A 72,089-nucleotide genomic window follows, 5' to 3' on the forward strand; every position below is an offset into this window, starting at 1 on the left:
CAGAACCTGGTTGGGTTTGAACTCAGAACCTGGTTGGGTTTGAACTCAGGACCTGGTTGGGTTTGAACTCAGGACCTGGTTGGGTTTGAACTCAGGACCTGGTTGGGTTTGAACTCAGGACCTGGTTGGGTTGGAACTCAGGACCTGGGCCGGGTTTGAACTCAGAACTGGTTGGGTTTGAACTCAGAACTGGTTGGGTTTGAACTCAGAACCTGGTTGGTTTTGAACTCAGGACCTGGCCGGGTTGGAACTCAGGACCAAGCCGGGTTGGAACTCAGGACCTGGTTGGGTTGGAACTCAGAACCTGGTTGGGTTTGAACACAGGACCTGGTTGGGTTGGAACTCAGGACCTGGCCGGGTTGGAACTCAGGACCTGGCCGGGTTTGAACTCAGGACCTGGTTGGGTTTGAACTCAGGACCTGGTTGGGTTTGAACTCAGGACCTGGTTGGGTTTGAACTCAGGACCTGGTTGGGTTTGAACTCAGGACCTGGTTGGGTTGGAACTCAGGACCTGGTTGGGTTTGAACTCAGAACCTGGTTGGGTTTAAACTCAGGACCTGGTTGGGTTGGAACTCAGGACCTGGCCAGACTGGAACTCAGGACCTGGCCGGGTTGGAACTCAGGACCTGGTTGGGCTGGAACTCAGGACCTGGTTGGGTTGGAACTCAGGACCTGGTTGGGTTTGAACTCAGGACCTGGTTGGGTTTGAACTCAGGACCTGGTTGGGTTGGAACTCAGGACCTGGTTGGGTTTGAACTCAGGACCTGGTTGGGTTTGAACTCAGGACCTGGCCGGGTTTGAACTCAGGACCTGGGCCGGGTTTGAACTCAGAACTGGTTGGGTTTGAACTCAGAACCTGGTTGGGTTGGAACTCAGGACCTGGCCGGGTTGGAACTCAGGACCTGGCCTGACTGGAACTCAGGACCTGGTTGGGTTGGAACTCAGGACCTGGCTGGACTGGAACTCAGGACATGGTTGGGTTGGAACTCAGGACCTGGTTGGGTTGGAACTCAGGACCTGGTTGGGTTGGAACTCAGGACCTGGCCGGGTTTGAACTCAGGACCTGGGCCGGGTTTGAACTCAGAACTGGTTGGGTTTGAACTCAGAACCTGGTTGGGTTTGAACTCAGAACCTGGTTGGGTTGGAACTCAGGACCTGGCCGGTTTGGAACTCAGGACCTGGTTGGGTTTGAACTCAGGACCTTGCCGGGTTGGAACTCAGGACCTGGCCGGTTTGGAACACAGGACCTGGTTGGGTTTGAACTCAGGACCTGGTTGTGTTGGAACTCAGGACCTGGCCGGGTTTGAACTCAGGATGTGGTTGGGTTTGAACTCAGGACCTGACCGGGTTGGAACTCAGGACCTGGCCGGGTTTGAACTCAGGACCTGGTTGGGTTTGAACTCAGGACCTGGTTGGGTTTGAACTCAGAACCTGGTTGGGTTGGAACTCAGGACCTGGCCGGTTTGGAACTCAGGACCTGGTTGGGCTTGAACTCAGGACCTTGCCGGGTTGGAACTCAGGACCTGGCCGGTTTGGAACACAGGACCTGGTTGGGTTTGAACTCAGGACCTGGTTGGGTTTGAACTCAGGACCTGGCCGGGTTTGAACTCAGGACCCGGTTGGGTTTGAACTCAGAACCTGGGCCGGGTTGGAACTCAGGACCTGGTTGGGTGGAACTCAGGACCTGGTTGGGTCGGAACTCAGGACCTGGTGGGGTTGGAACTCAGGACCTGGTTGGGTTTGAACTCAGGACCTGGTTGGGTTGGAACTCAGGACCTGGCCGGGTTGGAACTCAGGACCTGGTTGGGGTTGAGCTCAGGACCTGGTGGGGTTGGAACTCAGGACCTGGTTGGGTTGGAACTCAGGACCTGGCCAGACTGGAACTCAGGACCTGGCCGGGTTGGAACTCAGGACCTGGTTGGGCTGGAACTCAGGACCTGGTTGGGTTGGAACTCAGGACCTGGTTGGGTTTGAACTCAGGACCTGGTTGGGTTTGAACTCAGGACCTGGTTGGGTTGGAACTCAGGACCTGGTTGGGTTTGAACTCAGGACCTGGTTGGGTTTGAACTCAGGACCTGGCCGGGTTTGAACTCAGGACCTGGGCCGGGTTTGAACTCAGAACTGGTTGGGTTTGAACTCAGAACCTGGTTGGGTTGGAACTCAGGACCTGGCCGGGTTGGAACTCAGGACCTGGCCTGACTGGAACTCAGGACCTGGTTGGGTTGGAACTCAGGACCTGGCTGGACTGGAACTCAGGACATGGTTGGGTTGGAACTCAGGACCTGGTTGGGTTGGAACTCAGGACCTGGTTGGGTTGGAACTCAGGACCTGGCCGGGTTTGAACTCAGGACCTGGGCCGGGTTTGAACTCAGAACTGGTTGGGTTTGAACTCAGAACCTGGTTGGGTTTGAACTCAGAACCTGGTTGGGTTGGAACTCAGGACCTGGCCGGTTTGGAACTCAGGACCTGGTTGGGTTTGAACTCAGGACCTTGCCGGGTTGGAACTCAGGACCTGGCCGGTTTGGAACACAGGACCTGGTTGGGTTTGAACTCAGGACCTGGTTGTGTTGGAACTCAGGACCTGGCCGGGTTTGAACTCAGGATGTGGTTGGGTTTGAACTCAGGACCTGACCGGGTTGGAACTCAGGACCTGGCCGGGTTTGAACTCAGGACCTGGTTGGGTTTGAACTCAGGACCTGGTTGGGTTTGAACTCAGAACCTGGTTGGGTTGGAACTCAGGACCTGGCCGGTTTGGAACTCAGGACCTGGTTGGGTTTGAACTCAGGACCTTGCCGGGTTGGAACTCAGGACCTGGCCGGTTTGGAACACAGGACCTGGTTGGGTTTGAACTCAGGACCTGGTTGGTTTGGAACTCAGGACCTGGCCGGGTTTGAACTCAGGATGTGGTTGGGTTTCAACTCAGGACCTGACCGGGTTGGAACTCAGGACCTGGCCGGGTTTGAACTCAGGACCTGGTTGGGTTTGAACTCAGGACCTGGTTGGGTTTGAACTCAGGACCTGGTTGGGTTTGAACTCAGAACCTGGTTGGGTTGGAACTCAGGACCTGGTTGGGTTTGAACTCAGGACCTGGTTGGGTTGGAACTCAGGACCTGGTTGGGTTTGAACTCAGGACCTGGTTGGGTTGGAACTCAGGACCTGGTTGGGTTTGACTTAAGGACCTGGTTGGGTTTGAACTCAGGACCTGGCGGGGTTTGAACTCAGGACCTGGGCCGGGTTTGAACTCAGAACTGGTTGTGTTTGAACTCAGAACCTGGTTGGGTTTGAACTCAGAACCTGGTTGGGTTTGAACTCAGGACCTGGTTGGGTTTGAACTCAGGACCTGGTTGGGTTTGAACTCAGGACCTGGTTGGGTTTGAACTCTGGACCTGGTTGGGTTGGAACTCAGGACCTGGTTGGGTTTGAACTCAGGACCTGGTTGGGTTGGAACTCAGGACCTGGCCGCTTTGGAACTCAGGACCTGGTTGGGTTTGAACTCAGGACCTGGCCGGGTTGGAACTCAGGACCTGGCCGGGTTGGAACTCAGGACCTGGCCGGGTTGGAACTCAGAACCTGGTTGGGTTTGAACTCAGGACCTGGTTGGGTTTGAACTCAGAACCTGGTTTGGTTGGAACTCAGGACCTGGCCGGGTTTGAATTCAGGACCTGGTTTGGTTGGAACTCAGGACCTGGTTGGGTTGGAACTCAGGACCTGGTTGGGTTGGAAATCAGGACCTGGTTGGGTTGGAACTCAGGACCTGGCCGGGTTGGAACTCAGGACCTGGTTGGGTTGGAACTCAGAACCTGGTTGGGTTTGAACTCAGAAACTGGTTGGTTTGGAACTCAGGACCTGGCCAGACTGGAACTCAGGACCTGGCCGGGTTTGAACTCAGGATGTGGTTGGGTTTGAACTCAGGACCTGGCCAGGTTGGAACTCAGGACCTGGCCGGGTTTGAACTCAGGACCTGGTTGGGTTTGAACTCAGGACCTGGGTGGGTTTGAACTCAGGACCTGGTTGGGTTTGAACTCAGAACCTGGTTGGGTTGGAACTCAGGACCTGGTTGGGTTTGAACTCAGGACCTGGTTGGGTTGGAACTCTGGACCTGGTTGGGTTTGAACTCAGGACCTGGTTGGGTTGGAACTCAGGACCTGGTTGGGTTTGAACTCAGGACCTGGTTGGGTTTGAACTCAGGACCTGGCCGGGTTTGAACTCAGGACCTGGGCCGGGTTTGAACTCAGAACTGGTTGGGTTTGAACTCAGAACCTGGTTGGGTTTGAACTCAGAACCTGGTTGGGTTTGAACTCAGGACCTGGTTGGGATTGAACTCAGGACCTGGTTGGGTTTGAACTCAGGACCTGGTTGGGTTTGAACTCAGGACCTGGTTGGGTTGGAACTCAGGACCTGGGCCGGGTTTGAACTCAGAACTGGTTGGGTTTGAACTCAGAACTGGTTGGGTTTGAACTCAGAACCTGGTTGGTTTTGAACTCAGGACCTGGCCGGGTTGGAACTCAGGACCAAGCCGGGTTGGAACTCAGGACCTGGTTGGGTTGGAACTCAGAACCTGGTTGGGTTTGAACACAGGACCTGGTTGGGTTTGAACTCAGGACCTGGTTGGGTTTGAACTCAGGACCTGGTTGGGTTTGAACTCAGAACCTGGTTGGGTTGGAACTCAGGACCTGGTTGGGTTTGAACTCAGGACCTGGTTGGGTTGGAACTCAGGACCTGGTTGGGTTTGAACTCAGGACCTGGTTGGGTTGGAACTCAGGACCTGGTTGGGTTTGACTTAAGGACCTGGTTGGGTTTGAACTCAGGACCTGGCGGGGTTTGAACTCAGGACCTGGGCCGGGTTTGAACTCAGAACTGGTTGTGTTTGAACTCAGAACCTGGTTGGGTTTGAACTCAGAACCTGGTTGGGTTTGAACTCAGGACCTGGTTGGGTTTGAACTCAGGACCTGGTTGGGTTTGAACTCAGGACCTGGTTGGGTTTGAACTCAGGACCTGGTTGGGTTGGAACTCAGGACCTGGTTGGGTTTGAACTCAGGACCTGGTTGGGTTGGAACTCAGGACCTGGCCGGTTTGGAACTCAGGACCTGGTTGGGTTTGAACTCAGGACCTGGCCGGGTTGGAACTCAGGACCTGGCCGGGTTGGAACTCAGGACCTGGCCGGGTTGGAAGTCAGAACCTGGTTGGGTTTGAACTCAGAACCTGGTTTGGTTGGAACTCAGGACCTGGCCGGGTTTGAATTCAGGACCTGGTTTGGTTGGAACTCAGGACCTGGTTGGGTTGGAACTCAGGACCTGGTTGGGTTGGAAATCAGGACCTGGTTGGGTTGGAACTCAGGACCTGGCCGGGTTGGAACTCAGGACCTGGTTGGGTTGGAACTCAGAACCTGGTTGGGTTTGAACTCAGAAACTGGTTGGTTTGGAACTCAGGACCTGGCCAGACTGGAACTCAGGACCTGGCCGGGTTTGAACTCAGGATGTGGTTGGGTTTGAACTCAGGACCTGGCCAGGTTGGAACTCAGGACCTGGCCGGGTTTGAACTCAGGACCTGGTTGGGTTTGAACTCAGGACCTGGGTGGGTTTGAACTCAGGACCTGGTTGGGTTTGAACTCAGAACCTGGTTGGGTTGGAACTCAGGACCTGGTTGGGTTTGAACTCAGGACCTGGTTGGGTTGGAACTCTGGACCTGGTTGGGTTTGAACTCAGGACCTGGTTGGGTTGGAACTCAGGACCTGGTTGGGTTTGAACTCAGGACCTGGTTGGGTTTGAACTCAGGACCTGGCCGGGTTTGAACTCAGGACCTGGGCCGGGTTTGAACTCAGAACTGGTTGGGTTTGAACTCAGAACCTGGTTGGGTTTGAACTCAGAACCTGGTTGGGTTTGAACTCAGGACCTGGTTGGGTTTGAACTCAGGACCTGGTTGGGTTTGAACTCAGGACCTGGTTGGGTTTGAACTCAGGACCTGGTTGGGTTGGAACTCAGGACCTGGGCCGGGTTTGAACTCAGAACTGGTTGGGTTTGAACTCAGAACTGGTTGGGTTTGAACTCAGAACCTGGTTGGTTTTGAACTCAGGACCTGGCCGGGTTGGAACTCAGGACCAAGCCGGGTTGGAACTCAGGACCTGGTTGGGTTGGAACTCAGAACCTGGTTGGGTTTGAACACAGGACCTGGTTGGGTTGGAACTCAGGACCTGGTTGGGTTTGAACTCAGGACCTGGTTGGGTTTGAACTCAGGACCTGGCCGGGTTTGAACTCAGGACCTGGGCCGGGTTTGAACTCAGAACTGGTTGGGTTTGAACTCAGAACCTGGTTGGGTTGGAACTCAGGACCTGGCCGGTTTGGAACTCAGGACCTGGTTGGGTTTGAACTCAGGACCTTGCCGGGTTGGAACTCAGGACCTGGCCGGTTTGGAACACAGGACCTGGTTGGGTTTGAACTCAGGACCTGGTTGTGTTGGAACTCAGGACCTGGCCGGGTTTGAACTCAGGATGTGGTTGGGTTTGAACTCAGGACCTGACCGGGTTGGAACTCAGGACCTGGCCGGGTTTGAACTCAGGACCTGGTTGGGTTTGAACTCAGGACCTGGTTGGGTTTGAACTCAGAACCTGGTTGGGTTGGAACTCAGGACCTGGCCGGTTTGGAACTCAGGACCTGGTTGGGTTTGAACTCAGGACCTTGCCGGGTTGGAACTCAGGACCTGGCCGGTTTGGAACACAGGACCTGGTTGGGTTTGAACTCAGGACCTGGTTGGTTTGGAACTCAGGACCTGGCCGGGTTTGAACTCAGGATGTGGTTTGGTTGGAACTCAGGACCTGGTTGGGTTGGAACTCAGGACCTGGTTGGGTTTGAACTCAGAACCTGGTTGGGTTGGAACTCAGGACCTGGCCGGTTTGGAACTCAGGACCTGGTTGGGTTTGAACTCAGGACCTTGCCGGGTTGGAACTCAGGACCTGGCCGGTTTGGAACACAGGACCTGGTTGGGTTTGAACTCAGGACCTGGTTTGGTTGGAACTCAGGACCTGGCCGGGTTTGAATTCAGGACCTGGTTTGGTTGGAACTCAGGACCTGGTTGGGTTGGAACTCAGGACCTGGTTGGGTTGGAAATCAGGACCTGGTTGGGTTGGAACTCAGGACCTGGCCGGGTTGGAACTCAGGACCTGGTTGGGTTGGAACTCAGAACCTGGTTGGGTTTGAACTCAGAACCTGGTTGGTTTGGAACTCAGGACCTGGCCAGACTGGAACTCAGGACCTGGCCGGGTTTGAACTCAGGATGTGGTTGGGTTTGAACTCAGGACCTGGCCAGGTTGGAACTCAGGACCTGGCCGGGTTTGAACTCAGGACCTGGTTGGGTTTGAACTCAGGACCTGGTTGGGTTTGAACTCAGGACCTGGTTGGGTTTGAACTCAGAACCTGGTTGGGTTGGAACTCAGGACCTGGTTGGGTTTGAACTCAGGACCTGGTTGGGTTGGAACTCTGGACCTGGTTGGGTTTGAACTCAGGACCTGGTTGGGTTGGAACTCAGGACCTGGTTGGGTTTGAACTCAGGACCTGGTTGGGTTTGAACTCAGGACCTGGCCGGGTTTGAACTCAGGACCTGGGCCGGGTTTGAACTCAGAACTGGTTGGGTTTGAACTCAGGACCTGGTTGGGTTTGAACTCAGAACCTGGTTGGGTTTGAACTCAGGACCTGGTTGGGTTTGAACTCAGGTCCTGGTTGGGTTTGAACTCAGGACCTGGTTGGGTTTGAACTCAGGACCTGGTTGGGTTGGAACTCAGGACCTGGGCCGGGTTTGAACTCAGAACTGGTTGGGTTTGAACTCAGAACTGGTTGGGTTTGAACTCAGAACCTGGTTGGGTTTGAACTCAGGACCTGGCCGGGTTGGAACTCAGGACCAAGCCGGGTTGGAACTCAGGACCTGGTTGGGTTGGAACTCAGAACCTGGTTGGGTTTGAACACAGGACCTGGTTGGGTTGGAACTCCGGACCTGGTTGGGTTTGAACTCAGGACCTGGTTGGGTTTGAACTCAGGACCTGGCCGAGTTTGAACTCAGGACCTGGGCCGGGTTTGAACTCAGAACTGGTTGGGTTTGAACTCAGAACCTGGTTGGGTTTGAACTCAGAACCTGGTTGGGTTGGAACTCAGGACCTGGCCGGGTTGGAACTCAGGACCTGGCCAGACTGGAACTCAGGACCTGGTTGGGTTGGAACTCATGACCTGGCCAGACTGGAACTCAGGACATGGTTGGGTTGGAACTCAGGACCTGGTTGGGTTGGAACTCAGGACCTGGTTGGGTTGGAACTCAGGACCTGGCCAGACTGGAACTCAGGACATTGTTGGGTTGGAACTCAGGACCTGGTTGGGTTGGAACTCAGGACCTGGTTGGGTTTGAACTCAGGACCTGGTTGGGTTTGAACTCAGAACCTGGTTTGGTTGGAACTCAGGACCTGGCCGGGTTTGAACTCAGGACCTGGTTTGGTTGGAACTCAGGACCTGGTTGGGTTGGAACTCAGGACCTGGTTGGGTTGGAAATCAGGACCTGGTTGTGTTGGAACTCAGGACCTGGCCGGGTTGGAACTCAGGACCTGGTTGGGTTGGAACTCAGAACCTGGTTGGGTTTGAACTCAGAACCTGGTTGGGTTGGAACTCAGGACCTGGCCAGACTGGAACTCAGGACCTGGCCAGACTGGAACTCAGGACCTGGTTGGGTTGGAACTCAGGACCTGGCCAGACTGGAACTCAGGACCTGGTTGGGTTGGAACTCAGGACCTGGCCAGACTGGAACTCAGGACCTGGCCGGGTTGGAACTCAGGACCTGGTTTGATTGGAATTCAGGACCTGGTTGGGTTGAACGCAGGATGTGGTTGGATTCGAACTCAGGACCTGGCCGGGTTGGAACTCAGGACCTGGCTGGGTTTGAACTCAGGACCTGGCCGGGTTGGAACTCAGGACCTGGCTGGGTTTGAACTCAGAACCTGGTTTGGTTGGAACTCAGGACCTGGCCGGGTTTGAACTCAGGACCTGGTTTGGTTGGAACTCAGGACCTGGTTGGGTTGGAACTCAGGACCTGGTTGGGTTGGAAATCAGGACCTGGTTGTGTTGGAACTCAGGACCTGGCCGGGTTGGAACTCAGGACCTGGTTGGGTTGGAACTCAGAACCTGGTTGGGTTTGAACTCAGAACCTGGTTGGGTTGGAACTCAGGACCTGGCCAGACTGGAACTCAGGACCTGGCCAGACTGGAACTCAGGACCTGGTTGGGTTGGAACTCAGGACCTGGCCAGACTGGAACTCAGGACCTGGTTGGGTTGGAACTCAGGACCTGGCCAGACTGGAACTCAGGACCTGGCCGGGTTGGAACTCAGGACCTGGTTTGATTGGAATTAAGGACCTGGTTGGGTTGAACGCAGGATGTGGTTGGATTCGAACTCAGGACCTGGCCGGGTTGGAACTCAGGACCTGGCTGGGTTTGAACTCAGGACCTGGCCGGGTTGGAACTCAGGACCTGGCTGGGTTTGAACTCAGGACCTGGCCGGGTTTGAACTCAGGTCCTGGTTGGGTTGGAACTCAGGACCTGGTTGGGTTGGAACTCAGGACCTGGTTGGGTTTGAACTCAGGACCTGGTTGGGTTTGAACTCAGAACCTGGTTGGGTTGGAACTCAGGACCTGGCCGGGTTTGAACTCAGGACCTGGTTGGGTTGGAACTCAGAACCTGGTTGGGTTGGAACTCAGAACCTGGTTGGGTTTGAACTCAGGACCTGGTTGGGTTTGAACTCAGGACCTGGTTGGGTTGGAACTCAGGACCTGGCCGGGTTTGAACTCAGGACCTGGTTGGGTTTGAACTCAGGACCTGGTTGGGTTGGAACTCAGGACCTGGCCGGGTTTGAACTCAGGACCTGGTTGGGTTGGAACTCAGGACCTGGCCGGGTTTGAACTCAGGACCTGGTTGGGTTGGAACTCAGAACCTGGTTGGGTTTGAACTCAGGACCTGGTTGGGTTTGAACTCAGGACCTGGTTGGGTTGGAACTCAGGACCTGGCCGGGTTTGAACTCAGGACCTGGTTGGGTTTGAACTCAGGACCTGGTTGGGTTTGAACTCAGAACCTGGTTGGGTTGGAACTCAGGACCTGGCCGGGTTTGAACTCAGGACCTGGTTGGGTTGGAACTCAGGACCTGGCCGGGTTTGAAGTTTAGTGCTGTTGCCAGTACTCCACCGGCACTTTATGAAAGGCAAGCAGTTGGAGTATATAAGCTATTTTCTGTATTCATATTTATTCTGTTCTTTTATTATTGTGTTTCTTTGTGCTGTGTTGGACCCAGAGTAACAATTCATCTATTCCCCTTTACACTTGTGAACTAGAAATTATATTAAACAATATTCTGCCTTGTTCCCTAGTGAATCGGAGAAGCTCTCTGCCCACTGGAGGCCACTTCCGCTGACACAGACGTCTCCGGGTCATTCTGCGGATGTGAAACTTTGGTTGGAACCTGAGTTCCCCTTTTGATGGTTGAATTCGCTGACTCCTGCGCTGTGTGCTGATCCCATTGGTGTGTGTTTTCCTGCTCTGCGTCCTGCGTCTGTTGGTCAGCTCCGAGGCTGCCTGGATTCAAGGAGTTCCTAGTACACACGACTGTGGCTATAGTCAGGGGCCACCTCCTGTACTTGATAAAATGGTCACTGAGTCTACATTCCTCGTCCTCTGCTGCTGCAGCCCATCCTCTTCAACGTGAGAGGCTGTTCTGCACACCACTGCTGTAATGTGTGGTTATTTGAGTTACTGTCAGCTTGAACCAGTCTGGCCATTCTCCTCTGACCTCTCTCACTAACAAGGTGTTTTTTGTCTACAGAACTGTCACTGGATGTTTTCTTGTCTCTGTAAACTTTAGACTGTTGTGAGTAAAAATCCCAGGAGATCAGTGGTTTCTGACATACTGAAACCACCCAACAATCATTCCACAGTCGAAGTTACTTACATCACATGTTTGGCCACTGAATGCATTGCAACTGGGATGAAGATAAGGGGAGGTGGCTGGGGATTTTCCTACAATGCTGTGGTGGGAGGAGGCAGACATCCATTCCTGTGGGAGGACCCGGAGAAATTGGTGAGGGTGTGGTCTGTCACAGGATGGGGATGGAGGGACGCTCATTGGTCTAAAGAGCACCCCACGTTGTGCATCGTTCACCAGGCCTACTGAATCAGCTCCCCCATGATCACCAGCCTCCTCAGCACTAAGGGTACCTTCAAAAGACAATACTGTACCCCCAAAAAGCAGCATGGTCATTAAGGACCCCCATCTCCCAGGACATGCCCTCTTCTCATTGCCACCATCAGGAAGAAGGTACAGGAGCGTGAAGACACACACTCAATGATTCAGGAACCGTCCACTATCGAGTTTCTGAATGAACAATGGATCCATGAACAGTTCCTTATTACTTTTTATCTGCCTTTTCGCACTCATTTATTTAGCTTCTTTAATTTTAGATAGAGTCATAGAAAACTACAGTGCAGAAACAGGCATTTTGGCCCATCCAGTTCATGCTGATCCATTTAAACAGCCTACTCCCATCGACCTGCCCTGGGACGATAGCCCTCCATTTTTCTCTGCACTCTTTCAATATTATTTACATCTTTTCTGTAGGCAGATGATCAGAACTACACACAACACTGCAAATTAAGCCTTATTAACATCTCATACAACTTCAACGTAACTCTTGTATTCAGGACTTTGATTTAAGAAACTCAATGTGTCAAAAGCTTTCTTTGCAACCTTATCTACGTGTGATGCCGCTTTCAATGAATAATGGACCTGTATCCCCTGATCCATTTGTCCTACCACACTCCTCGGTGCCCGACCGTTCACTGTGTAAGACCCACCCTGCCTGTGAAGTGCAACACTTCACACTTGTCTGTGTTAAATTCCATCTGCCACTTTCAGCCCATCTTTACAGCTGGTCTCGATCCTGCTGCAACCTCCGGAAATTGTTCCCTCTTTCCGCTCTTCCCATAGTCTTGATGTCACCCGCATGTCTGCTGATCCAGTTGACCACATTCTCATCCAGATCGTTGATACAGATGACAAACAACAAAGGACCCAGCACCGATCCTTACAGCACTCCACTAGTCACAGGCCTCCAGTCAAGAGAGGCAACCCTCTACTACCTCTCTACTACTCTGGCTTCTCCCACAATCCAATTTACTACCTCATCCTGAATGTGAAATGACTGAACCTTCTTGACCAGCCTCCCATGTAGGACCTTGTCTAATTCCTTAATGAAGTCCACGTAGATTACATTCACTGCCTTGCCTTCATCCACTTTATCAGTAACTTCCTTTTGAAAATCTCGATAAGATTGGTTAGACACAATGTACCAAGCACAAACCCATGCTGATTATCCCTAATCAGTCCATGCCTATCCAAATATTTATATATACAGTGCCTTAGAATACCTTCCAATAATTTTCCCACTACTGATGTCAGACACACCGGCCTATAATTTCCTGGTTTATTCTTGGAGCCTTTCTTAAACCGTGGAACAACATTGGCTGTGCTCCGATCCTCTGGTACCTCACCTGACACTAAGCAAGATTTGAATATCTCTGCTGGGGCTTTGGCGGTTTCTTGTCTTCCACAGGGTCTGAGGGAAAACCTTGTCAGGGCCTGAGGATTTATCTGCCCCAATTTGCCCCAAGACAGCAATCACCTCCTCTTCTGTAGTCTGTACGGTGCCCACGACCTCACTGCTGTTTTGCCTCACTTCTGTAGACTCTGTGTCCATCTCCCAAGTAAATACAGATGCAAAAAATACATTTAACATCTCCTCCATCTTTTTGGCTTCGTGTAGAGATACCATTCCGATCTTCCAGATGACCAGTTTGGTCCCTTGCGATCCTTTTGCTCTTACAATCCCTCAGATTCTCCTTCATCTTGTCTGCCAGGGCAACCTCATGCCTCCTGACTTCGTCCTTACCTGTTCTCTTCAAGTATCACCTTCGTCCTTACCTGCCTATGCCTGCTATACACCTGCTTTTTTTTCTTAACCAGGGACTCAATGTCTCTTGAAAACCAGGGTTGCCTAAGCCTATCCTTGCCTTGTAATCTGACAAGCACATACAAGCTTTGTACTCAAAATTTCTCTTTTGATAGCCTCCCACTTACCAGGTAAACTTTTGCCGGAAAACAGCCTGTGCCAATCCACACTTTCCACATCCTTTCTGATACCATCAAAATTGGCCTTTCTCTAATTTAGAATTCCAACCAAAGGACCAGACTTTTCCTTTTCCATAATTACATCGAAACTAATGCCATTATGATCATTAGATGCAAAATGTTCCCCTATACAAACTTGTGTCACCTGCCCTGTTTCGTTCCCCAATAAGAGATGAAGTATTGCACTCTCTCTTGCTGGGACTTCTATGTACTGTTTAAGGTAACTTCCCTGAACACATTTGACAAACTCTAGTCATTTTACAGTGTGGGAGTCCCAGTCAATACGTGGAAAGTTAAAGTCACCTACTATCACAACCTTATGTTCCTTGCAACAGTCTGCAATCTCTCTACAAATTTGTTCCTCTAAATCCCTCTAACTGTTGGGTGGTCTGTAATACAGCCCCATTAACGTAGTCATACTTTTCTTATGGCAAACACGAGGAAATCTGCAGATGCTGGAAATTCAAACAACACACACAAAATGCTGGTGAAACGCAGCAGGCCAGGCAGCATCTATAGGGAGAAACACTGTTGACATTTCGGGCCGAGACCCTTCCTCAGGATACTTTACTTATTCCTCATTTTGACCCATAAAGCTTCACTAAACAAGTTCTCCAGTCTGTCGTGATGGAGCACTGCCGTGATATTGTCCCTGACTAGTAATAGCACCCCCCCCTCCTTTAATCCCTCCCACTGTCTTGTCTAACACAACGGAACCCTGGAATACTGAGCTTCCAATCCTGCCCCTTCTGCAACCGAGTCTCAGTAATGGCTACAACGTCACAATTCCGCGTGTTGACACAGTCCTTGTGCAAATGTACAGCACATATCCAGTACTTCTGCAATTTGTAGATTTTTAATGTATTGCAGAGTACTGCTGGCACAAAACAACTAATTCCACGACATATGCCAAACAAGAGAAAATCTACAGATGCTGGAAATCCAAGCAACACACACAAAATGCCGGAGGAACTCAGCAGGCCGGGCAACATCCACGGAAAAAGTACAGTCGATGTTTCAGGCCGAGACCCTTCGGCAGGACCGGAGGAAAAAAGCTGAGGGGTAGATTTAAAAGGCGTGCGGAAGGGGAGAGCAAGAGAAACACAAGGTGACAGGTGAAACCTGAAGGGTGAGGGATGAAGTGAGGAACTGGGGAGTTGATTGGCAAAGGAGACAGAGGGCCGGAGAAGGGAGAGTCTGACAGAAGAGGACAGAAGGCCGTGGAAGAAAGAAAAGGGGGGAGGAACACCGGGGGAGGCCTCATGACATCTACCAGTGAAATTAAAGCAGATTCTGATTCACAGAGTCAAGGCCTCCCACTGAGTCCATCTGACTGTCATGAATTGATATTCTACCCCTTATTTTACCTTCAGGCCCCTCAGGTCGGCTGACTTGGGGCTTTTGGCTGTCCTGCGATCTAAACTTAAGCTCAGGGGTGACCATGCCTTTGCTATTGTAGTTTCAAGACAGCATTCCCTCCCTATCAGATCTGCCCCCTCCATCGACTCTTTTAAATCCAGGCTCAAAACTTACTTTTATTCACTAGCGTTTGAATCCTCCTGTTGTGGCTGAGTTTTGGCTTGTGCCTAGGCCCTTGTGTTGTCTTTTTTGTGCCTATAAGCTGCTTGCCTTGTTGGTTATGTCTGTGTTTCTTGTATTTGTGATTTTAGCTCTCTCCTCTGATCTGTACAGCACTTCGATCAACGTGGGTTGTTTTTAAATGTGCTATATAAATAAACTTGTCTTGACTTGAATCAATCTGTATGAACATTTCAGAGAAATTTAGATCGGTACATGGAGAGGAGGGGTGTGCTGGGCTGTGTTCTGGGTGTAGGTTGATGGAAGTAGTTTGCCATGCACTAGATGGGCTGAATGGCTGCTTCCATGCTGACATGACCCCACAAGCCTTGAGTCTCAGAATTCCTCTTCCAGCTGCCACGACAATTCAATACCAGTCACCTACTGATGTGACTTTTCGCCTGAATTGGTGAGACTAGAACTACAGTTCAAGGCTTGAGGGTGAAAGGGGAAGCTGAGGGAGACTGTCTTCACCCACAGGGTGCTGAGAGTGTGGAACGAGCTGCCAATGGAATCTGAATCCGAACCAGAATCAGGCTTCAAATCACTGGCGTATGTTGTGGAATTTGTTGTTTTGGGCCAGCAGTACTTTGCAATACATAATAAATAATCTGTAAATCACAATTAAAAATATAACAAAAATTTAATTAAATGAGTAGCAGAACAAGTGAGGAAGAAAGCTGAGGCTGAGCTTATTCGTTCATTGTCCATTCAGAATCTGATGGCGGAGAGGAAGGGAGGAAACCGTAACTGAGTTGAGGGAAATGGGGAGAACAGGAACGGGGTATTGATTGTGGATGATCAGCCATGATCACAGAGAATGGCAGTGCTGGCTCAAAGGGCCGAATGGCCTATTCCTGCACCTATTCTCTATTGTCTGTTGAGTGTCTTCAGGCTCCTGTCCCTCTTCCTTGATGGTAGCAATGAGAAGAGGGTGTGTCCTGGGTGATGGGGGTTCTTAAGGAATGGTGGACGTGGCTTTGATTGCAAGATTTCAGAGAAAATTGGATAGGTACATGAACGGGAGGGGTGTGGAGGGCTGTGGTCCCGGTGCAGGTCAATGGGACCAGGTGGGTTAACGGTTCAGCATGGACTAGATGGGCTGAAGGGCATGTTTCTGTGCTGTAGTGCTCTATGACTTGATGCTTTTCACTGTGCCCCCGCAGTGTCACAATAATAACACACACCTAGTTGAAATTCCCATTCCAGACAGTGATATGATTGAATGGCAGAATAGACATCGACGGGCTGAATGGCCTCTAATCCTTAACTGATCTGTTTGGAAAAAGCCAGTCTGCATTGGGAAAGAGAAGGCAGTGCTGGAGCGAGGCTTAACTTCTCAACACAAGAGATTCTGCAGATGCTGGAAATCCAGAGCAACACACACAAAATACTAGAGGAATTCAGCAGGTCTGACAGCATCTATGGAGAGGAATAAACAATTAATTGTCAAGCCAAGTCCCTTCATCAGAACTGGAAAGAAAGGGGTCAAAGCCAGAATAAGAAGGTGGGGGAGGGGAGGAGTACAAACTGGGAGGTGATAGGTGAGACCAGGTGAGGGGGAAGGTGGGTGGGGGAGGAGGATGAAGTGAGACACTGGGAGGTGATAGGTGAGACCAGGTGAGGGGGAAGGTGGGTGGGTGGGGAGGGGGATGAAGTGAGACACTGGGAGGTGATAGGTGAGACCAGGTGAGGGGGAAGGTGGGTGGGTGGGCGAGGGGGATGAAGTGAGACACTGGGAGGTGATAGGTGAGACCAGGTGAGGGGGAAGGTGAGTGGGTGGGTGGGGGATGAAGTGAGACACTGGGAGGTGACAGGTGAGACCAGGTGAGGGGGAAGGTGAGTGGGTGGGTGGGGGATGAACTGAGACACTGGGAGGTGACAGGTGAGACCAGGTGAGGGGGAAGGTGGGTGGGTGGGTGGGGGATGAAGTGAGACACTGGGAGGTGACAGGTGAGACCAGGTGAGGGGGAAGGTGAGTGGGTGGGTGGGGGATGAAGTGAGACACTGGGAGGTGATAGGTGAGGCCAGGTGAGGGGGAAGGTGGGTGGGTGGGTGGGGGATGAAGTGAGACACTGGGAGGTGACAGGTGAGACCAGGTGAGGGGGAAGGTGAGTGGGTGGGTGGGGGATGAAGTGAGACACTGGGAGGTGATAGGTGAGGCCAGGTGAGGGGGAAGGTGGGTGGGTGGGGGAGGAGGATGAAATGAGACACTGGGAGGTGATAGGTGAGACCAGATGAGGGGGAAGGTGGGTGGGTGGGGAGGAGGATGAAGTGAGACACTGGGAGGTGATAGGTGAGACCAGGTGAGGGGGAAGGTGGGTGGGGGAGGGGGATGAAGTGAGACACTGGGAGGTGAAAGGTGAGACCAGGTGAGGGGGAAGGTGGGTGGGTGGGGAGGGGATGAAGTGAGACACTGGGAGGTGATAGGTGAGACCAGGTGAGGGGGAAGGTGGGTGGGGAGGGGGATGAAGTGAGACACTGGGAGGTGATAGGTGAGACCAGGTGAGGGGGAAGGTGGGTGGGTGGGGGAGGGGATGAAGTGAGACACTGGGAGGTGATAGGTGAGACCAGGTGAGGGTGAAGGTGGGTGGGGGAGGGGGATGAAGTGAGACACTGGGAGGTGATAGGTGAGACCAGGTGAGGGGGAAGGTGGGTGGGGAGGGGGATGAAGTGAGACACTGGGAGGTGATAGGTGAGACCAGGTGAGGGGGAAGGTGGGTGGGTGGGGAGGGGATGAAGTGAGACACTGGGAGGTGATAGGTGTGACCAGGTGAGAGGGAAGGTGGGTGGGTGAGGGGAGATACTAGACACTAGAACACTTCAGCACAGTACAGGCCCTTTGGCTCTCGATGTTGTGCTGACCCATATATTTTTTAAAAATAAGTACTAAACCCACACTATCCCGTAACCCTCTATTTTTCCTTCATCCGTGCACCACCATCCCTGGCAAGTCATTCCAGGCACTCACAACCCTCTGTGTAAAAAACTTACCCCTGATGTCTCCCTTAAATTTCCCTCCCATAACTTTGTACATATGCCCTCTGGTGTTAGCTATTCATGCCCTGGGAAACAGGTACTGGCTATCTACCCTATCTATGCCTCTCATAATCTTGTAGACCTCTATCAAGTCCCCTCTCATTCTTCTACGTTCCAAAGAGAAAAGTCCCTGATTTGCTAACCTTGCTTCATATGACTTGTTCTCCAATCCAGGCAACATTCTGGTAAATCTCCTCTGCACCCTCTCCATAGCTTCCATGTCCTTCCTATAATTAGGTGACCAGAACTGAACCCAATAACCTCAACATGACCTCTCTACTCTTGAACTCAATCCCCCTATTAATGAAGCCTAGCATCCCATAGGCCTTCTTAACTACCCTATCAACCTGTGCAGCGACCTTAAGGGATGTATGGATTTGAACCCCAGTGTCCCTCTGCTCATCCACACTCTTAAGTAACCGACCATTAACCCTGTACTCAGCCTTCTGGTTTGTCCTTCCAAAATGCATCACCTCACACTTATCCGAATTGAACTCCAGATGCTACTTTTCTGCCCAACTCTGCAGCCTGTCTATATCCTCTTGTAACCTTCGACAACCTACAGCCACAACTCCTCCAATCTTCGTGTCATCCACAAACGTACTCACCCATCCTTCTGCCTCTTCATCCAGGTCTTTTATAAAAATCACTAACAGCAGGGTTCCAGGACAGATCCCTACGACACTCCACTAGTCACCGACCTCCAGGCTGAATACTTTCCTTCCACTACTACCCTCTGCTTTCTTCTTGTAAGCCAATTTTTTATCCAAACAGCCAAGGTTCCACTTATCCTATGCCTCGCATTAGGGTTTCTGGATGAGTCTCTCGTGGGAGACCTTGTCAAATGCTTTGCTAAGATCCATGTAGACCTCATCTACTGCCCTACCCTCATCAGTTTCTTTTGTTACCGCTTCAAAAAACTCAATTAGGCCTGTGAGGCATGACCTCCCTTCACAAAGCCATGTTGACTATCCTTGAGTAGACTGTAGACTGTACTCCAAATGCTCGTGAATCCTATCCTTAAGAATCATTTCCAGTAGTTTGCAGACCACCGATGTAAGACTCACCGATCTATAGTTCCCAGGATTCTCCCTATTACCTTTTTTTAAACAAGGGAACTACATTCTCCAATCCTGCAGCCAAAAACGATTGAAAGCTCATAGCTACTGCTCCAGCGATCTCTTCTCTCAATTCCCACAGCCACCTGGGGTATATCACATCCGCTCCTGGGGACTTATCAATATTGATGTTTTTAAGAAGACTTCTTCTTGCTTAATCTCCACATTGTCCTGCACACAGGCCTGTTCTATTTCGACCTCACCCTGATCGAGATCCTTCTCGCTTGTGAATACTAAAGCAATGTATTCACTTAGGACCTCCCGAACCTCCTACGCCTCCAGGCACACGTTGCCTTCTTTATCCTTTAGCGATTCCATCTTCATTCTTGTCATCCTTCTGTTCTTCACATACGCATAGAACGCCTTGAGGTTCTCCTTAATCCTACATGCCAAGGCCCTCTCATGCCCCCTTCAAGCTCTCCTAAGTCCTTTCTTAAGCTCCTTCCTGGCTACCCTATATTTCTCATGAGCCCCTCCTGCTTCCTGCTTCTTATATCTAACATATGCTTCCTTCTTCCCCTAGACGAGTTGTCTCATGTGTTTCGTCAACCACGGTTCCCTTTTCCTACCATTTCCCCTTGTCTCAGTGGGTCAAACCTATCCTGAACCCAGCACAAGTGGTCCCTAAACTTCCTCCATATTTCTTCTGTGCTTTCCCCTTTGAACATCTGTTTCCAATTTACTCTCGCTAGTTCCTGCCTCATCCCTTCATAGTTAGCCCTTCCCCAGTTAAGCACGTTCCCATTATGTCTGTTTTTATCCTTTTCTATAGCTATGCTGAAGCAAAGGGAGTTATGGTCACTCTCACCAAAATGCTCCCCCACCAAGAGGTCTGTCACCTGACCAGGTTCATTACCCAGAACTAGATCCAGTTTAGCCTCTCCTCTCATCGGCCGGTCCACATACTGTGTCAGGAATCCTTCTTGAACACACCTGACAAATTCAGCCCCATCTATCCCCCTTGCACTCAGGAGATGCCAGTCAGTATGAGGGAATGGTGCAGGAAATACAGGGTTGTAGTTACAGGGTTTTCAACTTCCTTCATATTGACTGGAACTACCTGCTTATCTGCTCCTCGGTGTCCCGAGGGCTATTTGGGGGCCTATAGACTACTCCCAGCACAGTGATTGATCCCTTCCTATTTCTGACTTCCACCCACACCGACTCAGTGGACACTCCCTCTGCAGCGTCCTCCCTTTCTATAGCCGTGATACTATCCCTGACCAGTAATGCTGCTCCCCCCCCCCTTCTCTACCTCCCATCCTATTCCTTTTAAAACACCTAAACCCTGGTACCTGCATCAGCCAATCCTGCGCTTCCTCCAGCCAAGTTTCAGTAACGGCCACAACATCGTAGTTCCACATACTGATTCTTGCTCTAAGTTCATCCCCTTTATTCTTAATACTCCTAGCATTGAAATAGACACATTTCAACCCCTCTAACATTTATGTTTTGTCCCCTGCCTGTCCTTCCTCACCAACTCCAAACACAAAGCATCATGCCCCTGTCCTTCTACCCTAATCTCTGCACTCACGTTCTGATTCCCACCACCCCCCCTTGCCAAACTAGTTTAAACCCTCCCCAGCAGCTCCAGCAAACCTGCCCGCCAGGATATTGGTCCCTTTCCAGTTCAGGTGCAGTCCGTCCCCAGAAGAGATCCCAATGATCCAGAAATCTGAACCCCTGCCCCCTGCACCAACTCTTCAGCCACACAGTCATCTGCCATAACTTCCTGTTCCTACCCTCTCTGTCTCATGGCACAGGCAGCAATCCCGGGATTACCACCCTTGAGGTCCTGCTTTTTAACTTCTTTCCTAACTCCCTATATCCCATCTTCAGGACCTCATCCCTATTCCTACCTACGTCATTGGTCTCCACGTGGACCACAACTCCTGGCTGCTCATCCTCTCTCCTGAGAATACCGAGAACTCGATCCGAGATATCGCGGACCCTGGCACCAGGGGGGCAACAGACCATCCGGGATTCTCGATCTCTCCCAAAGAACAACTTATCTGCCCTCCTAACTATTATCATTACTGCTCTCCTCTTTTCCCTCCTTCCCTTCTGAGCTGAGGGTCCAGTCTCGGTGCCAGAGACACGAATACTGCAACTTGTCCCTGGTAGGTCGTCCCCACCAACAGTATCCAAAACGGTATACTTATTGTTGATGGGAACGGCCACGGGGTGCTCTGCTGTTCCTGTCTATTCCCCTTCCCTCTCCTGACAGTCACCCAGCTACCTGCCTCCTGACTTTTAGGGGTGACTCCCTGAAACTCCTGTCTATTTCTGCCTCTGCCTCACGAATGATCCGAAGTTCATCCAGCTCCAGCTCCAGTTCCCTCACACGGTTTGTCAGGAGATGCAGCTGGATGCACCTTTTGCAGGTGTAGTCACCAGGGACAATTGTGCTCGCCCTGACTTCCCACATCCTACAATCGGAGCACTGGACTGCCCGATCTACTGCCTCCATTACCAACTCCTAAGATAATTAAGTTAATTAAAGAAACTTACCCGGGCTTACCTCACTGGGAGCAAGCTCGTCCTCAGTCTCTGCTCACCGAAGCCTCGAAGCTCCACTCCTTCACTGGCCGTTCTCCACTGAAGTGAGAGACTGGGAGGTGATAGGTGAGACCAGGTGAGGGGGAAGGTGGGTGGGTGGGTGGGGGAGGAGGATGAAGTGAGACACTGGGAGGTGATAGGTGAGACCAGGTGAGGGGGAAGGTGGGTGGGTGGGGAGGGGATGAAGTGAGACACTGGGAGGTGATAGGTGAGACCAGGTGAGGGGGAAGGTGGGTGGGGGAGGGGGATGAAGTGAGACACTGGGAGGTGATAGGTGAGACCAGGTGAGGGGGAAGGTGGGTGTGTGGGGGAGGGGATGAAGTGAGACACTGGGAGGTGATAGGTGAGACCAGGTGAGGGGGAAGGTGGGTGTGTGGGGGAGGGGATGAAGTGAGACACTGGGAGGTGATGGGTGAGACCAGGTGAGGGGGGAAGGTGGGTGGGTGGGGGAGGGGGATGAAGTGAGACACTGGGAGGTGATAGGTGAGACCAGGTGAGGGGGAAGGTGGGTGGGTGGGGGGAGGGGATGAAGTGAGACACTGGGAGGTGATAGGTGAGACCAGGTGAGGGGGAAGGTGGGTGGGTGGGGGAGGGGGATGAAGTGAGACACTGGGAGGTGATAGGTGAGACCAGGTGAGGGGGAAGGTGGGTGGGTGGGGAGGGGGATGAAGTGAGACACAGGGAGGTGATAGGTGAGACCAGGTGAGGGGGAAGGTGGGTGGGTGGGGGAGGGGGGTGAAGTGAGACACCGGGAGGTGATAGGTGAGACCAGGTGAGGGGGAAGGTGGGTGGGTGGGGAGGGGGATGAAGTGAGACACTGGGAGGTGATAGGTGAGACCAGGTGAGGGGGAAGGTGGGTGGGTGGGGGAGGAGATGAAGTGAGACACTGGGAGGTGATAGGTGAGACCAGGTGAGGGGGAAGGTGGGTGGGTGGGGAGGGGGATGAAGTGAGACACTGGGAGGTGATGGGTGAGACCAGGTGAGGGGGATGGTGAGTGGGTGGGGAGGGGGATGAAGTGAGACACTGGGAGGTGATAGGTGAGACCAGGTGAGGGGGAAGGTGGGAGGGTGGGGAGGAGGATGAAGTGAGACACTGGGAGGTGATAGGTGAGTCCAGGTGAGGGGGAAGGTGGGTGAAGTGAGACACTGGGAGGTGATAGGTGAGACCAGGTGAGGGGGAAGGTGGGTGGGTGGGGAGGGGGATGAAGTGAGACACTGGGAGGTGATAGGTGAGACCAGGTGAGGGGGAAGGTGGGTGGGTGGGGGAGGGGGGTGAAGTGAGACACTGGGAGTTGATAGGTGAGACCAGGTGAGGGGGAAGGTGGGTGGGTGGGGGAGGGGGATGAAGTGAGACACTGGGAGGTGATAGGTGAGACCAGGTGGGGGGAAGGTGGGTGGTTGAATGGGAGAGGGGGATGAAGTGAGACACTGGGAGGTGATAGGTGAGACCAGGTGAGGGGGAAGGTGGGTGTGTGGGGGAGGGGATGAAGTGAGACACTTGGAGGTGATAGGTGAGACCAGGTGAGGGGGAAGGTGGGAGGGTGTGGAGGGGATGAAGTGAGACTCTGGGAGGTGATAGGTGAGACCAGGTGAGGGGGAAGGTGGGTGGGGGAGGGGGGAATGAAGTGAGACACTGGGAGGTGATAGGTGAGACCAGGTGAGGGGGAAGGTGGGTGGGTGGGGAGGGGGATGAAGTGAGACACACGGAGGTGATAGGTGAGACCAGGTGAGGGGGAAGGTGGGTGGGTGGGGAGGGGGATGAAGTGAGACACTGGGAGGTGATAGGTGAGACCAGGTGAGGGGGAAGGTGGGTGGGTGAGGAAGGTGGATGAAGTGAGACACTGGGAGGTGATAGGTGAGACCAGGTGTGGGGGGGAAGGAAGGTGGGTGGGTGAGGGGGATGAAGTGAGACACTGGGAGGTGATAGGTGAGACCAGGTGAGGGGGAAGGTGGGTGAGTAGGGGAGGGGGATGAAGTGAGACACTGGGAGATGATAGGTGAGACCAGGTGAGGGGGAAGGTGGGTGGGAGAGGGAGGTGGATGAAGTGAGACACTGGGAGGTGATAGGTGAGACCAGGTGTGGGGGGGGAAGGAAGGTGGGTGGGTGAGGGGGATGAAGTGAGACACTGGGAGGTGATAGGTGAGACCAAGTGAGGGGGAAGGTGGGTGAAGTGAGACACTGGGAGGTGATAGGTGAGACCAGGTGAGGGGGAAGGTGGGTGGGTGAGGGAGGGGGATGAAGTGAGACACTGGGAGGTGATGGGTGAGACCAGGTGAGGGGGAAGGTGGGTGGGTGGGGGAGGGGGATGAAGTGAGACACTGGGAGGTGATAGGTGAGACCAGGTGAGGGGGATGAATTGAGACACTGGGAGGTGATAGGTGAGACCAGGTGAGGGGGAAGGTTGGTGGGTGGGGGAGGGGGAATGAAGTGAGACACAGGGAGGTGATAGGTGAGACCAGGTGAGGGGGAAGGAAGGTGGGTGGGTGAGGAGGATGAAGTGAGACACTGGGAGGTGATAGGTGAGACCAGGTGACGGGGATGGTGGGTGGGGGAGGGGGATGAAGTGAGACACTGGGAGGTGATATGTGAGACCAGGTGAGGGGGAAGGTGGGTGGGTGGGGAGGGGGATGAAGTGAGACACTGGAGGTGATAGGTGAGACCAGGTGAGGGGGAACGTTTGGGTGGGTGGGGGAGGGGGGGTGAAGTGAGACACTGGGAGGGTGATAGGTGAGACCAGGTGAGGGGGAAGGTGGGTGGGTGGGGGAGGTGGATGAAGTGAGACACTGGGAGGTGAGACCAGGTGAGGGGAAAGGTGGGTGGGTGGGGAGGTGGATGAAGTGAGACCCTGGGAGGTGATAGGTGAGTCCAGGTGAGGGGGAAGGTGGGTGGCTAGTGGAGGGGGATGAAGTGAGACACTGGGAGGTGATGGGTGAGACCAGGTGAGGGGGAAGGTGGGTGAGGAGGGGATGAAGTGAGACACTGGGAGGTGATAGGTGAGACCAGGTGAGGGGGAAGGTGAGTGGGTGGGGGAGGAGGAGGAAGTGAGACACTGGGAGGTGATAGGTGAGACCAGGTGAGGGGGGAAGGTGGGTGGGTGGGGAAGGTGGATGAAGTAAGACACTGGGAGGTGATAGGTGAGACCAGGTGAGGGGGAAGGTGGGTGGGTGGGGAGGGGGATGAAGTGAGACACTGGGAGGTGATGGGTGAGACCAGGTGAGGGGGAAGGTGGGTGAGGAGGGGATGAAGTGAGACACTGGGAGGTGATAGGTGAGACCAGCGGAGGGGGAAGGTGGGTACGGGAGGGGAGGGGGATGAGAGCGACTGTACTTTTTCCTCTCGCCACTGATTCCGGTTGTTACCCCCTCCCTTCCCAGTCCTGGTGAAGGGTTTTGGCTGAGAAACAGGAACTGTTTATACCAATCAGGAACTTGGGCTATATTATTATTTATTTTCTGACAGTATGTTGTTTCCTGCTGTCATAACTGTATGTGCTATACGTTGTGTGTCTGCGCCTTGACCGCCGAGGAACGCTGCTTCGTTTGGCTGTATTCATGAGTATAATTGAATGACAAGTCAAGTCCACTTTTATTGTCATTTCAACCATAACTTCTGGTACAGTGCACAGTAAAAATGAGACAACGTTTTTCAGGACCGTGGTTTACGTGACACAGTACAAAAACTAGACTGAACTACGTGAAAAAAAACACAGAGAAAGCTACACTAGACTACAGGACTGCATAAAGTGCACAAAACAGTGCAGGCATTACAATAAATAATAAACAGGACAGTAGGGCAAGGTGTCAGTCCAGGCTCTGGGTATTGAGGAGTCTGAAAGCTTGGGGGAAGAAACTGTTACACAGAGAGCCCGAATGCTTCCGAGCCTTTCCCAGACGGCAGGAGGGAGAAGAGATTGTATGAGGGGTGCGTGGGGTCCTTTGTTAGCTTCGCGGACGCAGACGTGTAGTTGAATTTATTCCTCTTCACCGATGTTGGCTGACCTGCTGAGTTGGTGTGCGTGTGTCACTCGGGGGTTAACTCCTGGCTTGGGTCGGACGCTTTCGCACCCACTGGGTGAGACCAGGACCGCCAGTCATTGGCTGAGTGGTGACTCATCAGTTGCTGGGCAGAGGATGGTGGATGAGACTGAGTTTCGGAGCACCAAACCAAGACCGTAATTCGCCGCCTAACAGCCGCATTTTGGTAGCTGAGACGAGGCGCTCACTCCAAAATCAGAGTCGAGTTTTATTGTCACGCGTTGAGCGTAGGTGCAATTAAAATCTTACCTACAGCACACATTGCATCAGATAAGCAGCATCCACAAGATGCATCATAAGAGAGAGATTTGAGAGCTTTATTTATCTGGAAGCCTACAGTGAACAGCATCGAATGCGTCAACAGTCAACACATGTGCTGGGGCAGCCGTCAAGGGGGGTCGCCACACAATCATAGCATGTCCACACAAAATGCTGGAGAAACTCGGCAGGTCAGGCAGCATCAATGGAGAGGGATAAATTGTCTACATTTTTGGTTATGTCTATGGGATGAGGCAGAATAACCGTTCAACATGAACTAGATGGGCTAAATGCTGGTCTCTGTGCTGGTGTGCTCTCTGACTATGAGGATGGCTACCTCCCCTCTGCCCAGTGTAGTCAGTACAGCTCTGCTGTGGTGATGGAGCATGTCCTCTTGGTTGGGTGGTACAGCCTGCACCCATCTCTGCTGGAATGGCCACCCTTAGGCTCCAATTCCCTCCAAAAGGAAGCAATCGATTGGTTAGGATGGTCGAGGGAGACGGGAAGCAGACGATCCTGATTGGCCTCTGGCAGCTGAGTCATCAGTTTCTGGGTTAAAGGTGATTTTTGAGAAGGTGCATCAATATTTGCTCGAGCAGTTTGACTGGTTTTGTCCTTTGCTAATCAGTACGTAATTACCATTCAGAATCCAGATTCGAATCCGGGACTGGGTCAGAGTCAGGTTTATTATCACTGACGTATGTGATGAAATGTCTTGTTTTGTGGCAGCAGTACAGTACAAGACATAAAAATACAATACATTAGGATAAACAATATAATATTGAAAAATTAGCGCAGAAAGAGAGCAAAATAGTGAGGTAGTTTTCATGGGTCCATTGTCCATTTAGCGGAGGGGAAGAAGCTGTTTCTGAATCATTGTGTGTGTATCTTCAGGCTCCTGTACCTCCTCCCCGATGGTAGCAATGAGAAGAGGCCATGTCCTGGGTGATGGGGGTCCTTAGTGATGGATGCTGCCTTTTTGAGGCATCATCTTTTGAAGATGTCCTGTATGTTGGGGAGGCTGGTGCCCGTGATGGACTGGCTGAGTTTACAACTTTCTGCAGCTTTTTCCGATCCTGTGCAGTGGCCCCTCAACTGGGTCAAAGTCAACATGAATTTATTATCAAAGTACATATATGTCACCAAATACTAATCTGAGATTCATTTTCTTGCAGGCATTTACAGGAAAATGAGGAAATACGGTAGATTTTATTAAAAATGATATATAAACAAAGACTGACAAAGAATCAACATGCAAAAGAAGACAAACTATGAATACAATAACACTGAGTGGCCGTGTCCTTACAGGAGATTCTGTAGGTGGTGGAAGCGGCTGAGTGATGTTGTCCACACTGAAGGGTGGTGGGTGTCAGAGCAAGTGGACAAGGTGGGCACAGTTATAATGTTGGAGAGGGAAGGAGGGCTAAAGGCCAAATGCAGTAAGTGCATCTTGGCCAACCTGGTGAAGATGGGCCAATGGGCCTGTTTACATGTTGTATAACTCTTATGGGTCCAAACACTAATTAGCATCATGGATGTCACACTGCTGTTTTCTTTCATGTTTGATTGAGTAGATCAGCAAGGTGTGGAAGGACTAATGTGGTGAGGGACACTCCATTCTCTCTTTCTCCATCCTAAGAGGGGAAACATAATTCCCCATTTTGATTCTCTTCTCACCCCTCCTCTTCTCCTCACCTGTTTTTCACCTTCCTCTTCCTTTCCTTTCTGCTTAATGGCATGAACATTGAATTCTGCAACTTCCGACAATTTCTTCCCACCCCCCCCTTTTCCATTCCCCATCCTGGCCCCTCTCTAACCCCTTCTCTTCTCCTCTCCTGTCTATCACATCCCCAGTTCATCTCCTCCTTCCCTTTCTCTCTTCTTCTCAAGCTCTTTACCTTTTCCAGCTATCACCTCCCAGTGTCTCACTTCATCCTCCTCCCTCACCCACCCACCTTCCCCCTCACCTGGTCTCACCTATCACCTCCCAGTGTCTCACTTCATCCCCCTCCCTCACCCACCTTCCCCCTCACCTGGTCTCACCTATTATCTTCTAACCTGTCCTCCTTCCACCCCCACCTTCTTATTCTGGCTTCTTCCTCCTTCCTTTCTAATCTTGATGATGGGTTTTACCCTGAAACTCAAACTGTTTATTTCCTTCCATTGATGCTGCCTGACCTGCTGAATTTCTCCAGCATTTTGTGCGTGTTGTTCTGGATTTCCAGCATCTGTAGAATTTCCTGTGTCTATGACAGGCATTTGATAGACATGATGGCTGTGTTCCAGTTCTCTATGAGTCTAGGAGAACTTTGGACCATAATGCCATAAGACATTGGAGTAGACCAGGCCATTCGGCCCGTTGAGTCTATTCCATCATGGCTGATCTATTATCCCCCTCAACCCCAGTCTCTTGCCTTCTCCCCGTGACCTTTGACACCCTGACTAATCAAGAATTTGTCAGCCTTCACTTTAAATATGCCCAATGACTTGGCCGCCACAGCCATCTGTGGCAATGGATTCCACAGATTCACCACCCTCTGGCTAAAGAAATAAATCATCACCTCCATTCTAAATGGACGTCCCTCTATCCTGCGGCTGTCTCCTCTGGTCCTGAAGGTCCACTGTAGGAAACATCCTCTCCAGCTCGCCCTGACTAATCAAGAACTTCCGCTTCAAATAGCTCCACTTCATAAGCGCATATATTCAGGGTAGGGCTCATGTACGTTAAAGTACGGTAGGGACTTTCCGAGCAGGTTCCAACTTCCTTGTCGAGATTAAAAGTTGGTGTCCGTCTCCTCTCTGCCCAGATACAGTGCTGCAGTCGGACCTGTTGCGAACAGAGGATAGACATCATGTCTGTGGACGAACAACAGAACGCTTTGCTGAGGAATTCTCAACAGGACATAGTCAGTCACAACGACGTGGAGGTCCGATCCATGGCTCCCAGCCAGGTTACCGGCCAAAGGTGAGACCCCACGACCAAATCACTGGATATGTTTAAAGCGGAGTTTCATGGGTTCTGGTTTGATCAGGTTGCAGGAGATCATGCAAGAGTCAGGTGAACGCAAACGGATGCAGTGGAAACTAAGTAATCGGATAGATTGAAACTGGAGATTGAGATGCTCTTGATTAGAGGGGGCATCACAGGTTACAGGGAGAAGGCAGAAGAATGGGGTTGAGAGGGATAATGGCGGAGAAGACTCGATGGCTGAATGGTCTAATTTGCTCCTGTGTCTTATTGTCTAAGCTGCAGGTGTTCATTTCGTTGATCCACACCCTTATCGGAAATCTGAAATAAAAATAGAGGAAAGCTGGGTAATGCCGGAGACGCTGCGCAGGTTAGGCAGGATCTGCGGAAAGGAATACAGAGTCGATGTTTCGCGTCGAGACCCTTCAAACAGGACCCCCCCTCCCCCCCCCCCCCCCCCACACACACACACACTTCAACCACCATTACTTCATAATTTTCGGTCAGTCATCCTGTGTCCAGACACTCCTCTGCCTAGCGTCACTTTATGGACATACAAGCTATCTTATGTATTTATATTTATTGTGTTTTTTATTGTGCTGCATCTGATCTGGAGTAACAATTGTTTCGTTCTCCATTACAATGTGTACTGGAAATTACTATAAACTGTTCTGAATTTGGAAAGGAATGGTTGGGGGGGGGGGGGGATGAAGAGAGATACCTGGTGTTTTAATATTCAGGAACAACTCTTCATTGTCTGAGCAAACAAAAAAGTTACTGAATGAACTCAGCAGGTCAGGCAGCGTCTGTGGAGAGGGAATAAACATTCAGGAGGTCAGGCAGCGTCTGTGGAGACAGGAATAAACATTCAGGAGGTCAGGCAGCATCTGTGGAGACAGGAATAAACATTCAGGAGGTCAGGCAGCGTCTGTGGAGACAGGAATAAACATTCAGGAGGTCAGGCAGCGTCTGTGGAGAGGGAATAAACATTCAGGAGGTCAGGCAGCGTCTGTGGAGACAGGAATAGTCAACAGTCATCGGGTCGAAGGAACCAGATCTGAACCGTTTACCGTGGTTCACTCTCCGTAGATCTTGCTGAGCGTTTACAGAATTCTGTTTTTTTTCGTATTATCTTTGAAAAGGTTCCTTAAGGTTGTCATAGCCGGGGGAGGTGGGGTATAGGGGACAAGCTCCCACTACCCATTAAATGCTCTCTGTTCACTTTGATGCAGGTAGCTAGTCATCCGTGGGTGGTCCCGAGTAACCCTTGAAAAGTACTCTCTATGAAACACTCAAACTCACTCACTCACTCACACTCGCTCACTCACTCACACTCGCACACTCACTCTCACTCACTCACTCACTCACTCACTCACTCACTCACTCACTCACACTCGCTCACTCACTCACACTCGCACACTCTCACTCACTCACACTCGCACACTCTCACTCACTCACTCACTCACTCTCACTCACTCACTCACACTCGCACACTCTCACTCACTCACACTCGCACACTCTCACTCACTCACACTCGCACACTCTCACTCACTCACTCACTCACTCTCACTCACTCACTCACTCACTCACACTCGCTCACTCACTCACACTCGCACACTCACTCTCACTCACTCATTCACTCACTCACTCACTCACACTCGCACACTCACTCTCACTAACTCACTCACTCACTCACTCACACTCGCACACTCACTCTCACTCACTCATTCACTCACTCACTCACTCACACTCACTCTCACTAACTCACTCACTCACTCACTCACACTCGCACACTCACTCTCACTCACTCATTCACTCACTCACTCACTCACTCACACTTGCACACTCACTCTCACTCACTCATTCACTCACTCACTCACTCACTCACACTCGCACACTCACTCTCACTCACTCATTCACTCACTCACTCACTCACTCACACTCGCACACTCACTCTCACTAACTCACTCACTCACTCACTCACACTCTCACTCACACTCGCACGTTGAGATAACAAAAAGACGGAGGGGAACCATAGATCGCCTTGTGTGCGTTGATGCATGCGACCATCTGACTCACATTCTGCGGGATAAAATTAGGCTGTTTCTGAGGGGAGAAATGGGAAGTGAAAGTTTCCGACGGACAAGGCGATCCGAGGGTTAGGTTGGGCTGGCAGCCAGATCCGGGTTAGTTGTTGTGCTCGGGTAGTACCGCCCGTTTGAATCCGAATGGAATACTTGTGAAATTTGTTGTTTTGCTGCTGCAGTACAGCGCAGTTCGTGATAATAAAAGCTATGAATTACTATAAGATATAAAAATAAATAAGTAATGCAAAAAGAGAGGAAAGTAGTGAGGTGGTGGTCATTGACCTGATTGCGGAGGGGAAGAAGCCGTTGCTGAGACGTTGAGTGAGTGTCTTCAGGCGACCTCGGGGAGACGAGTGCCCGTGGAGGAGCCGAATGAGTTTGCAGCCTTTTCTGATCCTGGGCAGTGGAATTCTGAAATATTCAGGAATGGCTCTGCATTGTCAGAGCATAGGGAAGTCAGCAAGTCAGGCAGCATCTATGGAGGGAGAGGGAGAAAGATTATAAAGTTCAAATCTATTGTCATTCAACACACCCATGTATACTGCCAAATAAAACAAGGACCCTCCGGACCAAAGAACACAACACTGTACATATCATTCACATAAAGTAACATTACCACAAATAAATTAACAAATAGTAAAATATATTGCAGAAAATTGACAGTTAGCATAAGGTGCATTTACAACACAAGCTAAAAAGTAAACAGTAGAATGCTACCTGAGGTTTACATGCGATATAACATTACTGGCGGTTTATACCTGATGAGATCTGGGTGGTGGTAGGGAGTTCAATAATCTGAGTCTGGGGGAAGAAGCTGTTTCCCATCTGAACAGGCTTTGTCCTAATGCTGTGGTACCGGCTGCCTGTTGGTAGGGGGTCAAAGAGATTGTGGGACAAGTGGGGCAGATCATTGGCAATTCTAAGGACCCTGTTTACTTAGCACTCCTGATTAAATATCTCTGATGGGTGGAAGAGATTCACTTTATTTTCACACAAACTTTGTCAAAATACACAGACAATTGTCATTTGCATTGATGATCAGCACAGTCGAGGATGTGCTAGAGGCAGCCTGCGACTGTTACCACGGTTCTGTGTCAGCTCATGAACCCTAATCTGTACATCTTTGGAAACCGGGGCACCCGGAGGAAACCCACGCGGTCAGGGAGAGAACGTACAGACTCCCCGCCGCCAGTGACGGTAATTGAATCGAGTCACTGGTGCTGTAACAGCATTATGCTACTGTGCTGCCCCTAGTCGCTGTTTCAATGCCGATGAAGGCTCTCGACCCCAAAAGCTGACTCTCCATTTCCCTCCGCAGATGCCGCCCGACCTGCTGGGTTCCTCCGGCACTTTGAGAGTCACTCCGGGTTCCAGTGTCTTGTGTATCCAGAGCATGGTGCTGGTGGCATGGCAACCCAGTGGTTAGCATAGTGATAGCGCTAGTGACCTGGGTTCGATTCCCACTGCTGTTTGTAAGAAGCCTGTACATTCTCCCCATGACCGTGCAGTCCAAAGACCAGAAGGTTGGTTGTGGATAAGCTGGTGCTGGCAGAGTGGCTGCACCTGTGGGCACACCCTCAGACTGTGTTGGCCGTGGGTTTCACTGTGTGTTTTAATGTACGTGTGACAAGTAAAGCTAATCTTCTAACCTTTTACCTTCCCCATTGACAGATGACTGTTCCCTGGGGGTGCAGTTGATTCTTTCAGCAGAGGAGAGTGAAACTCCGAAATCTGTTTGATTGAACTTGCTGACCCACTCTCTCGTTTCATGTGTGTGCCCACAGGCTGTTCAGTTCTAAGCACTGAAACTCCCCCTCCCTTCTTTTTATAAACGTACAAAACTTTATAAAAATACAAAAGACATACAAAGGTTAGGGGTTACAACACACTTACTAAATTCAAATTAAAAAGCAGTTATTACCATCTCTAATACACTCAATTCCCCAGGGTGCCCACTGTTCACAGAAATCCCCCACTGAACCCAAAATGGCTGCAAGATTCCTCCCTAAGGACACCTAGGGACAAATGTCCAGAAAAAGGGCAGGCAGTCGGCCTGGGGCAGAGCCCTCAATAACCTGCTGCCTAGACCTACAAATAGCCATCTTGGACAGGCCAGAAACAAGCACATGTGGATGTCCTCTGATCAATCCACCCCCTCCATACTGAGTGCCCATAACGAGGAGCGCGGGGCTGAGGTGCAGCCAGAATGTGAGAAGCAGCCCCCCTCAAACAGGGCCGGCAACCTCTCCCATACCATGAGCCCTCCTCACCACAGAATGGACAGGTGGACGGGGTATCAGTGAACCTGCTCAGGGATTTATTGCACAGTATTGCCCTTTGCAACACCGTCCACCCCCGGTCCCCAATGTACAGGGAGAAGACAGACTCCCAAAGGCCCCTGCATTGAGAGACTCCCAAAGGCCCCTGCATTGAGAGACTTCCGCTGGGGGCCTCCCCACTGCCTGATGGTAGTGGGATTAGGAGCGGAATTAGGCCATTTGGCCCATTGAGACTGCTCTGTCATTTCATCATGGCTGATCCATTTTCCCTCTCAGCCCCAGTCTCCTGCCTTCTCTCCGTAAGCCCTGACCAATCAGGGACCTATCAGCCTTCTGCTTTAAGTATACCCAATATTCGGCCTACACGATCACCTGCGGCAACAAATTCGACAGACTCAGCAGTCTCTGGTACAGAAGCTCCTCCTGGTCTATACTACTGAACCATCAGGCTCCCGTGTTCACTCACTTACTCTCTCTGTCTTGTTCTGGGCAGTTTCTAGAGTAGGTTACAACATTGTGGGCTGAAATACCTGTAAAATTTCTATATTCTATGTCTGCCCTGACTCTCTTTCTCTTTCTCTCTTTTGCTTTCACTCCTTTTTCTCTTTCTTTGTCTTGCTCTCTCTTTTTCCATCTCTTTCTATTTCTCTCTTTCTCTTTCACTGTTTCTTTCTTTCTCTGTATCTTTCTCTTTCTTTGTCTTTCTCTCTCTTTCTCCATCTCTTTCTATTTCTCTCTCTTTCTCTTTCACTCTCTCTTTCTCTTTCTCCCTCTTCCTCTTTCTCCCACTTTCTCTTTCTCTCTATTTCACAGTGTATATTTTTTCATTAATTCTAACATATTTTTTGTTCTGCTGTAAATCCCCACAAGACAAAGAATCTCAGGGTTGTATATGATGACATCTACGTACTTTGATAATAAATTTACGTTGACCTTTGAACATCTTATGTTTAAAGGAAGTTAAACTCTAAGAAAAATGTTGATTTATATTGTAACCCAATGTAGTATAGACATTAGAGACTTGCCTCTCAGCGGAAGAGTCAGGAGTTTGAGGTGAAGAGTATTTGAGTTAGAGGGGATCTGAGGAAGACTTTTTCCCCATAACAGAGGGTGTTCGAAAGTGAAGTTGAGTTTATTGCCATGTTCCAAAGTACAGAGAGGTACAAGTACAATGAAACACATTCTTTCTACAGTGCCACAGGCAAGTAGGTACAAACAACACACAGAATAGAAATGAAGCACAAATTATTTATTTATTTAAAGATACAGTGTGGAACAGGCTCTTCTGGTCCAATGAGACTCACTGCCCAGCGAATCACCGATTTAACCCACAGGGCAATGTACAATGGCCAATTAACCTACTATCCGGTACTCCTTGGACTGTGGGAGGAATCTCACATGCTCATGGGAAGGACGTAAAACTTCTTCAGGACAATTGAACTCCAGACGCCCCGCACTAACCGCTGCTCCACCAAGTTATCCGAGACAGTGAAGAGAGAAGAAAATGACAGCGCAAAAACATCACAGTGGATGGGAGTGGAAGAGGTCGTCTCTGGTGTTCTGAGGGAGGGTGAGGGATGTGCAGGTCAATTTGTGAACCTGATTCATTCTGGCAAAGTAGCCATTCCTGAGCCTGGTGGTGTGGGACGTCAGGCTTCTCAAAGTCAAGGTAAATTTGTTATCCAAGTATGTGTATATCGCCATGTACAACCTCGAGATTCATTTTCTTTCAGGCATTTACAGGAAAATTAAGGAATACAACAGATGTTATGAAAAAGTTTACCAACAAAAGATTGACAAACAACCTTTCAATGTGCAAAATGTGCAAAAGAATTTTGCAAAAGAAGGCAAACTGAGCAAGCTAACATAATAAGAATTCTGTACCTCTTGTGTCTCACACAACGTTTCACCACAGCAGCACAGTCTGGTGTTAATACAGCTTGGGGCATCGGACTTCGGATTTCAATCCTGGCATCCTCTCTAAGGAGTTTGTACGTCCTCCCCGTGGAATGCGTGAGTTTCCTCCGGGTGCTCCAGTTTCCTCCCACAGTCCAAACGTGTACCAGCTAGTAGGTTAATTGGTCATTGTTAATTGTAAAATGTGTATTTCACTTGAAAAGTCCTATCATAGATTATTGGTAGAGCACTGGAAAGTGGAATGAAGGTAGATGGGTGGCCAGCATGAAGACAATGGGCAGAAGGGTCTGTTACTATCATGGGTGACTCACTGTACCAACACACACCGTCTACCAGAGGTCACTGATGATCCATGAGAAAAGAGAAAGACCAGTTTTTGACTTTGATCGACTTTCTGATTTCACCATTCTGGGGTCTGGTGTGTAGATTATTCCCCATACAGTTACCTGATCTAAGACACTGGTTTAATCTCCATTTCATAGGACATGGAGCATAAGGCATTGAACTTGTTCTACCTCAATGCATGGGGTAATAATCTGAACTTGCACAGTATGCAAGACAAGATTTTCACGGTACCTCAGTGCACAGAACACTGAACAGTATAGCAAGTCCATGATGTTGTGCTGACCTTTTAGCCTACTCTAAGGTCAATCTAACTCTTCCCTCCCACATAGCCCTCCATGTGCCAATTTAACAGTTTCTTAAATGTCCCTAACGTATCTGCCTCTACCACACCCCTGGCAGGGTGTTCCACACACCCACCCCTATACTTTCCTCTAATTACCTTAAAATGATGCCCCCTAATATTTGCCATTTCTGCTCTGGGAAAAAGTCTTTGGGTGTCTAGACAGACAGACAGACATAGCTTAGTGATCCCGAGGGAAATTGGGTTTCGTTGCAGCCACACCAACCAAGAATAGTGAAGAAATATAGCAATATAAAACCATAAATAATTAAGTAATAATAAGTTAATCATGCCAAGTGGAAGTAAGTCCAGGACCAGCCTATTGGCTCAGGGTGTCTGACACTCCGAGGGAGGAATTGTAAAGTTTGATGGCCACAGGTAGGAATGACTTCCTATGACGCTCAGTGTTACATCTCGGTGGAATGAGTGTCTATAACACTGATCTATGCCAGGTTGAGCAGCTTCTGTGGGGGAAAGAACTTTTGATGTTTTGGGTCGAAGCCCTACCTCAGGATTAATTTGCGATTAGTGCTGCTGTTGACTCCCAGCCAAGGTAGGGACACTCAGAGTCACAGTGTAGCACTATTACAGTGCCAGTGTCCGGGATTCAATTCCACCCCCGGTCTGTAATGAGTTTGTACATACTCCCTGTGAGCGTGTTCATTTCCTCCGGGTGCTCCGGTTTCCTCCCACACCCCAAAGATGTACTGGGTCGGGTCAGTACGTTGTGGGCATGCTATAGCACCACTTGCAGGCTGCCCCCAGCACATCCTCGGACCGTGCTGGTTGTTGACAAGCAATACAACTCACGGTGTGTGATAAATAAACTAATTTTAAATCTCTCTCTTTAGCACGTTGCCTTCCTCCCTCTAATTCCTTTGAAAGGTGGGTGCTGTAGCTGGTGAGGGGTGGGATGGGTTCCCCATCTGGTGGGGAACTGACACTCATTTTGAAAGGTGGGTGCTGTAGCTGGTGAGGGGTGGGATGGGTTCCCCATTTGGTGGGGAACTGAGACCTTGGACAGAGAGAAGTTAGCAAGGGTTTTTTAAGCTAATTGGAAGTTCCCTTCATTATTATTTGTCTTGCCAGCCAATGGAATTTTTCCTGAACAGTTTCAGGGAAATTCCCCCTGTTATAATCCAATATTAATTGACAACTGATCTCATTAGGAAACTCCCTTCTCTAAATCAGGGAGTCTTCCAGGACAATCACCTGTTATTTTTCTCCCTGTCTCTGCCTCTCTCTCTCTCTCTCTCTTACTCTGTGTCAGTCTCTTCCTCTCTGTCAATCGTTACCTTTCCATCAATCTCAAAGTCCCAATATTCCAGCTCTCAACTCTTGACTCGACCTGCACTGCTCTGGGATGCAGGAGGAAAGTGGAGCGTGTGGCAAAAGCACATGCCGAGAAGCAGAACATGCAAAACGTACACAGACAGCGCTGGAAGTTGGGTGGTACCTCCTGTATCCAATACAGTGGCCGCTGAGCGTACATTCATGGTCTTCTGCCGCTGTAGCCCGTCCACTTCAAGGTCGACGTGTTGTGTGTTCAGAGATGCTCTTCTGCACACCACTGTTGTAATGTGAGGTTATTTGAGCTACTGTCAGCTTGAACCAGTCTGGCCATTCTCCTCTGATCTCTCTCATTTACAAGGCATTTCATATACTCTCATGTGTGAAAATCCCAGGAGATCAGCAGTTTCTGAGATACTCAAACCACCCTGTCTGGCACCGGCAATTATTCCACTTAGGTCACCCTTTCTCCTGTTTCTGCTGTTTGTTGGGAACAGCTGAACCTCTTGACCATGTCTGCATGCTTTTATGCATCGAGTTGCCACCACATTGGTGGAGAGGATCAGCAGCTTTAAATTCCTCATCAGTGTTAACATTTCGAGAGACCTGTCCTGGGCCTGGCACGTAAGGAAGCATTGCAACACCTCTACTTCCTTTGGAATTTGCAAAGATTCGACATGAAATCTAAAAAATTAACAAACTTATATAGCTGTGTAATGGAGAGTATATCGACAGGGTGTATCACAGCCTGGTATAGAAACAGCAATGCCTTTGAATTACAAAAAGTAGCGGATACGGCCCTCCCCACCATTGAGCACATCTGTACGGAGCGGTTCTCACTGGCACATCCATTCAGCCCATCGAGTCTGCGCTAGCATCCCTCTTAATCCCGTTCACTGCCTCCCCCCCCCCCCCGTAATCTTTGACACTCTGACTAATCAAGAAACAACCAACCTCTGTTTCAAATACACCCAATGACTTGGCCTCTACAGCTGCCTATGGCAATGAATTCCAGATTCCCCACCCTCTGGTAAAATAAATTCCTCCTCATCTCTGTTCTAAAGGGATGTCCCTCTATTTTGAGGCCACACTCTCTGTTCTTAGACCCCCCACCAAAGAAAACATTCACTCTATCTCATCACCATCATTACGTGCCGTGTTGTACGACACAGGTGATCTATGACTATAATTGTTCTTGGCAAATTTTTATACAGAAGTGGCCTACCATTGTCTTTTTCTGGGCAGTGCCTTTACAAGACGGGTGAGCGAGCCCAGTATTCCAGAGATTGCCTGGTGTCAGTGGTCCACCACTGCTTCCATGGTTTCACCTGACCCTGATTGGGGGTGGGGGCGCTATGCAGGTGCTACACCTTGCCCAAGGTGACCTGCAGGCCAGTGCAGGCAAGGAGCGCCTCACACCTCCTTTGGTAGAGATGCATCTCCACCCTGACACCCAAAGGCATTTCGATATTTGATAGATTTCAATGAGAACCCCCCACCTCTCGTTCTTCTAAACTCCAGAGAGTACAGGCCCAGAGATATCAAGCGGTCCTCATGCATTAGCTGTTTCATTCTTATAAATCTCCTCTGGTCTCTCTCCAATGGCAGCACATCCTTTCTTAGATTAGGGCCCAATGGAGAAGGGGGGGTGGGGAATGGAATAAAGTATTGGAGTCACAGAGAATGTGCAGTGCAGGTAGATACAAAAGATGCAATAGCCACAACGAGGTAGATTGAGAGACCAAGAGTTCATGTTTAGTGTATGAGAACTCGTTCTGATAACAGCGGGGTAGACTCTGTCATCGAGTCTGTCGGAGAGGGACAGAATGTTGTGGGAGTTAATAGGACAGATACAATGGGATTGGGTAATTCCACAAATGGAGTTATATACTTACTGCCCGTTATGCTGCTGGCATTGAGGGTTGCAATGAAGGTCTTGCGTCTGTCTGTTCTTTCCATCTTCTCTATTGTGCCCCAGCTGAGGTTCAGGGTCCTCATTTCTACCTCTGTGCTGTGGTGGCAGGTTGTCTTTGATCTCCAACCATTGAGGAGCCTAATGAAGCGATGAGGGAGTCGGCCTGTCTTCTCTTCACGTGCCCAATACATCGCCAACATTTCCTCATGATGACTGTGGCCATGTCCTCTTGCTGACACTGAAGGAGTAGGGTTGGTTGCAGATCTTTCTTGGCCAGAAAATATGGAGGACCTTCCGGAGACTCATGGTGGAGAATGACGACAGCTTAGCAAAATCGCTTTCTGTCATGTGCCAGCATTCTGACCCGTACGAGAGTGGACAGAATAGCACTGACCCGTACGAGAGTGAGGACAGAACAGCACTGACCCGTACGAGAGTGAGGACAGAACAGCACTGACCCGTACGAGAGTGGACAGAACAGCACTGACCCGTACGAGAGTGGACAGAATAGCACTGACCCGTACGAGAGTGAGGACAGAACAGCACTGACCCGTACGAGAGTGAGGACAGAACAGCACTGACCCGTACGAGAGTGGACAGAACAGCACTGACCCGTACGAGAGTGAGGACAGAACAGCACTGACCCGTACGAGAGTGGACAGAACAGCACTGACCCGTACGAGAGTGAGGATAGAACAACACTGACCCGTACGAGAGTGGATAGAACAACACTGACCCGTACGAGAGTGAGGACAGAACAGCACTGACCCGTACGAGAGTGAGGACAGAACAGCACTGACCCGTACGAGAGTGAGGACAGAACAGCACTGACCCGTACGAGAGTGGATAGAACAACACTGACCTGTACGAGAGTGAGGACAGAACAGCACTGACCCGTACGAGAGTGAGGACAGAACAGCACTGACCCGTACGAGAGTGAGGACAGAACAGCACTGACCCGTACGAGAGTGGATAGAACAACACTGACCCGTACGAGAGTGAGGACAGAACAGCACTAACCCGTACGAGAGTGAGGACAGAACAGCACTGACCCGTACGAGAGTGAGGACAGAACAGCACTGACCCGTACGAGAGTGGACAGAACAGCACTGACCCGTACGAGAGTGAGGACAGAACAGCACTGACCCGTATGAGAGTGAGGACAGAACAGCACTGACCCGTACGAGAGTGGACAGAACAGCACTGACCCGTACGAGAGTGAGGACAGAACAGCACTGACCCGTACGAGAGTGAGGACAGAACAGCACTGACCCGTATGAGAGTGGACAGAACAGCACTGACCCGTACGAGAGTGAGGACAGAACAGCACTGACCCGTACAAGAGTGAACAGAACAGCACTGACCCGTACGAGAGTGAGGATAGAACAACACTGACCTGTACGAGAGTGAGGACAGAACAGCACTGACCCGTACGAGAGTGGATAGAACAACACTGACCCGTACGAGAGTGAGGACAGAACAGCACTGACCCGTACGAGAGTGGACAGAACAGCACTGACCCGTACGAGAGTGAGGACAGAACAGCACTGACCCGTACAAGAGTGAACAGAACAGCACTGACCCGTACGAGAGTGAGGACAGAACAGCACTGACCCGTACAAGAGTGAACAGAACAGCACTGACCCGTACGAGAGTGAGGACAGAACAGCACTGACCCGTACAAGAGTGAACAGAACAGCACTGACCCGTACGAGAGTGAGGACAGAACAGCACTGACCCGTACAAGAGTGAACAGAACAGCACTGACCCGTACGAGAGTGGACAGAACAGCACTGACCCGTACGAGAGTGAGGACAGAACAGCACTGACCCGTACAAGAGTGAACAGAACAGCACTGACCCGTACGAGAGTGAGGACAGAACAGCACTGACCCGTACAAGAGTGAGGACAGAACAGCACTGACCCGTACGAGAGTGGACAGAACAGCACTGACCCGTACAAGAGTGAACAGAACAGCACTGACCCGTACAAGAGTGAACAGAACAGCACTGACCCGTACGAGAGTGAGGACAGAACAGCACTGACCCGTACAAGAGTGAGGACAGAACAGCACTGACCCGTACGAGAGTGGACAGAACAGCACTGACCCGTACGAGAGTGGATAGAACAACACTGACCCGTACGAGAGTGAGGACAGAACAGCACTGACCCGTACGAGAGTGGACAGAACAGCACTGACCCGTACGAGAGTGAGGACAGAACAGCACTGACCCGTACGAGAGTGAGGACAGAACAGCACTGACCCGTACGAGAGTGGACAGAACAGCACTGACCCGTACGAGAGTGAGGACAGAACAGCACTGACCCGTACAAGAGTGAACAGAACAGCACTGACCCGTACAAGAGTGAACAGAACAGCACTGACCCGTACGAGAGTGAGGACAGAACAGCACTGACCCGTACAAGAGTGAGGACAGAACAGCACTGACCCGTACGAGAGTGGACAGAACAGCACTGACCCGTACGAGAGTGGATAGAACAGCACTGACCCGTACGAGAGTGAGGATAGAACAGCACTGACCCGTACGAGAGTGGACAGAACAGCACTGACCCGTACGAGAGTGGACAGAACAGCACTGACCCGTACGAGAGTGAGGATAGAACAGCACTGACCCGTACGAGAGTGGACAGAACAGCACTGACCCGTACGAGAGTGAGGATAGAACAGCACTGACCCGTACGAGAGTGAGGACAGAACAGCACTGACCCGTACGAGAGTGGACAGAACAGCACTGACCCGTACGAGAGTGAGGATAGAACAGCACTGACCCGTACGAGAGTGGACAGAACAGCACTGACCCGTACGAGAGTGAGGACAGAACAGCACTGACCCGTACGAGAGTGGACAGAACAGCATTGACCCGTACGAGAGTGGACAGAACAGCATTGACCCGTACGAGAGTGGACAGAACAGCATTGACCCGTACGAGAGTGGACAGAACAGCACTGGATCAGCTTCACCTTGGTGTGGAAGCTGAACTTGGTTGATTCCCATATGTTGCTCATAAATCTGAAGATGTTAGTGAAATTCTATTAATTCCACTAATTAATGCAACTTTTTTGGGTAGTTGAAGAGTCAAGTTTCAAAGCTGTGGGAACAGTTCAGTGAAGCTGAGTGAAAATAGTTTAATGTCATTTCCAGTACACAAGGAGAACAGAATAATTGTTACTCCAGATCTGATTCAGCACAAAAAAAGCACAATAAGATAAAGAACACAATAATAAACACATACACAATAAATAGAAATACATAATACTGCCTATAGATTGATTGTAAGCGACACTAGGCACAGGAGTGTCTGTACATAAGGTGACTCTGACAGGAAATGATAAAGTAGTGGTGGTTGGGGGTGTGGAGGGGGTGTTGATCAGTCTTATTAATTGGGGAAACTAACTGATTTTGCGTCTGGTGATCCTGCTGTGAATGTTACGTAGCCTCCTCCCTGATGGGAGTGGGACAAACAGTCCGCGAGCAGGGTGTGTGGGATCCTTCCTCCCTGATGGGAGTGGGACAAACAGTCCCTGAGCAGGGTGGGTGGGATCCTTCCTCCCTGATGGGAGTGGGACAAACAGTCCGCGAGCAGGGTGGGTGGGATCCTTCCTCCCTGATGGGAGTGGGACAAACAGTCCGCGAGCAGGGTGGGTGGGATCCTTCCTCCCTGATGGGAGTGGGACAAACAGTCCGCGAGCAGGGTGGGTGGGATCCTTCCTCCCTGATGGGAGTGGGACAAACAGTCCCTGAGCAGGGTGGGTGGGATCCTTCCTCCCTGATGGGACTGGGACAAACAGTCCCTGAGCAGGGTGGGCGGGATCCTTCCTCCCTGATGGGAGTGGGACAAACAGTCCGCGAGCAGGGTGGGTGGGATCCTTCCTCCCTGATGGGAGTGGGACAAACAGTCTCTGAGCAGGGTGGCTGGGATCCTTCCTCCCTGATGGGAGTGGGACAAACAGTCTCTGAGCAGGGTGGCTGGGATCCTTCCTCCCTGATGGGAGTGGGACAAACAGTCCGCGAGCAGGGTGGCTGGGATCCTTCCTTCATGATGGGAGTGGGACAAACAGTCCCTGAGCAGGGTGGCTGGGATCCTTCCTCCCTGATGGGAGTGGGACAAACAGTCCGCGAGCAGGGTGGCTGGGATCCTTCCTTCATGATGGGAGTGGGACAAACAGTCCCTGAGCAGGGTGGCTGGGATCCTTCCTCCCTGATGGGAGTGGGACAAACAGTCCCTGAGCAGGGTGGGTGGGATCCTTCCTCCCTGATGGGAGTGGGACAAACAGTCCCTGAGCAGGGTGGGTGGGATCCTTCCTCCCTGATGGGAGTGGGACAAACAGTCCGCGAGCAGGGTGGGTGGGATCCTTCCTCCCTGATGGGAGTGGGACAAACAGTCCCTGAGCAGGGTGGGTGGGATCCTTCCTCCCTGATGGGAGTGGGACAAACAGTCCGCGAGCAGGGTGGCTGGGATCCTTCCTTCATGATGGCCTTTTCCCAGCACCTTTCTACACCAGGTAAGTTTGGCAATGCCTCGTAGCTTTCAGCTTTCTTCTGCTCCTTACCAGTGTGATCTGCTTTCAGGAGCAGCGGCTGGAAGCGTGGATTCCTCTACACCGGCGTGTCCATCCTGGCGGCCATGCTGATCGCTGGGCAGGTGGTCAGCGTCATGTTTCTGCTGAAGCAACAGGACAAGATAATGAACCTGCAGAAGACAACGGATCGGATTGAGCGCAAGCGCATGCCAAGCAGCGGCCCGTACAGTAAGCACACTCCCTGACTTCCGGTCGGATCTGATTCCAGTGTGGATTCCATATTCAAGCATCCGGATACTGATCAGAAATGCAAAATGATTCACACAAGTGAGATGGGTGGCAAATGTGGTGTTAGGGCAACACTTTACAGCCCCAGTGACCTGGGTTCAATTCCTGCTGTTCCCTGAAAGGAGTTTGCACACTCTCCTTGTGACCTCCGGCTGCCCTGCTTTCCTCCCACATTCCAAAAGCATAAGGGCTAGTGGGTTAATTAGTCACTCTGGGGTAACTGGGCGTCGTGGACTCTTGGGGCAGGAGGGGCCTGTTATTGTGTCGCATCCCCAAGTAAAAATAGAGGAGAGAAGTTTAATGTCAGCGGGGAGAGGTTTGAAAGGAGTGTGAGGCTGGAGTACCCAGAGGAAACCCAACGTGGTCACCGGGAGAATGTACAAACTCCTTACAGACAGCTGGCAATGTAAAGTGTTACACTAACTGCTAGACTACTGTGGTGCCCTTGTTCTGGGTGAACAATAAGAGTACGATATGATGCACTCTTGGCCCCACAGTCTACCTCGTTATGATCTTGCATTTCATCGGTTATCCGCACTGCACTTTCTCTGTAACTGTGACATTTTATTCTGCATTCTGTTATTGTTTTCCCTTGTTCTATCTCAGTGCACGGTGTAATGATCTGATCTGTATGAACAGTGTGAGACAAGCTTTTCACTGTATCTTAGTACGTGTGACAGTGATAAACCAATTCCAATTTTTCTCCCCTTCAGGACCGAAACCAATCATGCATATGCGGCCGATGATAATGGATCTCCCGATGTCGTACATAGACCCCATGGCTGAAGCTCCAAAGGTGACCTTCCATCGGAGACCATGAGGAAGTTGTGACGGAGTGAATGAGTGAAAGGGAGAGAAGGCACATGAATTAGAGGGAGAAGTTGGCTGGTTTTCATGTGGGTGGGGCAATTTCGCCAGTACAACTGTATCTCACGGGGTGGGAGGGTGACTTCTTGATGACATTGATGGACATGGCCCAACAAATTAGTTTCAACAGATGCCAGTCCTTGGGGGTCCATTATTTTAGAATAGAACTCTATTTATCTCTTACTATCTCTATCTATCTCCATCACCCCCTCTTTCTCTCTCCCTGCCCTTCTCTCTCTCTCTCTCTCTCTCTCCCTCCCTCTCTCCCCTCTCTCCCCCTTCTCTCCCTCTCTCCCCCCTCTCTCCCCCTTCTCTCCCTCTCTCCCCCCTCTCTCCCTCTCTCTCCCTCTCTCTCCCCCTCTCTCCCCCTTTCTCTCATGCTCTCTCTCCGCTCTCTCCCCCCCTCTCTCTCTCTCTCTCTCTCTCTCTCCCTCTCTCCCCCCTCTCTCCCCCTCTCTCCCCCTCTCTCCCCCCTCTCTCCCCCTCTCTCCCCCTCTCTCCCCCTCTCTCCCCCTCTCTCCCCCTCTCTCCCCCTTCTCTCCCTCTCTCCCCCCTCTCTCCCCACTCTGTCCCTCTCTCTCCCCCTCTCTCCCCCTTTCTCTCACTCTCTCTCTCTGCTCTCTCCCCCCTCTCTCCCTCTCTCTCTCCCCCTCTCTCCCTCTCTCCCTCTCCCTCCCTCTCTCTCCCTCCCCCTCCCTCTTTCTCTCTCCCCCCCATCTCACAGTTTGTCTTCTTTTGCGTGATGGTTCCTTGTCTGTCTTTATTTATATACTTTTTAAAATAAATTCTACTCTATGTCTTTGTTTTCCTGTGACTGCCTGTAAGAAAATGAGCTTTAAGGTGGTATATGGTGATATATATGTACTTTGATAATAGGTGTACTATGACAGTTGTGAACACTGTGGGGTGGTCACCTTCACTTGTATTTTCCACAGGCTCCGGCAACCACTCCTCAGCCAATGACCGTGCTGGAACAAGTGCAGCAACTATTGAAGGTGCGTCTCTGATCTGCTATCTGACCTCTGATTCACAGAGCACAAAGAGAGTCTATTTGGCCCATTGTACACCATGAGAAACAGAAGCAGCATTAGACTCCTCAGCCCATTGAAGTACTCCTCCATTCCATCATGGCTGATTTATTTTCCCTCTCAACCTCATTCTCTTTCCTTCTCCTTGTAACCTTTGACACCCTGACTAATCAAGAACCTATCAACCTCCACTTTAAATACACCCAATGACATGGCCTCCACAGATTCACCATCCTCCGGCTAAAGAAATTCCTCTTTACCTCTGTTCTAAATGGATGTCCCTCTATTCCGAATCAGTGCCATCTGGTCCTAGACTCCCCCACTGTATGAAATATCCCCTGCACATCCACTCTATCTAAGCCTTTCAATATGCAACTGGTGTCACTGAGAACCGCCTCATTCTTCTAAACTCCATTGAGTATAAGCCCAGAACCATCAAATACCAATCTTCTTCCCTCTTACATTGTTAAGCAGCCTCATGTGTGGTACCTTGTTAAAGGCCTTCTGAAAATCCAAGCAAACAACTCTGACTGACTCTCCTTTATCTATTCTGTCATTTCCTCAAAAAGTTCAAACAGATTTGTCAGGCAAAATTTCACCATAAGGAAACCATGCTGACTTTGGCCTATTTTACCAAGTGACTCCAAGTACCCTGAGACCTTATCCTTAATAATGGACTCCAGCATCATCCCAACCGTTGATGTCAGGCTAACTGGCTTATAATTTCTTGTCCTTTGTCTCCCCCTCTTCTTGAAGAGGGGAGTGCAATTTGCCAGTCCCCTGGAACCATCCAGAATCGTGTGATTCTTGAAAGTCAATACTAATGCCACCACAATCTCTTCAGATATTTCTTTCAGAAACCTGGGATGTAGTCCATCTGATCTGGGTGACATATCTACCTTGAAATCTTACCCAAGCACCTTCTCCCCAGTAATAGCAACTGCACTTACTTCAGCCTCCTGACACTCTCCAACTACCTGCTGGGGTCTGCCACAATGAAGACTGTTGCAGTTTCTCCCCTGTTTTCTCGTCCCTCGTTACTACCTCTCCAGCATTGTTTTCCAGTTGTCTGATATCCACTCTCACCTCCCTTTCACACTATATACCTGAAAAGAACTTTTAGTATGCTGTTTGATGTTGTGTGATGCTGGATTTTTGCAGTGTTCTGAGTCATTCCAGTACCTAGTCACCAAGTACCATCTCCCAACCCCACTTTCCTACCTGTCACCACGGCCTGTCATCCCACACCCCTCCTCAGTCCACCAATCTCCTCGGAATCCTTTCCTCTTCTCCCCGCTCTATACTAGTCATCTCCCCTCCCCATTCTCGGTCCTGAGATAGGGTTTCAACACAAAACAAAGACAATTCCTTCCTTCCTTCCCCCCCACCCATAGACACTGTTCAACCTGCTGAATTCCTGCAGCAGGATGTCACTCCAAATTCTAGCACTAACTCTCCCTTGTGTCTCTCGTTATTTGGGAGATTTAAGGCTGGAAGTTGAGTACCTGTTGTCCTGCTTCGAGGAGCGTTGGTTTGACACTGATATTCTCTTTCCTGTTCAACACCAGGAAGGCAACAGGAGCGTGGAGATGCCAGAACTGAAGGAGGGTTTCTCCAACAACCTGAAACTTCTGAAGCAGAGCCTGAAGGAAAGTGACTGGCAGGTGTGTGATGTCTGGAAAATCTCTAGGTTGTAGGGAGAGGTTTCTTCTTGCCAGCTGTAAGTGCTTTAGCTGTTTTATTTACCGAGAGATACCGCATGGGAACCGGTGGTTCGATGACAAATGCACCTACCAACCCGTACGTCTTTGGACTGAGGGAGGAACCAGAGCACCTGGAGGAAAGGCACGCAGTCACGGGGAGAATGTACTCCTAGAGCACAAAATGCTGGACCAACTCAGCCGCTCAGGCAACTTCTGTTAGGGGAATATACAGTTGACTTTTCGGGCCAAGACCACTGTTCCCTCCAAGCTGCCCGGGTGCCCGGCCGCACAGTGACTGAAGTGCTCCCACGCACACAGCCTTTATTGACGTGCAGCTGGAATTTTCTGTTATCTAATGTTACATAATTTTGAAATTATATTTTAATATACATTTAACATAAACTATATTCAAGGTATTTAATTTTGCCCTACAATTAATAAATGAAAATTTAAAAATGTGATTTTTCAATTTTCATTCTAAATATTCATAGTTTGCATATTACAAAAAAAATCATTTTAAGTGCCGTCAGTATTTGGGCCATTAAAAATTTCTTGCTCAGAGCAATGGTTCATGCTCACAGCTGTCAAGGAAAAGTACTGGGACTATTGGAAATAACCCCTAACTACTCACCCGCTTCTGTGTTTTCCAGGAGTTTGAATCTTGGCTTCAGAACTGGCTCCTATTCCAACTTGTTCAGGGTGAGAAGAAACCAGCTCCGACCAGAGCATCCCGGATCCAGCCCCAACCTGACCCCCAGCCTCAGGGTATGTAGCAGTCGTCGGCTCCTCCGTCATCTCTTCTAGAAGCTACAGAGTTCGCTCCTCCCGCTCCAGCCCACCTCCTCCGTCATCTCTTCTAGATGCTGCAACGAGAGTCAGACCCCTTCAGCCCATCTAGTCTATGGCAAACCATTAATCTGTCTAGTCCCAGCAGCCTACACCCAGACCATAGCCCTTCAGCCCATCTAGTCTATGGCAAACCATTAATCTGTCTAGTCCCAGCAGCCTACACCCAGACCATAGCCCTTCAGCCCATCTAGTCTATGGCAAACCATTAATCTGTCTAGTCCCAGCAGCCTACACCCAGACCATAGCCCTTCAGCCCATCTAGTCTATGGCAAACCATTAATCTGTCTAGTCCCACCAGCCTGCACCCAGACCATAGCCCTTCAGCCCATCTAGTCTATGGCAAACCATTAATCTGTCTAGTCCCACCAGCCTGCACCCAGACCATAGCCCTTCAGCCCATCTAGTCTATGGCAAACCATTAATCTGTCTAGTCCCACCAGCCTGCACCCAGACCATAGCCCTTCAGCCCATCCAGTCTATGGCAAACCATTAATCTGTCTAGTCCCAGCAGCCTACACCCAGACCATAGCCCTTCAGCCCATCTAGTCTATGGCAAACCATTAATCTGTCTAGTCCCACCAGCCTGCACCCAGACCATAGCCCTTCAGCCCATCTAGTCTATGGCAAACCATTAATCTGTCTAGTCCCACCAGCCTGCACCCAGACCATAGCCCTTCAGCCCATCTAGTCTATGGCAAACCATTAATCTGTCTAGTCCCACCAGCCTGCACCCAGACCATAGTCCAATGTAACTATCCAAATTTCCGTTCAATATTGCAACTGAATCCGCATCACCACTTCCACTGGCACCTCATTCCACACTCTCACCACCCTCTGAGTGAAGAATTTTTCCCTCACATTCCCTTTAAACTTTTCACCTTTAACTCAGTTCCAGTCTCACTCAACCTCAGTGGAAATCTAAAGGGCAACTTTTTTCACACAGAGGATAATAAGTGTTTGAAGTATTTTGAGGAGGTATTGTTACCTGTCTTGAAAGTAATCAAACTATTTTTGCTTCAGCAGGTAGGAAGATCTTCTCCGGCATGGCGATGAGGCCAATGCTTCATGTTCTGCCACTCTCCGCAGACCAACCCAAGGCATCCGAAATGCCCAAGCTGGCGCCTGTAACAAGGGGTAACTATTGATGGATTCTAGTGTTTTATATTCACCGTTCTTTCAGAAGTCAGGAATGAGGCACAAATCTTCACTGTAGTTGAACTAAGGAAATATGAAATGGGCGGTGATAGGAGCTGGAGGTGAAGTCTAAGATGCTGAGATTAGGATTAAGAAGATGGCGCTGGCCTCATGGTCAACTACTTTTATAACTATAGATAGGGAAAATTCCAATCAAATTTGCAGATAAGAGTTAACCAATGAGATAATACTTATTCAAATAATGTAGTACCCAGAGAAGTTTCCAGGCTTGTATCCCTATAACCACACCAGGCATATCAAATTGTCGTATGCATACAAGAACTAAAAATACAAACATATAATTAATTATTAAACATCAAAGAAAATAACAATTTAAACAGTCTAATCTGAGAATTAAACAGAGCACAATACTATGGCAACACATATTCAACTTGGAAAGGGATTGGGAAAGGCATTTTTATGTTTTGCATTGTGAAACCATAGGATTGGGAAAGGGGAAACTGGAAACTAAGAGGAATATGCATTAAGAAATGATGTGAGAAATTCTTGGATTAGAATTGAAATGGTAATATATTGGTTAGCGGAAGTGGGATGTCGGAGTTCAGAGCTCAGTCCTGGAGCCCTCTGTAAGGGGTCTCTATACGTCCTCCCAGTGAAATGTGCAGGTTTCCCCGGGTTCTCTGGTTTCCCCCACAGTCGAAAGGTGTACTGGGTTGGTTAATTGGTCATTGAAATTGTCCTGTGATAAGGCTGGGATTAAATCAGGGTTGTTGGGGGTTGTTTGGGAATGGGGCTGCAGAGGCCTGTTCTGCGTTGTATCTCTAAATAAATAAAAGAAATAAAGAAACACCTGATATGGGAAGATATAATTAATGAGGGTTGGCCTGGACAAGGTAGGAGTAAAATTGGATAGGTATCCAAGTAAAATTGGAGAGGAAAGGAATGGAGGGTTGTGGGCTGAGTGCGGGCCAGTGGGACTAGGTGAGAGTAAGCGTTCGGCACGGACTAGAAGGGCCGAGATGGCCCATTTCGCTGTAATTGTTATATGGCCTGTCGAAGGGATTGAGGACAGATGCTTTTTCTGTGTCGCGAGATGTTGGAACTTCCTTTGTCAAAGGGCAGAGGAAAGAGTCGTTGCATATTTGCAAGGTGAAGGTAGGTAGATTCTTGATAAGCAAGAAGGTGAAAGGTCACCATGGATGTACCGAATTGGTAAACTGGGGTGGCAATCAACTCAGCCACATTCTTATCTGGTCAGGGCATCAAAAGTTACAGGAAGAAGGCAGGGTAAAGGGGTTGAGAGGGATAATAAATTAGCCTAATGGAACCGCAGAGCACAATCAATAGGCCAAATAGCTCAATACTGCTCCTGTATCTTAGAGTATCGTGGTCTTAGTGACCAACCTCTGCTCCTATTTCGCAAGATCGTGTGTCAGAATCAAAGCCAGGTTTAATATCACTGACATACATTGCGAAATTTGGGGTTTTGTGGCAGCAGTGTAATGCAATACATAACAAAATTATACATTACCATAATTACAATAAGTTTCAATAAGAAAAATAAAAAAATAAGTAGTGTAAAAGAGAGCAAAATAGTCAGGCAGAATTTATTGTCCATTCAGGAATCTGATGGTGGAAGGGAAGAAGCTGTTCCTAAAACATCGAGTGTGTGAATTCAGTCTCCTATACCTCCTTCCTGATGGTAGCAATGAAAAGAACACAAGGCTGGGTGACAATGGTTCATTGCTGGGGGATTAGACCAGAAGACCATGACATAGGAGCAGAATTAGGCCATTTGGCCCATCAGGTCTGCTCTACCATTCAATCATGGCTGATCCATTATTTTCCCTCCTCAGCCTTCTCATAATCTTTGATATTGTGGCCAATTAAGAAATTTTCTATCTCCACCTTAAAGATTCCCAATGATCTGGCCTCCACACTGCTTGTGTAACAAATTCTAGAAAACCAACCAGAAAAGGATCATTTTAATCCCACTCATTACCTCTTATCAATCAGCCAATACTCTAACCATACCAGCAACTTTCCTGTAATACCATGGGCTAATAACTTGGTAAGCAGTTCGTGTGTGGTGCCTTGTCAAAGGCCTTCTGAAAATCCAAATATACAACATCCATTGTATCCCCTTTATCTATCCTACTTGTAATCTTCTCAGAGAATTCCAACAGGTTCATCAGGCAAGATTTTCCCTTGAGAAAACCATGGTGACTTTTCCTACCTTGTCCTGTGTCATTAAGTACTCCGTAACCTCATCCTTAAAAATGGACTCCAGCATCTTCTGAGGTCAGGCTAACTGGTCTATAACTTCCTTTTTGCTGCCTCCCTCCTTTCTTAAAGAGTGGAGTAACATTTGCAACTTTTCAATCCACTGGAACCATGCCAGATTCCAGTAATTCTTGAAAGATCATAACTAATGCCTCCACAATCTCTACTGTTACCTCTTTCAGAACCCTAGGATACAGTTCATCTAGTCCAGGTGACTTACGTACCTTTAGGTCTTTCAGCTTTTTGAGCACCTTCTCCCTTGTAACAGTAACTGCACTCACTTCTCTTCCCTCACACCCTTCAACATCTGGCACACTGCTCGTGTCTTCCACAGTGAAGAATGATGCAAATTACTCATTTAGTTCATCCGCCATCTCCTTGTCCCCTGTTATTATTTCTCCAGCCTCATTTTCTAGCAGTCCTATATCCACTCTCATCTCTCTTTTATTTTTCGATAAAGCTTTTTTGATCCAGCTTGATATTGTTTGCTATTGCTTGCTTTCATCTTTCATCTTTTCCCTCCTAATGATTCTTTTAGTTCCTTTCTATAGGATTTTAAAAGCTTCCCAATCCTCTATCTTCCCACTAATTTTTGCATTGTTGTATGGCCTCTCTTTTGCTTTTATATTAACTTTGACTTCCCTTGTCAGCCACGGTTGTACTATTTTGCCATTTGAGCATTTCTTTGTTTTTGGAATACATCTATCCTGCACCTTCCTCATTTTCCCAGAAACTCACGCCACTGCTGCTCTGCTGACATCCCTGTCAGCATCTCCTTCTGATTTACTTTACTTTGATTTACTTTGGCCAGCTCCTCTCTCATACCACTGTAATTTCCTTCACTCCACTGAAATACTGCTGCATCAGACTTTACCTTTTCCCTAATAAATTTGAAGTTGAACTTAATCTTATTGTGATCACTATCTCCTAAGGGTTCCTTTACCTTAAGCTCCCAAATCACCTCTGGTTCATTATAACACCCAATCCAGTATAGCTGATCCCCTAGTAGGCTCGATGACAAACTGCTCTAAAAAGCCACCTCTCAGGCATTGAACCAGTAGAGCTACAGCACCCCTTCTCCCTACCTTCCTATGCCTGTAACCTTGGACATTCAGCTCCCAACTACAACCACCCTTCAGCCACGATTCGGTGATGGCCACAACATCATACCTGGCAATCTGTAAAAGTGCAACAAGGTCATCCACCTTATTTCTTATTCTCCATGCATTGAGATACAACACTTCAAGTAGTGTATTTGCTACCTTTGACTCTGCATCCTCAATGCACTGATACTCACCCTGCTGGCTGCAATTTTGCTCTATCATCTGCCTACCCTTCCTGATAGTCTGACTGCATGCTATATTTACTTTTTTACCATCCGTCCTACCCTGAGCCCCTTCACACCAGTTCCCAACCCCCTGCCAAATTAGTTTCAACCCTCCCCAGCAGCTCTAACAAAGCTGACCGTGAGAATATTGATCCCCCTCGGTTCAGGTGCAACTTTTGAACAGGTCATACCTCCCCCAGAAGAGATCCCATTGATCAAAAACCTGAAGCCCTGCCCCTGCACCAGTTTCTCCGCCATGCATTTATCTGCCAAATCATCCCGTTTCTATCCTCACTGACGTGTGGCACAGGCAGTATTCCAGAAATTACTACCTGGGAGGTCCTGCTTCTCATCTTTCTGCCGAGCTCTCTAAATTCTCTCTTCAGGACCTCATTGCTTTTCCTTCGTATGTCATTGGTACCAATATGTACCAAGACATCTGGCTCCTTACCCTCCCCCTCCAAAATGTTGTGGACACTATCCAAGACATCCCCGACCCAGGCACCTGGGAGGCAGTGTATCATTTGGGTGCCCCATTCATGTCCATGGAATCTCCTGTCTGTTCTTCTGACTGTTAGGAAAGAGGTTGAGGACGTTGAGGTGCAGAGGGTGGCAAAGGTATGGGTAGAACCACCTGACAAATGACGTCATTTGATGCCATCCTTATTTTCCCCTGCGCAGTCAAGAGACCAGAGACTGAGTGTGAGAGGCAGCAGAGCCGGAAGATGATTCCTGGCAGTTTCCGCCCCTCTTGTGACCAGGATGGGAACTTTCAACCGAAGCAGTGTTGGCCCAGTACAGGATTCTGCTGGTGCACCTATCCAAATGGGACTAAGATTGAGGGAACTGCAACTCGAGAACCCCTGCATAGTTGTAAAAGTAGGCTTCAGCTTTCTTCATCTGCTTATTCAGTATGGATGTGATTCCCAAGACCCTGCTTCATCCTTTAACCCTCAACCCAGTGACTGAATCCCCTCCCACAGCCCATGGACACATTTTCCCATTCCGGACTCTTTCCACCCACTGAATCCCCTCCCACAGCCCATGGACACCTTTTCCCATTCCGGACTCTTTCCACCCACTGAATCCCCTCCCACAGCCCATGGACACCTTTTCCCATTCCGGACTCTTTCCACCCACTGAATCCCCTCCCACAGCCCATGGACACCTTTTCCCATTCCGGACTCTTTCCACCCACTGAATCCCCTCCCACAGCCCATGGACACCTTTTCCCATTCCGGACTCTTTCCACCCACTGAATCCCCTCCCACAGCCCATGGACACCTTTTCCCATTCCGGACTCTTTCCACCCACTGAATCCCCTCCCACAGCCCATGGACACCTTTTCCCATTCCGGACTCTTTCCACCCACTGAATCCCCTCCCACAGCCCATGGACACCTTTTCCCATTCCGGACTCTTTCCACCCACTGAATCCCCTCCCTAAGCCCAGGACGTTCCCCACCAACTGAATCCTCTCCCTACCAGCTGAATCTTTCACATAACCCATGGACTCTCTTCCCCATCACCCAATTGACCCATCATATATCACCCTGTGGAACTCTATTTAAATTACCTTTGACCTCCAAATGTATTGGATTTTTTCAGCTTCATTTATTTAACACATGGACATCGAAACATTCAGTGAAATGCATTGTTTGCATCAACAACCAACACTACACATTTTTTCAGGCTGACCTCCTTCTGCCACTTTTCGGTCCAGCTCTGCATTGTATCAATGTCCCGTATCAACACTGTCCACACCGCCAACCTTCACTCACGGTGATGTTATCTGGATGGAAGGGCTTGAGTTATAAGATACCCTGGACAGTATGAGCCCAAGGTGTGACCTTATAGAGACCTATAAACACAAGAGATTATGCAGATGCTGGAAATCCAGAATTATACATACACAGGATGTGGATTACAAATTACAGCAGGAGATAGAAAAGGCGTGTCAGAAAGACAATGCCATGATAATCGCTGGGGATTTTAACATGAAAGTGGATTGGGAAAACCAGGTCAGTACTGGACCTCAAGAGAAAGAATTTGTAGAATGTCTAAGGGATGGCTTTTTAGAACGGCTTGTTGTTGAGCCCACTAGGGGATCGGCTGTGCTGGATTGGGTGTTGTGCAATGACCCCGAGGTGATAAGAGAGCTTAAGGTTAAGCTACTCTTAGGGAACTCAACAGGTCAGGTCGTATCAGTACTGACAAAGGACCTCGATAAGAAACGTTGACACCTTATTCTTCTCCATAGATGCTGCCTGACCTGTTAAGTTCCTCCAGCACTTTGTGTGTGTTACTAGAGATTTAGAAAATCACTTGGGGCTTAGATAGGGTCGGTGTCTTTTCTCCAGGCTAGAGGATCTAAAACTAGAGGGCATTAGTTTAAGTTGGAGGAGAATAATTTAGAGGGGGATCTGAGGGGTAAATTTTTCCACACAGACGATGGTGGGTTAATGGAATTAGCTGCCAGAGGAAATGGTTCAGTTGGTTACAATTACAATGTGCAAAGGACATTTCAACAATTCCTGTTTGTATAGTGAAACATAGTGTGAAATGCATTGAATGAGCAGGTAATGTGGCCACTGAGTGTATATAGAGTGGATGTGGAGAGGATGTTTTCAAAATTGAGGGAGTCTGGGATTAGAGGGCACAACCTCAGAGTAGAGAGATCCATACAGAGCAGAGACGAGGAGGAGCTCCTGTAGCCTGATGTGGGTGAATCTGTGGAATTCATTGCCATGGACAGCTGTGTTATTTGGGTATCTTTAAAGCAGAGGCTGATGGGTACTTGATTAGTCAGGATGTGAAAGGTCACGGGGAGAGGGCAGGAGAATGGGGTTCAGAGGGATAATAAATCAGCCATAATGTAGTAGCGAAGAAGACTCGATAGGCCAAATGGCCTAATTCTGCTCCTGTGTCTTATGATTTGTGTTAACAACCATCACAACCTAATGATGTGCTGGGGGCAGCCCACAAGTGTCAGCACGGAGTCCCACACAGCGTTCAGCAGAACAACAGAGAACCCAACAAGCAACAAAACAAAACAGCAGAGAAACAAGCTCCGTGCCTCGCTCACCCCCTCCCACCCACCCACCACACATGGACAGTTCCCTCTGCCCTGACCTGAGGACTTCTCCGTCTGTCATCTCATAGCTCAAGTCATTCATTCTGGACCAGTTTTCTAAGTCATTGTGTTCTTTCCTGTCTCTCAGCTTAAATTAGATTCTCTTGCCATCTTTAGGCTTCCTAAACCCAGGTGAGTCAAGCTCTTTAGGCTTGGACACATGAGTAACATGGAGTGTCCTTTGATGTCCAGCACAGAAGTAGTTGCTTTGTCTGACTAAACTACCCAACCTCTCGCTTCCCTAATCCTCTAATTAAATTTGCCTGTCCTTCCTCAGCCAGATGTTTCTTGAGCTTAAAGTAGTAAGCTCCCTGTCCTCACTGCTCTCCTGAGTGAGTCAAAAGTCTCTTCAGTATTTGGCAGACATCCACCAGCATAATGTTGCATGTGCCTGTGCTCGTTGTCTCTCACCAGCACTGCTACCCTCCGCTTCCAGATGTGACGTTGCAGGGAGAATCGGGTGGAAACTGTTGTTGATGAATCAAACACTCAGGACGGGAGCAGGGCAGTGGGACTCTTGCTCCTGTTTTGTGTGCTTGTGATATCCCGGCTGATCAAATTACTCTGCATTCCTGCCCGTGTCCAGTAACCTCTGAGCACCTTGTTTATTAAGAATCTGTCCGGCTCTGTATTGCAAATATTCAAAGATAAAGGAATTGTAGAATCAAGTTCCTTGTGATAATTTCCAAACTGAAACGTGTCTTTCTCATCTCTTACAGTTTTTAATGCTTAAGGAAGCCACATCGTTGGACGAGGTCATCTAGACCAGCTTTACTCCCCAGACATACATTAATTGCATAGATCGATTTTTTATTAACATCGGATTTGATTGATAACTGTTGATATCTGACTTGTAGCCAGTAGATTCATTTCCTTACTTGCTTAAGATTCATCCACAAGAATTTTTTTCTCTTAGAAGTAGAAAAATCAGACTGGCTCGATCTTTGAAATTCCTACAACTTGATGGCATGAACATCAATTTCTCCAACTTCCATTGATTTCTCTCTCCTCCCCCTTCTGTTTTTTTTTCCATTCCCCATTCTCAACCCTTCTCTTCTCCTCACCTGCCCTGTCCATCACCTCCCTCTGGTTCCCCTTTTCCTTCCCTTCTTCACATGGTCCTCTCTCCTATCAGATCCCTTCTTCTTCAGCTCTTTACCCCTTCTACCTATTACCACCCAGCTTCTTCCCTCACCCACCCATCTCTTCTCCTCACCTCCGTTTGGTGGCCTCTCATGAGGGGCAGAGTGAATCATAGAGGAGCAGTTTAAGATTCTCTGCAAAACAATTGCATTAGTGTTAATTACTTTATTTACCATTTTGTTTGAAGTTAGAACTACCTATAATTAATTTGCTTCCAATTAGTAATATTAGTAATTAGTAATATTGCTTCCAGATCTCATTTAATATCTGGTAATCGCTAACTACTGCTTGGGGAGATTATTTTGCAATAAAGGAAATGGCTTTGATTTTGATTTTCTTTGGGTTGTGGAGACAGTTGAAATTGGTTGAGTAAAAATTGAACATCTGGCTTATCACAAAGGACTATTAAACGGCCTCAGTTGTTAAATGTACTGGTTGTATGTGTGGGTATGTGTTTGTGTCTGCGTAGGGCAAAGTGCTGTGGCATTGAACAGGTCTACCTTGGACGGACTCATGCAGGTTCAAGATTGGGCGACCTGGCATTTCACCTCAAGTTCCAACAGTCAGAGCTGATTATCTTCATGCATCGCCAGCCAAACTCAAAAATAAATCCCTAGTGTCGTGGCTCTTTGGTGCAAGTGTCACCCAATCAGGAGTTAGGAGCGCTTTTTTTTCACCAATAGGTTCAAGAGTGAGCATGTTGTGTAATCAGCGTTGCAAGCACCAACCAATCAGAAGTTAGGTGGCTATTTTTTCCACCAATGAGCTCAAGGGCAAGCATGTTGTGTAATCAGTAGCTGGGGGGATGGGAGCAGGGCTCTGCGAAGAGTGCGATGATAAGATTGCAGCTGGCCAATGTTGACATCATCTTCAGGAGTGCTGTTGACTGTCAAAGATCAAGGTGACTCTCTATATCAAGGAACTCAAAATGTTCCAAATGGCTAAATGGTGAAATAAAAACTGGACAAAATCTTTTTTGTTTTTGTTTTTTTAAATGAACAATGTCTGACAAAGAAAATCTCAGCTGCAGTTATATGGTGCCTTGTAGAGCAATCTACAGAAATAATTCCATCGTACAAATCACAAAACGAATTGAAAGGTCTGGACAGAGTGGACGTGGAGAGGATGTTTCCAATAGTGGAGGAGACTAGGACCAGATGGCACAGCCTCAGAATAGAGGGATGTCCATTTAGAACAGAGATGAGGAGGAATCTCTTTAGCAAGGGGGTGGTGAATCTGTGGAACTCATTGCCACAGATGGCTATGGAGGCCAGGTCATTAAGTGTATTTAAAGAGGAAGTTATAGGTTCTTGATTAGTCAGGGTGTCAAAAGTAATTGAGAAAAGGCAGGAGAATGGTGTTGAGAGGAATAATAAATCATCCTTGATGGAATGGGGGTGGTGACTTGATGGGCTGAATGGCCTATTTCTGCTCCCCTGGCTTATGTTGCTATGGTCTAATGAGTGGTAAATGGTTTCTTATTGCCACGTGTACTTAGGTAAAGTGAAAATATTTCCTACCATGGACACAGATCTGTCCATCACGTCAGTACAAGGGAAAACAACAATGCAGAATAACGTGTTACAGTCACAGAGAAAGTGAGGCAGGCGATGAGATGCAAGGTCACAGCGAGGTGGACTGTGAGGCTAAGAGTCCATCTTAGAGGTCTGCTCGAGTCTGATAACACCAGAACAGAAGCTGTCATGTAGGAAATGCGGTATGTTCTAGAGTCTGATGCTATGGCAATTCACAAGCTCTAAAGCAGTAACATAGTGACATTGGGAGTCATTCAGTCACACTGCACAGAAACAGGCACTTCAGCCCTTCTCATCCATACTGACCAAGATGCCTAGTTAAGGTAGTCCCATTTGCTCACGTTTGGCCCATATCCCTGTCAACCAGGGGTTCCCAATCTGGCAGCTACTGACCCGTCGCTTAATGGTATTAGTCCACGACAAAGAAAAGGTTGGGACCCCTGCCTAAACCTTCTCTATCCAAGTGTCTGTTCAAATACAGGGGATTCCGGTTAATTGGAGCACATCATGACAAGTACATTTGGGTCCAATTAAACAGCTGCCCCAAATATAAACTGCCATTTAACAGAGCAACCAATTATTTATTTTTGTGGTGACCCAATCAAATCAAGAGAGAAATAGGAGGCAACACTCAAATCCATGAGTGAGATTTTAAAAAGGAGTGTTAGTGAGATTTTGGCATTTTCCAGTGGCCTAATCAAATAGCAATTTATTACCAAGAGCCAATAAAAATCAGGCAGCAGCAAGTGGAGTGGCCATTGTTGGAGTGAACCACAGTTAGAGTGAGGAGGCTTTGGCTCATCAGGCTTCAGTGAGTAGAGACTTGCGTGATGTACAAGAAGAACATTTTTCTTCTTCATTCTTCATTCTTTAACTGTTAGTGCATAGTTAGAGCAGTGAGAATTGTTCCAAGAGCTGTCTTGGGTTCTTTGTGTGAAATGTGAGGATTCTGGGAGACCTCCAGCCTCCTGGATAACCACATCTGCACAGGCGCAGCGAACTGCAGCTCCCCTGAGAATGTGTTAAGGGACCAGAATGGCAGCTGGATGAACTTTGGCTCAGATGAGAGTCTGAGCAGGTGATAGATAGGAGCTACAGAGAGTTGCAGGAGGCAGGTAGTTGAGTGACTGTCAGGAAAGGGAACAGAAATGGGCAGCCCATGCAGAGTGCCCCTGTGTGTAGTGAGACTCAGCAAGGATGGGAAGATGATGAGGCAGAATTGCAGTCAGTGGAATGAGTTGCAGTGTAACGGAGACAAAGTTGAAAGGGCGACGGTATCAGGACTGAAGGTGTATGGGGCATCCGAACAGTAGGATCCAAACAGTAGGCAGGATGTAGGCTACAAATTACAATGCAAGATAGAAAATGCATGTCAAACGGACAATGTTATGATAGTCATGGGTGATTTCATTATGCAGATTTTGAACGAATTGACTTTATTTCTTACGTCCTTCACATACATGAGGAGTAAAATCTTTATGTTACTTCACCATCTAAATGTGCGATCATAGTAATTTATAATAAATAGAACAGTCAATGTAATATAGAGCACACTCAAGTCAGCGTGAGTTCATCAGTCTGATGGCCTGGTGGAAGAAGCTGTCCCGGAGCCTGTTGGTCCTGACTTTTACACTGCGGTACCGCTTCCCGGATGGTAGCAGCTCAAATAGATTGTGGTTGGGATGACTTGGGTCCCCAATGATCCTTTGGGCCCTTTTCACACACCTGGCCTTGTAAATGTCCTGAATCATGGGAAGTTCACATCTACAGATGTGCTGGGCTGTCCACACCACTCTCTGCAGAGTCCTGCGATTGAGGGAGGTACAGTTCCCACACCAGGCAGTGACGCAGCCAGTCAGGATGCTCTCAATCGTGCTCCTGTAGAAAGCTCTTAGGACTTGGGGCCCGTACCAAACTTCCTCAACCGTCTGAGGTGAAAGAGGCGTTGTTGTGCCTTTTCCACCACACAGCCGGTGTGCACAGACCACGTGAGGTCCTCGGTGATGTGGATGCTGAGGAACTTGAAGATGTTCACCCTCTCAACCCCAGATCCATTGGGGAAATTGGGTAGATTGGGAAAATTAAGTTGGTGCTGATTTGGATCCCAAGAAAGAGAATTTGTAGAATTCCTATCAGATAGCTTTTAGAGCAGACTGTGGTTGAACCCTCTAGGGCAGGGGCAAACTTTACCACTGAAAGAGCCATATGGACCCGCTTTCCACAGAAAAGAAAACACTGGGAGCCACAAAACCCGTTTGACATTTAAAATGAAATAACTGCATAAAACGGTTTTTTTGCCTTTATGCTATGTATAAACAAACTATAATGTGTTGCATTTATGAAATTGATGAACTCCTGCAGAGAAAACGAAATTACATTTCTGCATGCAACAAAAACATTTTGAACTCTGAAAAAAAGACGTTGGGTTGAAGGTTACTCCATAGTTAGCCTACCTTGGATCGAAGAATTAAAAGAAAGCGCGCACTGGCGGGTGTCAGGCATTGGCAGTGGTGATGTATATTAATGGTGATAAAAAACACGTTGTAGCGGTGTGCTACACGCAGCGCTAAAATAACGAGACTGCAGTCGAAGATAACTTTATCCGAACTAAACAGCCTTGCTTTAAAGCCTCCCTCAACCCGTCCCCGTGGGCGCGGATGCTCCAAAAGACACGTACTCACAAACCCCCGTAGGCTATCTCCCTTAGCCGGAACAGTGGCTAATTTGGAGCCGGTTCGGATGTGCCAGGAAATGGGGTCGCCCCAACGTTTTATTTAGATTGTACAAGATCACCATAATCTTCAAATTTCGAATTACATTTCAAAAACTAACAAACCACGGGGAGCCGCAGCACAGAGATGAAAGAGCTGCATGCGGCTCCGGAGCCGTGGGTTGCCGGCCTCTGATCTAGGGGATCAACTATTTTTGATTGGATGTTGTGTAAGGAACAGGATTTGATTAAGGAGCTCAAGGAAACAGTAATCATAATATGATAGACTTTACACTGCAACTTGAGAGGGAGAAGCTAAAGTCAAATGTATCAGCATTGCAGTAGAGTAAAAGGATTTCCAGAGGCATGAGAGAGGAGCTGACCTTTTGGAAAGAGACACTAGCAGGGATGACAGCAGAGCAGCAATGGCTGGAGTTTCTAGGAGAAATTTGGAAGGCGCAGGATAGATACAGTCCAAAGGAAGGAAGTATTCTACAGGAAGGATGGCACAACTGTGGCTCACAAGGGAAGCCAGAGCCAACATAGAAGCAAAAGAGAGGGAAGATAATAGAGCAAAAATTAGTGGGAAATTAGAAGTTTGGGAAGATTTTAAAAATGAACAGAAGGCAACTAAAAAAGCCATAAGGAGAGAAAGGATGAAATACGAAGGTAAGCTAGACAATAATATCAAAGAGGATACCAAAAGTTTTTTTCAGATGTATAAAGAGTGAAAGAGAGGTGAGAATGGATATCAGAATGCTGGGAAATGACTCTGTAGAAGTAGTAATGGGGACAAGGAAATGGAGGATGAACTAAATAAGTATCTTGCATCAGTCTTCACTGTGGAAGACACTAGCCGTATGCCAGAAATTTGAGGATGTCAGAGGGCAGAAATGAGTGCTATTATTCCTTCTTAAAGAGTGGAGTGACATTTGCAATTTTCCAGCCTTCTGGAAACCATTCCAGAATCTAATGATTCTTGAAAGATCATTACTAATGCCTCCAAGATTTCTTCAGCTACCTTTTTCGGAACCTTGGGATGTTGTCCATCTGTGCCAGATGACTTGTCTACCTTCAGTCTTTTCTGCTTCCCAAGCTCTGTCTCCCTAGTGATAACAACTGCACTCAGTCCTATCCCCTGACACCCTCGAATTTCTGACATTATGCTAGTGTCTTCCACAGTGAATACTAACACAAATACTAATTCAGTTTCTCCACCATTACTACCCATTTTCCAGCAGTCATGCCTTTCTTTTACTCCTTATACATCTGAAAATCTTTTTGTATTCCACGTTATATTATTTGCTGGCTTCCCTTCATACTTCAACTCTTTTTTCTTTTTAATTTCCTTCTGTTGTTTTTTAAAAGCTTCCCAATCCTCTAACTTCCCACTACTTTGTGCTATTTTATACACTCTCTCTTTTGCTTTGATTCTGTGTTGGATTTCCGCTGTCAGACATGGTTGTCTGATTCCCTCCCTTTGGAATCGAACACAGAACATAGAAATCTACAGCACATTAGAGGCCCTTCAGCCCACAATGTTGTGCTGACCATGTCACCTACTCTAGAGACTGCCTAGAATTACCTTACCACATGGCCCTCTATTTTTCAAAGCTTCTTCATCTTTAGGATGTATCTATCCTGGAAGCACAAGAAAATCTGCAGATGCTGGAAATTCCAAAACAACACGCACAAGAAGCTGGAGGAACTCAGCAGGCCAGGCAGCATCCATGGAAAAGAGAACAGTCGACATTTCGGGCCGAGACCCTTCATCAGGACTGAAAAGGAAGAGAAGTCAGATTAAGAAGTTGGGGGGGGGGGGTGGAAGAAGTACAAGGTGCTGGTGATAAGTGAAAGTGGGTGGGGGAGAGGGGTGAGGTGAAGAGCTGGGAAGTAGATTGGTGAAAGAGATAAAGGGCTGGTGGAGGGGGAGTCTGATAGGAGAGGGTAGAAGACCATGGAAGAAAGGGAAGGGGGAGGAGCACCAGAGGAAGGTGATGTGCAGGTAAGGAGATAAGGTGAAAGTGGGAAATGGGAATGGAGGAGGAGGGGAATCAGAGACCGGAAACTCAAGAAATCAATGTTCATGCCATCAGGTTGGAGGCTACCCAGATGGAATATAAGGTGTTGCTCCTCCAACCTGTATGTGGCTTCATCATGGTGGTAGGGCAGGAACTGGATTGAGAAATAGAATTGAAATGGGCAGCTATCGGACACAGTGTGGGCGCACACCTCAGCAAAGTGGTCTCCCGATCTGCGTTGGGTCTCACCGATATACAGGAGGCCACACTAGGAGCAGCAGATACAGCATATGCCCTCTACAGACTCACAGTGGAAGTGTCGCCTCACTTGGAAGGACTGTTTGGAACTCTGAATGGTAGTGAGGGAGTAGAAGTAGGTGTAGATGTGGCACCTGTTCTGCTTGCAAGGATAAGTACCAGGAGGGAGATCAATGGGGAGGGATGAGTGGACTCAGGATTCATATGGGGAACGATCCCTGTGGAAGGTGGGAAGTAAGGGGGGCATAGAATGAAAGATGTGCTTGGGGGAAAAGTCTGTTTGAATTGTAAAGAAATGTAAGAGGTCCTGAAAGGAGAATATAGGGAGTTAGGAAGGGAGTTGAGAAGGACCACAAAGGTAGTAATCTCGGGATTACTGCCTGTGCCACTTGACAGTGAGAGTAGGAATGGAATGAGGTGGAGGATAAATGCGTGGCTGAGGGATTGGAGCAGGGGACAGGGATTCAAGTTTCTGGATAATTGGGACCTCTTTTGGGGCAGGTGTGACCTGTACAAAAAGGACGGGTTACACTTGGATCCTAGGGGGACCAATATCCTGGTGGGGAGATTTGCTAAGGCTACTGGGGAGACTTTAAACTAGAATGGTTGGGGGGGGGTGGGAATCAAATTGAAGAGACTAGGGGAGAGGAGGTTAGTTCACAAATGGAGAAAGTTAGTAGACTGTGTGTGAGGGAGGATAGGCAGGTGAAGAGAAGGGGAGTGCTCAGACTGAAGAAGTAGGGGAGAAGGAAGAAAAAGATAATAAAGTTGATCACATTGTTAGGGATAAACAGAGAGGTAGAGGTGGAGAGTTTCTTAAATGCATTTATTTTAATGCTAGGAGCATTGTAAGAAAGGTGGAAGAGCTTAGAACATGGACTGATAACTGGAAATATGATGTTGTAGCTATTAGTGAAACATGGTTGCAGGAGGGGTGTGATTGGCAACTAAATATTCCTGGATTTCATTGCTTCAGGTGTGATAGAGTAGGAGGGGCCAGAGGAGAAGGTGTTGCATTGCTTGTTCGAGAAAATATTACAGCGGTGCTTTGGCAGGATAGATTAGAGGGCTCGTTTAGGGAGGCTACTTGGGTGGAATTGAGGAATGGGAAAGGTGTAGTAACACTTATAGGGGTGTATTATAGACCACCTAATGGGGAGGGAGAATTGGAGGAGCAAATTTGTAAGGAGGTAGCAGATATTTGTAGTAAGCACAAGGTTGTGATTGTGGGAGTTTTTAATTTTCCACATATAGACTGGGAAGCCCATTCTGTAAAAGGGCTGGATGGTTTGGAGTTTGTAAAATGTGTGTAGGATAGTTTTTTGCAGCAATACATAGAGGTACCAACTAGAGAAGGGGCAGTGTTGGATCTCCTGTTAGGGTATGAAATAGGTCAGGTGACGGAGGTATGTGTTGGGGAGCACTTTGGGTCCAGTGATCACAATACCATTAGTTTCAATATAATTGTGGAGAAGGATCGGACTGGACCCAGGATTGAGATTTTTGATTGGAGAAAGGCTAACTTTGAGGAGATGCAAAAGGATTTAGAAGGAGTGGATTGGGACAATTTGTTTTATGGGAATAATGTAATAGAGAAATGGAGGTCATTTAAAGGTGAAATTTTGAGGGTACAGAATCTTTATGTTCCTGTTAGGTTGACAGGAAATTTTAAAAGTTTGAGAGAGCCATGATTTTCAAGGGATATTGGAAACTTGGTTCAGAAAAAGAGGGAGATCTACAATAGGCAGCATGGAGTAAATGAGGTGCTTGAGGAATATAAAGAATGTAAAAAGAATCTTAAGAAAGAAATGAGAAAAGCTAAAAGAAGATACAAGGTTGCTTTGGCAAGTAAGGTGAAAATAAATCCGAAGGGTTTCTACAGTTATATTAATAGCAAAAAGATAGTGAGGGATAAAATTGGTCCCTTAGAGAATCAGAGTGGACAGCTATGTGTGGAGCCAAAAGACATGGGGGAGATTTTGAACAAATTCTTATCTTCGGTATTCACTAAGGAGAAGGATATTGAATTGTGTAAGGTAAGGGAAACAAGTAGGGAAGTTATGGAAAATATGACAATTAAAGAGGAGGAAGTACTGGCACTTTTAAGGAATATAAAAGTGGATACGTCTCCAAGTCCTGGCAGGATATTCCCTAGGATCTTGAGGGAAGTTAGTGTAGAAATAGCAGGGGCTCTGACAGAAATATTTCAAATGTCATTAGAAACGGGGATGGTGCCAGAGGATTGGCATATTGCTCATGTGATTCCATTGTTTAAAAAGGGTTCTAAGAGTAAAAGTAGCAATTATAGGCCTGTCAATTTGACGTCAGTGGTGGGTAAATTAATGGAAAGTATTCTTAGAGATGGTATATATAATTATCTGGATAGACAGGGTCTGATTAGGAACAGTCAGCATGGATTTGTGCGTGGAAGGTCATGTTTGATAAACATTATTGAATTTTTTGAAGAGGTTACTAGGAAAGTTGATGAGGGTAAAACGGTGGATGTTGTCTATATGGACTTCAGTAAGGCCTTTGACAAGCTTCTACATGGCAGGTTAGTTAGGAAGGTTCAATCACTGGGTATTAATATTGAAGTAGTAAAATGGATTCAACAGTGGCTGGATGGGAGATGCCAGAGAGTAGTGGTGGATAACTGTTTGTCAGGTTGGAGGCTGGTGACTAGTGGTGTGCCTCAGGGATCTGTACTGGGTCCAATGTTGTTTGTCATATACGTTAATGATCTGGATGATGGGGTGGTAAATTGGATTAGTAAGTATGCAGATGATACTAAGATAGGTGGTGTTGTGGATAATGAAGTAGGTTTTCAAAGCTTGCAGAGAGATTTAGGCCAGTTAGAAGAGTGGGCTGAATGATGGCAGATGGAGTTTAATGCTGTTAAGTGTGAGGTGCTACATTCTGGTAGGAATAATCCAAATAGGACATACATGCTAAATGGTAGGGCATTGAGGAATGCCGTAGAACAGAGTGATCTAGGAATAATGGTGCATAGTTCCCTGAAGGTGGAATCTCATGTGGATAGGGTGATGAAGAAAGCTTTTGGTATGCTGGACTTTATAAACCAGAGCATTGAGTATAGGAGTTGGGATGTAATGTTCAAATTGTACAAGGCATTGGTAAGGCCGAATTTGGAGTATTGTGTCCAGTTCTGGTCCCCAGATTATAGGAAAGATATCAACAAAATAGAGAGAATACAGAGGAGATTTACTAGAATGTTACCTGGGTTTCAGCACCTAAGTTACAGGGAAAGGCTGAACAAGTTAGGTCTTTATTCTTTGGAGTGTAGAAGGTTGAGGGGGGACTTGATAGAGCTATTTAAAATTATGAGGGGGATAGATCAAGTTGACGTGGATAGGCTTTTTCCATTGAGAGTAGGGGAGATTCAAACAAGAGGACATGATTTGACAGTTAGGGGGCAAAAGTTTAAGGGTAACACGAGGGGGAATTTCTTTACTCAGAGAGTGGTAGCTGTGTGGAATGGGCTTTCAGTAGAAGTGGTAGAGGCAGGTTCGGTATTGTCATTTAAAGTAAGATTGGATAGGTATATGGACAGGAAAGGAATGGAGGGTTATGGGCTGAGTGCAGGTCAGTGGGACTAGGTGAGAGTAAGCGTTTGGCACGGACTAGAAAGGCCGAGATGGCCTGTTTCTGTGCTGTAATTGTTATATGGTTATATGGAATTGGCAGAGGTTACATCGAATTATGTGCTGTATGCAGAGGCTGGTGGGGTGGTAGATGAGTACACGAGGGAGGCTATCCCTGGCATGGCAGCAGAAGGGTAGGATGTGAGCAGCCGTGTGAGACAAGAAAGAGATGTGTGACTGGAAGTTACGAAGGGCAGCTACAGGTGAGGGCAGTGTTAGTGGTGAAGGAAAGGAAGGAGAACATCTCAGTAGTTCTGGAATGAAAAGCCTCATCCTGGGAGCAGATACAGTGGAGATGGAAGAAATGTGAGAAGAGGATGGCAGGGTGGGAAGAATAGTCCAGGTAGCTGTGTGAAGCTCTCCTGTTCCTTCAGTATTGTCCCCAGAAACTTCAGCCATTGCTGCTCTACTGCCATTACTACTAATGTTCCCTTCCAAAGAACTTTGGCCAGTTTTTTTCTCACACCTCTGTAATTCTCTTTTCTCCACTGCAATGCTGATACATTGGACTTTATTTTCTCCTTCTCAAACTACAGGGTGAACTCTATCATGTTATGATCGCTGTCTCCCAAGAGTTCCTTTACCTTACCTTAAGCTCCCTAATCAAATCTGGTTTATAATACAACACCCAATCTAGAATTGCCTTTTTCCCCAGACAAGCTGCTCTAAAAAGCTATCTTGTTGACATTCTATAAATTCACTCCTTGGGTTCCAGCACCAACCTGATTTTTCCAATCCACCTGCGTATTGAAATTCGCCAAGACTATCGCAACATCACGCTTTTTACATGCCTGTTCTATTTCTTTTTGAAATTTACATCCCACATCTTGGCTATTGTTTGGGGGACTGTATATAACTCCCACAGGGTCTTTTTACCTCGCAGTTTCTTAACTCTACCCACAAGGATTCTACATCTTCTGATCCTATGTCACTTCTTTCTAAGGATTTGATTTGACCTTTTATCAACAGTCATCCCACTCCCTTTGCCTACCTGCCTGTCCTTTTGATACAATGTGTACCCTTGAATGTTAGGCTTCCAGCTATGATCTTTCAGCCTCGACTCAGTGATGCCCATAATGTCATAACAGTACAAGATCATCTACCTTATTCCATATACTGCCTGCGTTCAAATTTATCCCCTTCAGTCCTGTATTCATCACCCTTTTGATTTTGCCCCCATGGAACACTTCACCTCAACCCACTGACCCAAATTTTGCCCGATGTCCTTCCTCACAGTTTCACTACACACTGCATCGACTTGTATACCGACTGCCCCATCCTCAGCCCTACACTCTGGTTCCCACCCTTCTGCCAACTTAGTTTAAACCCACCCCAATATCTCTGGCAAACATGCCCACAAGGATATTGGTGCCCTGCAGGTTCAGGTGTAACCCACCCTTATCATACAGTTCATATCTTCCCCAGAAGAGATCCCCATGATCCAGAAATCTGAAATCCTGCTCCCTGCCCCACTTCCTCAGCCACTCATTCACCTGTACCATCATCCTATTCCTGTCCTGACTAGCACATGACAATGGGAGTAATCCAGAAAATACTACCATGGGGATCCTGCTCTTCAGATGTTTCCATAACTCCCTATACACACTGTGCAGGACCTCTTCCCCCTTTCTAACCATGTCAATAGTGCTAATGTACAACACGGCCTCTGGCTGCTCACCCTCCCTCTTGAGAATCTTCTGCATCTGCTCTAAGGCACCCTGGACTCAAGCACCTGTAAGGCAACACATCATTCGGTCAACAACACACACAAAATGCTGGTGGAACACAGCAGGCCAGGCAGCATCTATAGGGAGAAACGCTGTCGACGTTTTGGGCCGAGACCCTTCGTCAGGACAGCTTCTCCCTATAGATGCTGCCTGGCCTGCTGTGTTCCACCAGCATTTTGTGCTTGTTGTTGTTTGAATTTCCAGCATCTGCAGATTTCCTCGTGTTTACATCATTCTGGCTTCTCTTTCATGGCCACAGACTCCCTGTCCAAATACCCCTGACTATTGAGTTGCCTGACTTTACCCTTCCTGGCAGACACTCAGAGCTGGCCACAGTGCTACTGGTCTGGCAGCTGGTATTGTGCCCTAATCCCCTTGCTCCTGCAGTATCCAAAGGGGTACATTTGTTGCTGAGTGGAGAGGCCACAGGGGAAACCTACTGCCCATACCACCCATCTACTCATCTGAAAGCCTGCACTCTGGGTGTGACCACAGGAGATGGAGGTATCCACACTCCCTGGCTTATTTACTTCAAAGGTTTTGTTAATGCGTGGCTTTCTTTAAAGTAGTGCAGATCAAAGAGGGATATAATTGCACTCAGAATCGGAATCCAAATCAGGTTAATAATCACTGACGTACACTCTGTGGCCACTCTATTGGGTACCTTCTGTAAGCTCACGGTCTTCTGCCACAAGGTTCGATGTGTTGTGCATTCAGAGACACATACCACTGAGTTACTGTCAGCTTGGAACAGTCTGCCCATTCTCCTCTGACCTCTCTCGTTAACAAGGTGTTCTCACCCAGAGAACGGCCGCTCACAGGATTTTATTTTGTCTTTCACCCCATTCTCTGTAAATTCTATGGACTGTTGTGCATGAAAATCCCAGGAGATCAGCGGTTTCTTTTTCATTCAAATCTTTTTATTAATTTTCAAACAGAACATCAAGGAATAACAACAAATACAGAGAGCTTGAGAGTAGATAATTAATAAGGCCAGAATACAAATGCAAACAGGTGATAACACGGATGTTATAACCTCCCAAACTCATACCGTATTTACAAAAACAAATAAAACCCAAAAAAACTAACTAACAGCAACTAACCTAACTGACATGGGCTATTGTATCATATCAGGTATACACAGTAGTGTCAATAACTCTGCACCTCTACCCAAATCACTAAAGGGGATAAGAAAAAGGTTCGGGAAAGGTCAGTTTAACTCATGAAAATGTTGAATAAATGGTCTCCATGTTTCTTCAAATTTGACCGAAGGGTCAAAAATGACACTTCTGATTTTTTCTAAACTCAGACAAGATATAGTTCGGGCAAACCATTGAAATGTAGTTGGGAGATTAATCTCTTTCCAGTTCAATAGAATGGATCTTCTGGCCATTAATGTAACAAATGCAATCATCTGTCGAGCTGAAGGGGATAAACAACTGGTATCCACCATTGGTAAGCCAAAAATTGCAGTAATAGGATGAGGTTGCAAATTAATACTCAAAACTGCTGAAATGATACCAAAAATGTCTTTCCAGTATTTCTGCAAGCAAAGGCAAGACCAAAACGTTGGTCAAAGAGGCTACTTCAGAATGGCATCTATCACAGATTGGATTAACGTGGGAATAAAATTGAGCAAGTTTGTTGTTAGACATGTGAGCCCTATGTACCACCTTGAATTGTATCAGTGCGTGTTTGGCACATATAGAAAAGGAGTTAACTAACTGTAAAATTTTCTCCCATTACTCAGTAGGTAAGGGACATTGAAGTTCTTTTTCTTATTCATTCTTAATTTTATCTGATATCCCTGGCTGTATTTTCATGATCATATTATAAATGACGGCTATTAAACCCTTCTTATAGGGATTTAAACCTAATTTTTTTCCATAATATCAATTGGGTATGAGTTTGGAAAAGACTGTAACATATTATTCAAAAAATTTCTAATTTGTAAATATCTAAAAAAATGGGCTCTAGACAGATTATATTTATTAGACAGCTGTTCAAAGGACATGAAACGATTATCTAAAAATAAGTCACAAAAACATGTTATACCCCTCATTTTCCATAACACAAAGGCTTGGTCCATAACAGAGGGCTGAAAGAGAAAGTTAGATATAATAGGGCTTGATAAAATGAACTTATTCAAACCAAAAAATTTACAGAATTGAAACCATATTCGTAATGTGTATTTAATTATAGGGTTAGTCATTTGTTTATTCAGTTTAGAGAAGATAGAGACCAGTGAAAAATCTTGTACAGATTTACACTCCAGATTTACCCATTGTATTGCCACCGAGTCCTGTGTCCAAAATGTTAAATATCAGATATTGACGGCCCAATAATAAAGTCTTAGGTTTGGCAAAGCCAAACCACCTTCCTTCTTAGACTTCTGTAAATATTTTTTTTACTTAATCTAGGATTTTTATTCTGCCATACATACGAAGATATTTTAGGGTCAATAATATCAAAAAAGAGGATTTAGAAATAAAAATTGGTAATGGTTGAAATAAATATAAAAATTTAGGTAGAACTATCATCTTAATAACATTGATTCGACCAAATAATGCCAAAGACAATGTGGACCATCTAGCAACAAGTTGCTTAATCTGGTCAATTAAAGGTAAAAAGTTAACTTTGAATAAATCCTTATGTTTCTTGGTAATTTTAATACCCAAATAAGTAAAGTTATCTGTCACTACTTTAAATGGTGGATGTTTATAAATTGAAACTTGTGTATTTAATGGGAATAATTCACTCTTATTGAGATTCAGTTTATAGCCAGAAAAGCTACTAAACTGAGCAAGCAAAGATAAAACAGCAGGAATAGATCTCTCAGGGTCAGAGATATATAATAACAAATCATCAGCATATAATGATAGCTTTTATGTCCCTTCCCCACAGGTAATAACAAAAATGTTAGGTGAGT

At 48.2% G+C, this 72,089-nt stretch overlaps 1 protein-coding gene across 2 annotated transcripts; it reads left to right on the forward strand.

The window, feature by feature from the left end:
* Positions 1-28,551: 28,551 nt before the first annotated feature.
* On the forward strand, positions 28,552-57,678 carry cd74b (CD74 molecule, major histocompatibility complex, class II invariant chain b). 2 transcript variants are annotated; one of them, XM_059990682.1, is made up of 9 exons: positions 28,552-28,754; positions 43,522-43,700; positions 44,474-44,556; positions 45,563-45,622; positions 47,224-47,319; positions 48,009-48,123; positions 49,228-49,341; positions 53,654-53,851; positions 56,824-57,678. In XM_059990682.1, the coding sequence occupies exons 1-9, from the start codon at positions 28,642-28,644 to the stop codon at positions 56,835-56,837; spliced, it is 972 nt and encodes a 323-aa protein (XP_059846665.1). In that variant the 5' UTR covers positions 28,552-28,641; the 3' UTR covers positions 56,838-57,678. The 2 variants fall into 2 exon arrangements, with proteins under 2 accessions (XP_059846665.1, XP_059846666.1); XM_059990683.1 differs by having other exon boundaries at positions 28,553-28,754; positions 49,231-49,341.
* The last annotated feature ends 14,411 nt before the right edge of the window (positions 57,679-72,089 follow it).

Source organism: Hypanus sabinus, chromosome 15 (assembly GCF_030144855.1).
Source record: "Hypanus sabinus isolate sHypSab1 chromosome 15, sHypSab1.hap1, whole genome shotgun sequence".
NCBI classification, from domain to species: domain Eukaryota; kingdom Metazoa; phylum Chordata; class Chondrichthyes; order Myliobatiformes; family Dasyatidae; genus Hypanus; species Hypanus sabinus.

Coding starts and splice junctions, on each gene's coding strand:
- cd74b (XM_059990682.1), top strand. CDS start 28,642: ATGTCTGTGGACGAACAACAGAACGCTTTGCTGAGGAATTCTCAACAG. Junction 43,701..44,473: donor GCCAAGCAGCGGCCCGTACA/GTAAGCACACTC, acceptor TCTCCCCTTCAG/GACCGAAACCAATCATGCAT. Junction 44,557..45,562: donor CCATGGCTGAAGCTCCAAAG/GTGACCTTCCAT, acceptor TATTTTCCACAG/GCTCCGGCAACCACTCCTCA.